This window comes from Solanum pennellii, chromosome 9 (genome assembly GCF_001406875.1).
Source record: "Solanum pennellii chromosome 9, SPENNV200".
Classification (NCBI taxonomy): domain Eukaryota; kingdom Viridiplantae; phylum Streptophyta; class Magnoliopsida; order Solanales; family Solanaceae; genus Solanum; species Solanum pennellii.
In genome coordinates, this window is record NC_028645.1 from 35590901 (window position 1) to 35659985 (window position 69085).

Here is a 69085-nt window from a genome sequence, read left to right on the forward strand (position 1 = left end):
CGTTTATGATTATGTCACTACTTATCCCTGGTCCTCAAGCACCTGGAAAGGATATTGATGTACTTGAGGCCTTTGATTGATGAATTGAAAGAGTTATGGAGTGATGGAGTAGAGACATTTGATGCGTCTACAGGAAAGTGCATCCAGATGCATGTTGATGTTTTATGGACCATAAATGATTTTCCTGCTTATGGTAAGTGTGGCTTCGTACATTGCTCTGTAATTTTTGTTTCTATTTCTGTATTTTTTAAAATTCAGTTAGAACATTGCTCTTTTTTTTGTTTTTAAATTATCCTTTTTTGTATCAGGTAATTTGTCTGGATGGAGCACTAAAGAATGCATGGCATGTCCTACTTGCAATAAAGATGCACCTTCAAAAAAGATAAGAAGTAAAATTTGTTACATGAATCACCGTTGGTATCTTGAACCTAGTCACAAATGGAGGAGAAGCAAGAAGTTTAATGGAAAGATAGAAAACATATTAAAACCAAAAGTGCTCTCAGGAGATGATGTTTTACAACAATTGGATTTGCTTAGTACTTATGTGCCAGGAAAATACTCAAATAGTAAGAAAAGAAAACTTCTCCTACAGAGTTGAATTGGGTGAAGAAAAGTATTTTTTTTGAGTTACCATACTGGAAAGACTTAAAGTTACCAAATAATCTGGATGTCATGCACATAGAAAAGAACATTTGTGAAAGTGTTTTAGGAACATTATTGAATATTGATGGGAAATCTAAGGACACATATAAATCAAGACAAAATCTTGAGGATATGGGCATAAGAAAAGAACAATGGTTGCAACATGATGACTCTGGTTATACGATGCCATTTGCTTGTTATAATATGTCGAAAAAAGAAAAAAAACTATTTTGGGCATTTTTGAAAACTGTTAAATTTCCTGATGGTTAAGCTTCAAATATGTTTAGTTGTGTAAGTGAGGATGGTGGTAAGATAACTAAACTCAAAAGTCATGACTATCATGTTTTGTTGCAGCGATTGTTGCATATATTTTTTCGTGGTTATAGAAATAAAGATGTTTCTTTAGCATTGATTGAGTTGGGTCATTTCTTCCAAAGATTATGTTGTAAGACATTGAAAATGGATGCCTTAAAACAACTTGAAAGGATATAGTGATTGTATTATGTAAGCTTGAGATGATCTTTCCACCTTCTTTTTTTTTATGTCATGGTACATTTGGCTGTGCATTTACCACGAGAGGCTATGAATGGGGGACCGGTATAATATCGTTAGATGTATAAAATTAGGAGTTTTTTATGCAAACTCAATCATTATTTGCAAAACAAGGCACGACCAAAACGTTCTATTGCAGAAGGTTATATTATTGATGAATGTCTGACATTTTGCTCTATGTATCTTAGTGAGATTGAGTCCAGATTCAATCGTGAAGATCGAAACGATGATGGATCTAGTAAGACAGATGAACATGTTTTAGACATATTTTCTGATAATGTTAGACCATTCAAAGGAGTTTATGATGCATTACCAAAGAAAGACTTTGATATGGTTCGATGGTATGTGTCGAATAAATGTAAAGAAGTAGAACCTTTTCTAAAGTAAGTTTCTTTTTATTTATTTACATTCATATTTTGTTATTTTCAGTCACGTATGAATAGTTTATCTTCTGACATGCAGATAACATGAAAATGAGTTGATAAAGCAAGGTGTTGAGAATATAAAAGAGAAACATAGAGAACAATTTCCTGAATGGTTCAAAAGAAAAGTAAATGATTTTCTAAGATGATAACTTTGTTTGTGTCTAAGTTTTAAATTTTTTTCATTACTGATTGAATGAAATACTTTTTCATTCTAGAATATGCAATTGTATTATAAGGATAAAACAATATCCCTCAAGAAATTATATCCTTTGGCAATGGAACCTGATTTGCGTGGAAGAAAATGTCCTGGTTGTATTGTTAATGGTGTTAGGTATCATATTCAAAGTCGTGATGAATTATGCAAATGTAAAAATAGTGGCGTAGTTGTTGAAGGCTATCATGAAAATGAGTTGATTGACTTTTATGGTATAATAGTTGACATCATTGAGTTACAGTATGTTGATGACAATTGAGTTGTCTTATTTAAATGCAAGTGGTTTGATCTTCACAAGAATACAGGGATGCAGAAAGATAACAATTTCACCAGTGCTAATGTAAAGAGAATTTGTGTATGAACATGATTCTTTTGTACTAGCCACACAAGTGAAGCAGGTTTTTTATATAGATGATCCAAAATTAGGAGGGAATTGGTGAATTGTGCAAAAATTTCAAGATAGGCATATGTATAATGTCCCAGAGATTCAAAATTCTGATGTGGAAAGTGATGAATTCTGTTTTACTAATGATGATGTGTATCAAGATGTTTCAGTTGAAAGTAGGGTGATTGACAACGATATTGAGGATGTCCCAAACCAGTTACATAGAGGTGATGGGGATTCGATTATCTTAGATTTCAGTTTAATCAAGATGGGAATTCAAACAGGACATGGAGTTGACTACAATACAGAAGATTCAAATCAAGATGATGACACTAGTAGATTACATTAGTGATCATGAGAGAAATGAAGGTACTAAACGTATTAATAAAGATGAAGATAATGAGACAAATTATGATGACGACGACAATGATTTGATAATGTAACCTTCCATTGATTGTGAAAAGTGCATCTCCATTTCTTCTCATGTATGTATTCTCTCCCTTTTAACTTCTTTATCCTTCTCGTTGTTCTTCTTCTTGATCATCATCGTCTGACTCTTACATGAAAAGTGTTCTAGATCACTAGAATGGGGCATGTCAAGCAGGGAATGGTTTTGAAAAGAATCACTACAGAAAGTATTTTCATCTACTGTTAAATAGGGGACTGAGAATGTTAGAAAAACAGTATCCTTTAATGTATTTAGGCAGAATCTTTCTTTAGAAAACCAGTTTATATCATCTAGCATTTTCTCAATTTTTTCGTATTATTGGTTTTTTGGCAGTAGTTATCGCTCTTCCTTGCATTCTTGCCCGTGGTTGTTATAATCCTGTCAATGGTTGTTGTTCGTTGTTGCAGTCATAGCTTTGTTTCTTTCTGTACAACGGTTGTTGATTGAACATGGATGTTGGTTGTTGCATTCTATACAAAATGGTTGCTTGTGGTGGTTGTGTTCTATGAGATTGGCAGTTGTAGCTATTTTGTTGTTTTTTTGCATTATTGACAATGATTGCTATTCGTTAGTGCATTGTTGACATGGTTTCTACTTCATTTTATTCATGTTGCTACTGCTAGTGTAGTAGTCTTATTTTAACTTCGAAATACAATTGCTATTACAATCTAAGTTTATATTAGTTATCGGAGCCGTATTGGTCATACCTCTTTTAAATTATTTAACCAAATGATTCAGATATCAATTTTACTTTCTTTAACTATGTATCAAGTAAAATAGATTACACAAATCAAAAGGAATAATTAAGTATAATAAATAGAGATCCTCAAAGCTTAAAAAAGACATGAGAAACTCTGTCAAGTATATCAACAAGAACTATTGTGTTGGTATAATAGTATTCTTTCACTGTACAAACCTCTATTGCATTGCTCGATCATGTGATTGTGTTATTTAAGAAAAAAATTCTAACACATAACTTATTTTGTGACGAATTTGTGTATCCAAATCGTTGATTGATTAGAGACGATAGATTAAACGTCACTAATTATGTATAACATTAGCGACAATAATTAAGGTTACAAATAAATATATTTTTTGTCCCTAAAACATAAGTTGTTTGACTACAAACATTAGTTTGTCACAAATATAACATCTTATTTGTGACGATACTTTTTCGTTCACAAAACAGAACTAATTTAAGGATAAAATATAGTTTGTCACAACTTAGCAAAATTATTAAAGACAAAAAAATTTGTCACTAATAACTTAAAGTTCATCGATAATAATACTTACTAAATGGCGCCAAAATATTTTTTGGTGGGAAACTTTAAAGGACAAAATTTTACCACGAACTTTTGAGTTTCGTCACTAATAGTTTAGGATCATATATTTAGAGACAAATACTCATTTCTGCCACAAAAAATGAACAAATAGTGACAAATTTTGTAGCCTAGTTAAGAATTTCGTAGCTGAATATCATTTTTGTTGTAGTGAGATGACAAGGAGATGGAGAGTTTTTTCTTTGATTTCCAAGAAATAAGTGAGCCACCAAAACTAATAAAGAATCCACTAATGGATCTGCACAAATCTCGACATGATGTCCAATCAGCATCGCAAAATGCTCTGATAGAGAAAGATGAGATAAATAATCCCTGAGTGGGAAACTGTTTTAGGTAACAAACTATTCTGAAAGCTCCAATTGGCTAAAAATAAACGTTGCATGACTAATGTCTGGTATTGGGTATTAAATAGTTAAGTTTACCGAAAAAACACATGTATAGAGTAGGATCTTCCATGTACTTATCGGATTCTGCTACCCATTTTACAGATGGATCCAAAGGTGAAGAGACATAAGACAAATTAGACATATCAAATTCAATGAGCAAATGAGACATATCAAATTCAATGAGCAAATCAATAGTATACTTTCTTTGACTTATAGTTAGTCCCTAATCTTCCCTTAAACCTCCATACCAAGAAAATAATGTAAAGATCCCAGATTTTTATCTTGGATTCAAAATGAAGAAAATTCATCAGCTCTTTTATTTCTGTAAAAGCATGTCATATGATCAACATGTCATCCACATAAACAGTAACATTATTTATGGTATCCCCCGATTTCTTTAAATAAAGATAATAATCATTGAGTGATGCGGTGAAGCCTATGAAATTGAGTGCTCCAGCAAGTCGGGCATACCACTTTCCAGAAGCTTGTTTCAGATCATATAAAGACTTGTTCAATTTGCAACCAAATTAGAATCAGATGGCACCAAACAAACAGGGAATTACATATAAATTTCTTCTTGTAAATGTCCTTGCAAGAATGCATTGTTTACATCAAATTATGAAATATCTCATCCCTTTTTAGCTGCAACATCCAACAAACACCCGGTAGTGGTAATTTTTACCACTGGGAAAAAAGTTCCATGACGATCTATCCCTTTCTTTTGTATATAACCTCGGACAACTAACATTGATTTTAATATTTCAAGTCTACCATCAACATGTTCTTTGAATTCGTAAACCCATTTACAAGGTGAAGCCCTTTTATCTGGTGGAAAAACAACAATATCTCAAGTATGATTAGCCTATAAAACTGTAATTTCATCTTCCATTGGTTTTCTCCAACTTGCAAGAGAGCAAGCCTCTTCATAATTTGAAGGCTCAGAGATCTTATAAACAGACTAAAGTATGACTTGATTTTCAAGGTCAAGGTCTTATAAGAGAGAACGATAGGTGCACCAGAGATAGTAAAACAAGAATCACTCACATGACTGAGAAATATATTGTTTGATGAGTCCTCAAATTAGACACATTCATGGCTTTATTTTAGTATAAATAGTGTCCTCAAATGCTTATTTTGTCTCAATATGTGACGAAAATGCTTAAGTTTCAGGTATTCGAAGTTTTAGTGGAAGCATGGACACTTAGGCATAAAAAGGAATAAAGAGGTTGAAAAGTACAAAAAAAACTAAAACTTGAGCATCGCCAAGCATGCTTGGCGAATCGCCGAAGGGATACACTTTGACCTTTGTTCCAGTAAGCGAAACCCTAAAGGAAGAGGATCAAAAAGGCGATGAAAGCAGCAGTCGATGCTTCACGAATAAATTTGCAAAATAGTACTATACCGCAAAATGGTCCAAAATGCAGATACATTGTAGGCAAAGCACAAAGGCAATGAACCATAAGAACACTGAATCACCGAGTTATTTGGCAATTGATACTAACCTCGCTGAATGATCCGCCACAAACATTATATTCTGAACTCTATAAATACTAGCCTTAGTTATTATTTTTAGGGGATCCGAACATTATCATAATTTTCACTTTAGAATTTTTTTTTTTTGTATTATCTCTCATGTTTGGAGAGGGTTTTAGGAGACTTTAAGAAAGAAAGATTTCATCTTCCCCAAGATGGAAGTGGATCATCTCCATTCTTCTTTCTTTACTTAAACTGTGGTTTAACTTCTTATACCCATTTGACTTTTGTATCATTTTAGGCGTATTTTGTTATTGCTTGATGTGTGGCTAAAAACACTATTCTTGGAGTGTGATTTAGCAAATATGAGTTGATATCATTATTGAGTTTCGCTTGTTGATAGGTTATTTGTATTTTAATAGTGATTTCACCTAGTGGTTGTGGTTTAAGTTATACAAACCCACCGATGTGTTTTCTGCTTCTTCGAGAGGGTGGTCATGAAACCAAGAGCGCTAGAATGATGGCCTAAGGAGTGGGTCGACATGAGGTTCAGCCCGAGAGGGTGATCCCTAGTCCCATATCCTAACACTTAGCTTGAGAGAGTGAGTGGGGTAAGAAGTACATTGGCCTTCATGCGGCAAAATACATGTCCGAGAGAAACACACTTGAAATGGGGTAAGTTGCTCGAGAGAGAACTTATTTCCTTCTAAAGTTTAGCCTGGTCACTATTATCTTGCGAATTTCCTATTGACTACATGTACCTAATGATTTATCTCAACTTTTATTCTGGTCACACTCCATGAACCTCTCCCCATACTTGATTTTCCTTATTTTGACCCTTTTTACTTTACTTGTGACTAAAAACCCATCGATATTCGATATTTTTATGTCACCCCCCTTTGATTTACAATATTTTTATTCGTTAATATCTTTAGTTATGACTAATTAGAGTGAAATTCTAATTGACGACATCTTCTCGAAATCTCTCCCTTGGGATCCAAACCTAACCCTTGGTTGGGTTACTAAGTTATCAACTATCATAGGCACTCAAATGGTACGTTAGTATTGTTGATCCCAATAAGCATCAAAATGGCCCCGCTATCGGGGAGTGGTGTCATATGAAAATGTTGTTAAAAAGATTTTTCGTTCTTTTTAGTGTAGTTTACTAATTTTATTTGTAAATTTATTTTATTTTATTTTTTTTGTTTGTGTACGCAAGTCCTCCAAGTATGGATGAAGGAGTGGGTGGCAAGTCGGTTGAGGTAGATCAAGAAGTTGAGGGTGACTTCAAGTTAACTGCGCTGGTATCTCAACTAAATGATTTGACCACCAAAATATCTGAGGTGGAAAACTAGTTCAAACGCCACGGTAGGTATATGCCTCCTTATAAACGAAATAAGGCTAGAGAAAATGAGAAAATTCGTGTTGAGGACACGCTCCAAATCATTCTCCAAAAGATCACTAATCAAGATAGAGTGTTGGACGAAATGAGAGAGAATGTGGAAGCGTTGAATCCATTGTTTGGATCTCATTCTAGATCAATCCAGCACGTCATATCACTCCTGATGTTTGCAGTGCCTCACCTCCATTCAAACGACACGTTAGGGTTACCTAGTGACACTAGGTCTAACTATGATAACAGAGAGTAAGGCAGAACCTACGTCGTGCTAGGACGTTAAATAAGGCGCTTCTTTGAATGCAACCTAAGGTCTTAAATGCTTATAGTATTTTAGTGTTATAAAAAATGATGTGTTGATGTTGCAGGATGAACAAGAAAAGTGTGGAAAAATTCAAGTTGGCGAGCAGAAGGTCTATTCAGCGAACTGCTAATCGGAATGGCGTACCTGAATGGATCCGCCGCTTGGATCTATGTTGGAGAAATATAGAACCTATAAAACTCGGCGAACATGGGAAGCAGCTTGGTGAATCACCAACCAGTTTGGCAATCCCAATGGAGATCGCTAATTTTATCCCCAAAAATTCAAAGATTCAAAGGAAAGGCGAGATAAATGACCTATTAGGCGTATCGCCGAGTGGTGGACACGAACTGAAATGTGGTTACATGAAGGTGAAAGGTCAAAACTTTTGAATCTTTCACTTTCCCTCGTTTCAAACTCCTCAATATCACACCAAAGGTATTATTTTCTAGATTTTTTGCCTTACATTAGTGTTGTAGTTGATAATTAAGTGTGTGAAGTTGGATATCTTTGCCGCCTAGCATTACAAAAATAAATTTACAGTATCAAAGGTTAGTCTCTAAAACCCCAAATTTATTTTCGATAGTTTTGAACATTTTTGCAAGTTTAGTATCAGGATGACATCTGTTGGGACTCTCTGGTAGGAATAGATTGCGTTGATGTCACCTTTAGTTTAAACCATTTGCATGTACTATTTGATAATCGAGTGCCCTTAGTTTTTGTGCTTTAGACCGAATGAATTTGAATAGGTGTTGCTTGATTGTTGTTAGGATGGTTGGGTGAAGTCTAAGTAACCCATGTTAGTGCTAAGTAACGAAAAATTGCTCAATAAGGGAATGGATGACATCATTTTTAAGGGTAATCGTAGTAAAATGGCCTATTTTGGTAAGACCGAAAGAAGTCCGAGTATTCCGAGATGATGGGAAGCATGGGTATTGTGTGAATTTTTTGTATGCATGTTTTGATTTTGCTTGGGGGATAGGTAAAGTCGCTTTTGAGAAGTGAGTTGAACAATAGACACGCTGGGTCATTAGGCAAGCTGGGTCAAGTTTGTCAAATAATTCGGGGCGGTTTGCCTACTATCTTCTTGATCACCCTTTGCATTCCCTCTGACCCTCTTTTATTGTAACTGTCGGCGGACAAAATCATGATCGCCAAAAGAATTCAGCGTTTTGCCAAGTGGATCATTCCATCTCTAACTTACTTAAGTTTTAAGCTAATCCATTCGGCGAGCCCGACCTAGCTCGCCACAGAGGTTTGGAGATTCGCCGACTGGATCGGCGAATCTTTTTCCAATAGATTTTCTGTGTTTAAGTTGGTTGTCCTGCTAATTAATCACAAACTTTTGCAGAAATGGCTAGACCAAAGGTATCAGGGAGAGACATGTCATCCAGACAGATAAGAGCACTGGAGTTTAAGAGGGACTAAAAGATAATAGAGCTAGACAAAGAGAGGCGAGAGAAAAAGAAGGCAAGTTCCAGCAGGAGATTTCCTATTGACCCCTCTATTCCATCATGGAAACGGGGGTTCATTAATGCAATCCACACCTTCAAAGCAGCTCACGATGTGGATAAAATGGTGGAGGTAAATATAGTTGCTGAAGCCGCGACCGAAGCGGCAAAAGCCGCAGAAACCCAAAAGCAGGATTCCGCAACATTGAGTAATAGCACCTAGATCCAAATCTATGCACTAGGCACTGATTCCCCGACAGAAAGAGCTAGCATTTAGACAGGATCTCTTCTTCACCTCTATCTCGTTGTCTTACTTTGATTAAACATTCGGATACTTTTATTATTCGCATTTGAGGACAAATATTTTCTTTTGTGGTGGGGTAAGACTCACCTTTGTGTTGTTTTAAATCATGATTTTATTATAGTCAGGTTGTCTATTTTAAATTGTTTTTACACTACTTTTCGCGATTGTTTAAGCTTATGGCTTATTTTTTTTATTTTTAATTGATTGCAAATTGACCCTTCCGAAAAATTTTCATTTTCAAAAAATTTTGTCACCTCTTGTGTTGAAATTGGCTATTCTCGTACACATTTAAGTCTCCATTTCGATCAATATCGATGACTTGAGTAGTGCTCTAAATTGAAAAAACATTGATGTACGACGACAATGAGATCAAATGAAGTTGCATATACAATATGTGAACTCTTAACATCTCGTTGTGATTAGTCATATATCAAATTGATTTATCTTGTGATGAACTTTTCACACTAGTGAAAGTGTGAAATCTTGTTTGGCTTTAGTATCAATGCCTTGTGTGATGAGCGTACTTTGAACCATGCATGAATAAACCTAGAATTTGCCTTGTTAGTCTGATTGATTTGGTAAGGTGTGCTCTTGAAATGATCTTAGACAACTTTAAAGAGTGTGAGCTTATTTTACATATACCTCTTTTATGACCTACCCATGAGCGTGTGAAACTCTTTTGAACACCACTTGAGTCTTATCTTTCTTTGGAAGAAAACTTGTGATAAGCTAGACCTTTATTCAAAACAGCACCAATAATCCTCATGACTTTTGATTTAATGAATAGCCAACTAAAGTCAAGAGCTTAAGTTATGGTGTGGTGAAAAGAAAAAGTAGAAGTCAAAAAGTGCAAGAAAAGTCTCCTCTAACTCATGATGTTGAGAGAAATAGAAACGCTCCATATAAAAAGAAGAAAGAAAAAGAAAAAGAAAGAATGAAAAATAAAAACTATGGAATAAAAAGTCCAAAAGAAATTTTGGTTTCCAAGCAGTCCATAGAGTAAATAATAGGATTACTTAGAAGCACTAGAAGAAGAACTGATAAAGAAAAAGAAGTGGATGTTTTGACAACACTACATCTCATGTGGAAAAAGTCAGTGAGTCTAAATGAATATATCATTACACTCAACCTCATTACAAGCCTTGAAAAAACCTTTTTGATCTTGAGCGAGTCGAACCGAAGATCGATTGAAATAAGGAAAAATCTATGGGTGAAAACATGCTTTATGTTCTCTTTTTTTAGTGTGAGCATTGCATCTGATTTCTGATTTTAATTTGATTAACCTTTGTGTGTGAATATGGAATCATTCTTTCTGTGAGGGCATTTTGATACTTTTGTTGAGCTTGAACTTGCACTAGAGCAAGTATTGCGAGCATGAAAATCTTTGATAATGGTGTGTCACAACTTGAATCTTTGAGTATACAATTGATCTTTGCATGAGTAATTTCAGTCTTGTTGTATATGTTCATGATTGAGTCTTGTATAGCATTATTTGAAACATCTTATTTGAACTGATAAAATTGAGTTCTACTTGAGGACAAACAAAAGTTTAAGTTGGGGGGTGTTAAAGAGTCCACAAATTGGACTCATTCACGGCTTTATTTTACTAGAAATAGTATCCTCAAAAATTCTTATTTTGTCTCAATATATGATGAAAACACTTAAGTTTCAGGGATTCTCCCAATACCACTACGCAAATTGCATCGGGTCCATATAAATTCTTGACTTTATTTTTGGAGCCAAATTATTTTACCAATTGATCCATAAATTTTTAAAATTAAATTTTCCACCTCAATTTTCCTGTATATTTTGTATTAAAATATTTTAATTTGTTTGTTGGTTTTTCTCTTTCAAAACTATTTTTTTAGAATAGTGAATGAAAAATGAAGTTAAATGTATGAAGTACTCCAATGAGTATCAATTACTTATAGATTTTCCTGGTCAATATAAATTAACTACTCTATCATAAAAATATGATAATTTATATATTAATTTCATAAAATGACAAGTATTATGTGAGTATTTCTCAACCATAATGAGGTGTATGTATTTTCACTTAATATTAGTTACAGAATTCAAATTATTTAATTTGATATAAAACTATAGTATTTAGGACCCATTTGGTAGGAGGTAATAATCAAATAGTCCATGGATTAAAATTTAGTCCATCGAAAACATTGTTTGGTTACTTTATTTAACCTACTCCATGGATTAATTATACCTCATAAAATGTCTTATTTTATCCCTAGAAAAGGAATGGATAACTAATCCAAGGTTTAACAATTCTTGGATAAAATTCCTAAATGAGTAAAATATCCCCAATGTTATAAAATCAAGCTCATAAGAATATAATCATAAAGAGAAGAAGACAAGAGAAGTAGATAGAAGAAGAGGAATTTTCTTCTTATTCAAGTGTATATTACAATGGTGAATGATATCTCTATTTATAGGTAGAGAAATCAACCAAAAGGTCACCATGTTTAATGTCACATGTAGATACATTTCTATCCCAAAAAGATTCATCACCTTGGGAATACATATCCATGATAAGGATAAGTTTATGATAAGCTTAATGGACAATCCGCTTAATTCAATGTATTTATAACACTCCCCCTTGGATGTCCATAGATAATGTGCCTCGTTAAAACCTTACTAGGGAAAACCCTGTGGGAAAAAATTCTAGTCAAGGAAAAAGAGTACACATATCTTTTGATACGCACTATTTGTTGCCTCATTAAAAACCTTGCCAGGAAAACCCAGTAGGAAAAAACCTCGGTCAAGGGAAAAAGAGTGCAACGCGTATTATACTCCCCCTGATTAAAACCTTGTGATGATGTCTCCAATCTTCGTACATTGTGGTTGGTATATTCTTTTTCAAAGAAAAACCACACATTTCTTGAATATGGTGTGTCATTTATCTCAACCAGACGCACTTTCGACTTGCTTCATGGAGGACTTTTATTTCTGCATAGCAACATTTGCTTCATTGATCGCCAGGATATTATAGTGCCTCCACATGCAAACACATAGCGTGCTTGAGATAGAGCTTTATGCGGATCAGATAAATATTCTGCATCTGCGTAACCAATCAATTTTGTCTTGGATTCCTCGGAATAGAATAAACCCATAACTATGGTCCTTCGAGGATATTCAATCATGTGCTCAACACCATTTCAATGTCCTTTTATCGGGGAGAAACTGAATCTTGCCAGTAAATTTACTGCAAAACAAATATCTGGTCAAATATTGTTAGTAAGATGCACTAGTGCCCTGATTGCACCAAGATAGAGTTTCATCACCAAGAAACTCTTCATCCTTCTTTTGAGATCAAACTGAATCATCATTTATGTCAAGTGATCTCATAATCATTGGGGTACTCAATGAATGCGATTTATCCATATAAAATTGCATCAAAACTTTTCAGTGTATGTGCACTGTTAGACAAATATTTCATTTGTCAAATTATCAATCTGTAGGTCAAGACAAAATTTTGTCTTACCAAGACCTTTTCATAAAAATACAAGGACAATTAGGGTCATTCTTTTGTACCCTTTTTCTTCCTTGACTATTTCAATCCATATAAGGATTCTTGAAGCTTTATTGAAAAAGTTTCTTTCAAACTCTTATATGCTTCAGACACCTCGATTGTTTCAAGGATTTTCATATAACCTTCATTGTCTAGCTAGACATTACAATTATTCATTACATGCATTCAAGTTTTTCATATGTTGCCAGATCAAAACAAACCTCATTGCATCCACCAAAGGAGAAAACATCTCCAATAATGTCAGGATTTTTGCGATAAACCTTTATGCCCCAAGGCACAAACCGTATTTGATATCTTACGGTTATACTATCGCATAATAATTTATTTGTACCCCACTGACATTATACCTTGATTTATGGACTACCAGTCCAAAATGTCACTTTTCTAAGTGAAACAAAATATACTTGAATTGTGCATTTTACTTGGCCAACCATTTATCTGTCCACACTATATGACAGATTTGAATTCAAGATCCTCGTCACAATTTATATCATTGAGCGCTACCTCATATCAAAGATACCGTCGACGGTTATTTGATATCGATTCCAACAAGACATAACTTATCGAGATCTCTTCATTTTTCATTATTTCAGGTACCTGAACCTTTTTCAAGATTTTATGAAGTGTTATGTCAATGTGCTCCTTTATAGCACTTGCCTCATTATCATGACCATATTGATCATTTGCTCCTTCCTTCTTCAAGGAATTTTATATTTGGAATCGATTGGTCTATTACGCTTCCGGCGTATCATAGACTCTGTCCTTCAAGGACTTCACATTGGAGCATTTGCAGCTGAATTATATCATAGGGTCAGTGCATTCATCTGGCAACTGATTTGCAACATTATGCAACTGAATTATCCCTTGAACTTTAAGTTCACATATTTATTTAACGAGGATCTAGATAATTCATAATTAACCTCACACATAATTTTCAGCTGTCAATCATCTCTCCCCCTAATGTTAGAAAATCTAACATTCATTCCAACCTTATTTGGAAGTTCATCTTTGTGCGTGGTGGAGCAATTAAAATCATAACCGCACATTCAACATTTTAGATGAAAATTATATGGTTCCTGACCCTGAACCAATTTTAATGGGGAAACCTTGTTGGTTTGATGCATACATGTGTTGCTACATGTTAAATAAAATTATCTCATACCAAATCTTATTTGGGAGTTTTGTTCTCATAACCATGATTTAGCTATAATTGGAGGCATACAATTTCTGCTAAATCAACCAGCATTATCAATATAATTTCATAGTTTGGAACTGTGCTCTTAATTTTAACAATTCGAGCAAACAACCTTACAAAAACCAATTTGTAAGTTGACAACAAAATACATGTGACCATCGCATAGATGCATCAATCATATAGTTGCAAATGATCCACATGACAGGTGAACGGGCCCATATTCACCCTTTTATATGTTCCAAAAATTTTAGGGGATTACAATCCCAACCTTAGCTGGTACAATGATCATTTTATCAAGAGAACAAGCAACACAAGAGAATTCTTGAAGAATCTTTATTTCTTCATCATATAAATCACCTGAATTCTCAATCACGTTTGCATCACATTTAATCGGAATGGTCAACCAGTCATGCCAACTGATCTTTATTTTAGTACACTTATAATTTACTTTTACATGTGATTTCATCAGCATGTACATGTTTGTATGGAACAAACAAGAGGAAAAGTGGGGTAATCTTTTACATAAACATTTATAACCCTCTTCGGTTGTAGTGATTTATAGTCTCAATATTTATTTTCAATTCATCCGAAACTTAAAAAGTTTCTTTTGAGACTTACTACAACCCCAATATTATTCCTCTGATAATAGCACAACTCGTTAGAGCTTGCAATTAATTTTTTGTACTGTCACATATTGCATGACACCATCTCTATGATGAGCATCTCCTTCAAGGAGGAAATTATATTATTATTGTCATGGTCAAAATCATTACGAGCAAGACGTCTTTCTTGCTTTACTTTTGTTGTACCATAGGTACACAACCAATGACAAATTTGTATTGCCAAACAATAATGACCACAATCATTATAGGCAAGAACTATTTCTTTCTTTTGCCCTTTTGGTAGTTCACAATAAACATACCATAGTGACGTATAAAACGTACAATACAATTAGCCTTTTCTGCCAAATAAAATTTATTTCCTCTCAAATCTCCCGTAGAGATGAGTGACATATATCATTTTTTCTCAAACCTTCCATAGAGGTGAGTTGTGGCATATATCCAACCCATAATGATTTTATCACATCTGGACCCATTCTCTTATAGAATGGTCGAGCATTCACGATACTCATCACAAGTCACATTCTCTTCAAGGAATGGACTGATTATTTATATGTACTTCATAAATTTGCATTATAAGCACATTGTCATGGCTTTAAAATTCAATCATATTTCCATGACACACCTCAACATCACTTTGAACGATCAAGTGTACCATCACTTTATCTTCTTGTATCATGATAGAGGATTTATAAACTTGTCAAATTATTGGGTTGACAACATTCACAAGTCTAATGACCTTTCATACCATTTTGATAATAAAAATTGTCTTCACATTTTGAAGGACTATTTGAAGAACTCATAGTGTTCTTCCTTTTATCATTATCACAATGATGACTATTATAATTCTGTTCCTCCACGCCCTTATTCATATCATTAATTATTTGTCATCTTTCAGACTAATCATTCACTGCTACCACATTCATATGATTGAATGGAGCAAGTCAACAGGCGAATTTCAGTGTTATCACATGTTGCTACCACATTCTTTTCAAGGAATGGAGCAAATTCAATGTGATGAATTTCAAGACATTTCATCAAAAATATATTATTTTTCTTAGTCATTATTTTATCATCGCTATGGTGCATTGGCTCAAACTCAATATCTTACCCATATAAGGCATGTTACGCCATAATTCTATGGGACTTGAACCCAATCATGGTGCATCAAAACTCTAATAGATGTCTTACCCGTTTGGTGCGATAGAACTTGAATCTATCGTCTTATCCTCAAATATTTTTCATTATGGTGCATCCGGACTTTATCCTGATGTCTTACCCTTTTGGTGCGATGAAACTTGAATCTATCGTCTTACCCTTAACCAACGGTATATAAATCGAAGTACAACATGATTTATTCTTTGAGTCTTTCAAAACAATCAAACTAATATTCAAACTCATGTTATTAAAATTTTATACCTTCTTCCATTTAAGAATTTTTGTATAGCATGTCATATTTAACCAATAGTAGTATATGTCTTCGGTTCCTGATAATTGTTAGTGACTGAATACTATTTTAGTCTAAATCATAAAATATTTTAGAAAATACATACCTGATTTTATGCATATAATACTTTGATCTTCATAACGAGATCAACCAAAATATGAGCTAAAGAAAAACAAGAACTCACTCTCAATTGGATAGAGACTCGTGTTGATAACGTGTTATAAAATCAAGCTCATAAGAATATAATCATAAAGAGAAGAAGACAAGAGAAGTAGATAGAAGAAGAGGAATTTTCTTCTTATTCAAGTGTATATTACAATGGTGAATGATATCTCTATTTATAGGTAGAGAAATCAACCAAAAGGTCACCATGTTTAATGTCACATTAGTAGATATATTTCTATCCCAAAAAGATTCATCACCTTGGGAATACATATCCATGATAAGGATAAATTTATGATAAGCTTAATGGACAATCCACTTAATTCAATGTATTTATAAGACCCAAATCTTTTTTTCCTGATTCTTTTTGTAATTTAATGCTCTTTTTTATTTATATGAGAGTATTTATAAATATCCTTGCAAAATCTCCATATTCGTTTTATGTGATTTGATAATTTCACAAATTAATATTTTTTTTCTCCATGTTTGATTTGTTATATTGGGTTATTTTTTTCGACTTTTTAAATGTAGTTCGTCGATTAATCACTTGAACTATTTTATTTTTTTAAAAAAAAAAGAGTTTCGTGTATTTAAACAATTTAAGTAGCCTTAAATCTATGTTAAGTTTAAGGTATATTTGACCAACAAAAAATTAGAAATTTAACATGTAGTCTAGGATCTCTATTGTAGCATATTGCACTTCCAAATTAATAATTATTTTTTAATATATTTTAGTATTTAACTTGACAGATTAAATGAAATATAAATTTCATAATAAGTCAATGCTTTAATAGAAAATAATTTTTTTCTAGAATTTTAAACCAAACATAAAATCAAATGAAAAAAATAAACAGAACACTTAATCAAAACTGATCCCTACATTACTAAACTCTAATCTAGTGAATCGTGTTACTAATCTTTGCATCGTACCAAACGAAGTGGGTACATGTTAAATTTCTTGGTAGTTTCGACAGAATCACAGCACATTTAACTTACCTCCTTTTTTCACCACAAATCATGTGTAGGGACTGTCGGCAATCTCCCGCATATTTATGTATATGTATATAACTTCACATTATGCCATATTCATCAACTACAACTACATTACTTGTATAATTAGACATCGAGTCTTGTCAATACGGTATATATATGTGTGTGTGTGTTGTGTGTGTTTCAATTTATGTCATATAATTGAAATTTAGAAATTCATTTAAAAATTTTTATGATTTTTAAATCTTTTAAATTGTTAAATATATATATATATATATATATATATATATATATATATACACACATTTCAATTTATGTCATATAATTGAAATTTAGAAATTTATTCAAATTTTTATATGATTTTTAAAATTTTAAATTGTTAATTATTGCAATTTAAAGTTTTTTTTGTGTAATTTCAAATAATATATATTACTTCTTTATCCTAATGTATGCAGCATGGATAGAATTTAAGAAACTAACCAATTTTGTAATTTATAGAACTTGTTATGTGATTTTCAAATAATGTATATTGCATCGCACGTCCCAATTAAAATTGCATTTATAGAATTTCAAAAGTCAATTAATTTTTACATAGTTTTTAAATATTTTAAGTTGTTAATGATGACAATTTATCATGCTTTTATGTTATTTTTTTAATCTAATTTTATGTGGCATTAACAGAATTTCATGAGTCAATCAAATATTTTATGTTTTTATAAATATTTTAAATTGTCAATAGTTATAATTTATAATATTATTTACCTATTTTTAAATATATAATTGACTTAAAAATAAGACAAATAGATTAAGACAAAAAAGTAGAAAGTAAAAGACCAAATTGCCTTTGTGTAGGATGGAGTCATATTGATGAACACATGCTTTCAAGACTTCTATATATTATTACTCCCTCCGTTCACTATGTCGTGATTTTTATTTTTAAAATCAAATTATAAAAATTTTGACTAACATTTTAAAAAGTATTTTTCATCATATTGATATGTAAAAAATTGCAATTTATAGTATTTTTCATATAATTTTTGAATATCTAAATTTTTTATTTAAAAGATTAAATTAATATAATCTAATTCAACTTTAAAACTTAATCAAATTAACTTTCAAAAAGCATAAAAATAAGCAGAAAAAATAGTAATTAGTGATTTACTTAATAAAACTTCAAAAAAAATTGCAAATAAACAAAAACAGCGATAGGAACTTCAACACTAACTACAAATTACCAAAAATTATGAAAACCAAAATATTTGACTAAAAGATATCCGAAAAGTCATGTCAATTTGAGAAATAACAATATCAAAAAATGTATTAGACCCTAGAAAATAATAATAAAATGTCACTTCAAATATATTCACCAAACACCTTAAATGAATCAAAGAAAAACAAAAATATTAAAATCGCACATTTAAATTGATATCGAAATAAATCTTTTTTCTTCATAATAGTTAAATATTAAGCAGGATTTGTTAAAAATTTATCTCAAGACCCCCAAAATACCTCACTCTAAACTCCTAGAAGTTTAATTGATATTCTAATTCGATCTAATTCCAAATAAAATCATACCAAATACCAGCTTATTAATTTATAGTAGATTTTTACGTAATTTTCAGATATTATTGGTTATTTTCTCTATTCCAATTTATGTGCATGAGCTCAATATATATTTATTTATTTTGTCCCAATTTATATAACATAAATAAAATTTGGAGTGTCAATTAAGTTTTTGTATGGTTCTTAAAAATATTTTAAATTGTAAATTATTGTAATTCCTAATACTTTTTACATATTTTTTGTTTTTTCAATGTATTTTAAGTTGTTAATTATTATGATTTTTAGTATTTTTACGTAATTTCCAGATTGTTTATGTTACTCCTTTTGCCCCAATTATGTGACATACATGAAATTTTGAGAATTAAACCAAATTTTCAATATATACTATTCTCTTTGTCTCAATTTGTGTAATACAAATATAATCAGAATCAACTAGATTTCTTATAAAATTTTACATATTTAAGTTGTTAATTATTGTGATTCAGATAATAAATATTACTCCTTTTGTTTCAAGTCACCCAAATATATATATATATATATATATATATAATTGAAATTAATTATTATGATTTATAATATTTTACCTAGTTTTTCAAATATATAGCAAACCAAAACAAATGACACGATAAAGTTCGGTGAAGCCACGTGATCATGACAACATCAAGAATTGATAATGCCTACACCCACTACTAGTAATATTTTAAACGTATGTAGGACTCCTTTAAGTTGTCAACGTATGTAGGACTCTTTTAAGTTGTCAGCATATTTCATATAGATATTTCAATTTAATTTTATATTTATTGACTATTTAAATTATATAAAAAGAAATTGTACTTATTAAATTTCTTTTTATTGACATGACAACATATATATTTTACACGCATAAAAGATGCGCGAAAAACATCATTGAGCAAAAAGAAAAAGAATTGTTAGCTCTTCTTTTTTGTCTCAGCTACGGCTTCTTCACACTATTATTTATATGCAGTCACTAGTGATTCGTTTAAGTTGTCAGCATATTTCATGTAGACATTTCAATTCAAATTTATATCTATTGACCATTTAAATTATATATTCAATGATGTACTAATACTAATAACCTAAATTTGATTAAATTATACTTATTCATTTTTTTTTTTGACATGACAATGTGTATGTTCTATGCACATAAAAGTTGCGCGAAAAACATCATTGAGCAAAAAAAATAAAATTATTAGCTCTTCTTTTTTGACTCAGCCACGGCTTCTTCACACTTCTACATAATAGTAAAATAAAATAAAATATAATTTCTAAAAAACTTCAAAAAGAAAAATAACAAATAGATAAAAACAACAAAAGAAATTACAACACCAACAACAAGTTACCAAAAATTATGCAAATATAATATTTAACTAAAGATATTGAAAGAAAAAAAGTCATGTCAATTTGATGAATCACAATATAAAAACAAGTATTAGAAAATAGAAATACACTAATAAAATGTTACTCCAATATATTCACCAAACACCTTACATGAATCAAAGAATAACAAAATTGCACATTATAATAAACTCAATTGACCCCACAAATACCTCAGTCTTAACTCCTAAAAAGATTAAATGTATATATTCTAATTTGATCCAATTCCAAATAAAATCATACCAAATACAAGCTTTTGAGTCCCACAAGTATATATGGTCCAATGCAATTCCTAATTCAAACAAATTCTGTTTTAATTTACGATAAACTCTTTGGACATATCATTTATTCATGTCGGGAATTTTTTAGAAAAAGTTCGAGGAAAAGAATTGTCTTGTTTGGATAGTTGCTATAAGTTTTGCTTCTTTTTTTCTTCCAAAGGTATTTCAAATAAGTGCTACAAGGTAGTTCTAACTTAATTCCTATTTTTGAAATGCACTGAATAGTTTCAAGAGGATTATGTAATTAAGACATATGGAGTAGGGTTGTACATGATCGGGTGGGTTCACGTTTTTCAAATATCAAATCAAATTAATAAAATTCGGATTTTTTAACTTCCGATTTTTTTTGGTTTTTTGGATTTTTGGGTTTTTTGGTAAAGTATTCATACAAACATATAATTTACTTGTACTTCAAACATTTCTTTACTCCTACCAAAATGCAACTCTCTAAGTTATTTCTCAAGAAAATAACACAAAATATGATATGATAAATGACACTAAAATATCCAACAAAAAAATAAATAATAAAATCGCGTAAAATAAATATTGCAAATTAATAAGTCATAATAAAATTGATCATAATTTAAAGTACTAAATAATGCTGAAATAAGTTTAGTAAGTATTAGTTACATGACTAAATATTAAAAGAAAGTAAAATTAGATCATGTATTTTAATTATCTAAATCTATGTAAAACTAAAAAATAAATATTCAATATTATTGTCATTCTTACTGTTGAATTGATTTTCTTTTTGCATTAGTATGAATTTGATTTTTATTTAAATTATTATAATTACCAACATGTATAGACTATAATCTTTATTAGACCATTAAGAATTTTTACATCCAAACATGAAATAAATATATTAAAAGATAAAAATTATGAAAAAGTACAAGAGATATCAAAAATTATATCAAAGTAAGTATTTTTACGTATAAAATAAAATTTTAAAATTATATATATAATGTCGGATTGGTTTGATCTCGGGTTGTTTTTTTTTAGGTGAAACTAAACCAACCCAAATATAGTAGGGGGTTTTTTTCCAACACTAAACCAAGTCAAATCAAACCACTAGTCGAATTTTTTTTATTTGACTCGATTTGTGATTTGATTTTGTTTTCGCTTTGATTTTATACACCACTAATAGGGACAATATAAAAGAATATTTGCATTATTAAATTACTTAATATATAATTCCATGAAACCAAACAAATCACTTGCAAAATTTTCTTTCTTAAATTTAGCATGGATAGAACCACTAAAAAGTTTGTAGATTACAAAAAATGGTGTTTGTTTTTAGGAATAGTCAATGATATTGTGGTCAAACCGCTCCTCATAAGCTGTGGAAGTTTGGTATACGGATCACATGTGAAAATATTTACCAGGAATATGGTGAATTTGTAATCAGGTTAATGATACGTGTTTTTGTACGTGTAATTAAGTTTTGTTGAGATTTTAGATCGGCAAATTTGAAGGTTAAGAAATAAAGAGGTTGTTTTGGGGCAGGTTCTTTGGAGTAATCAATTAGTTGAGGGTGCAAATTGGGAGATCGAAGCCGATAAGATATCTCGGTAGCCTCATCTCTTTTCCTCCACTTCCACACTAGCTTGAAGTATTAGCTCCTCATGATTCATTCTTTAGGATTCATGCGTCTTAGTTATTTTCATGCTTCCATGCATGCATTCTTACAAAACTTGATTTTGATGTAATGATTTAGCTTGGAGTTTGTTCTCCATGTTTATGTGTATTCTGATGAAATAGCATTTATGATGAGTTGTTAGTCTCTCTCATAATCTATTCAAGTTCATCCGAGTACGAATGTTTTCAAGAGAGACATTGTAACACCTGAAAAAAAGAAAGTTGCATTTTTACCACTGATCCAAGTCTATGGGTACTATTTACGTTACGTTCGTAGAAGGGAGTCGTAGGAATGTTCTTGAGGATTTCATGATTTGAGTTTCCGACTTTCCCTATGAACCATCAGGAAGGTCCGCAGAAAGTTCTACAACCCAAGAAAAGTGGTCGTCGAAGGAATTCTAGATATAATTAAAAAATTATTTAACTTGTGAATCTATGAAGTGTTGTGCGAGTCGTGGAAGTTTTGATGGGTCGTAGACCTACCTCGTGAAAGTTGATTTTAGACTTGGAAGGATTTTGGTTCATAGGTTCTACGATTAGATTTACGGTCCGTGAAACCTTAGACGGGCCATAAAGTTGTCTCGTGAAAACAATTCAATTTTTTAGCCCCAGTATCCTGTTCTACAGATTACCATTACGGTTCGTAGAAATTTATACAGATCGTAGATCATTCCGTAAGACCCCCTCCGAGAATTTTAAGTTAGGGGTATTTAGATCTTCTCCTATGCATCTAAAGTCTATACTACATCATTTTATCGCTTATTCTAAGTCCTATAACTACCTGTTACCCTTTGAAAGCTTCTTAATCCTCTCATTCAGTACAATTCCCAAACTCTTTCTAAGATTTTCTCCAAAATCCTCTCTCTAGATCAAGGAAGAAGAAGCTAGGGTTCTTCAAGTTCAAATATCCATTCTTCATCATTTTCTTAAGGTTTCAAGATCAAGGTAGGTAGGGATTTAATCAATGGATTCTATTCACCCATTGAGTCTCAAAGACTCTCCAATTCAATTTTTCTTAAATTGGTTAGGTTTCAATTTAATTCCTCATGAGTTTTATTTGTATGGATACAATTGTTTGATTTTGTTCATTTATATTCTATTACATGTTTTATAATCAATTTCATATGAATCCATGCATTGATCATGGATTTTGACTATGAATTCTAATTTGCATGAATTTGAAGAAAGACTATGAATCCACGAATGAAGTTTTCATGAACTTATGCCTGATTTATGAAAAGGAATATCTTATGATCTAGATTGATTTAAGATTGACATCAATTCAAATGTGAAAGACTTTTCACATTAAGCGATCATATGGTTTAGTGAAAGGTTTTCTCGCTCATATATCATTCAAGATTTAAGAAGTTATTTAATGATTTTTTTTAGCTTGAATTAGTAACTTAATTGTGCTTTTACATGGATGGTGATATGTTTATGTTTATGACTACTTCCATTGGAATTTTTACTCGACATCAAAAGAATATTGAGATAGAGGCTAGATCTCTAGTAGAAATTTGTTGTCCCTAACTACGTGTCCCCATAGGTTGTCTTAGGTGACAGAGCAAGTGGATCCACCTAAGCTAGAAGTTAAGATTCTTGCCTTGACAAGTAAGGACGTCTCTTTTTTGGTGTGAGAACAAAGACACCGAATTCCATATTATAGCGCACTTGGTCTATGTCGGTAATAGTAAATACCCACAAAATGAATTAACTTAACTTCAAATGTTGTATGAAGATCTCCTCATAATTCTTAGATGCATTGACCATGTTCATAAGAGTTTTCTTTAAAGATTTTACTATGTTTCGCTTAGCCATGCACATCATGTTTTCGATTATATCCTATTATGATCATGTTATATGTTTTCATGCACATCCCTCACATTTAGTACATTTTATGTACTAAAGCATTATTGGTGCGTTCATTGTTTCACTAATGTTGGAATTGACAACTCTCCACCCTCCGCTCGTGGCTAGTTGATTATCTTAGAGATTGAAGACATGATGAGTCCTCATACTCCGAGGACGACGTCGTCTTTATTAATTATGTCTCTTATGTTTGAATGGATACCACTCTTTTTTATGTGATAGATGGTTTGTCAAAACTATAGACTTTCGCTATTTAAATTTCAAACTCTTCTATTTGATATAAAATGTTTTGCTTTTTGTCTATTATCTATGTGTATATGTATGTCAAGTAGCTCGTGTATGTCTCACAAGGTCTTATACGCCATGTCACGTCTAAGGTATACTTTAAATCGTGACAATCACAATATTTTGAATGGAAAAGGGTCGAAAGTACCCTTAAACTATTTGAAATAGCTCATATATACCCTTAAACTATATTTTGGCTCAAAACTACCCTTCCCGTCAAACTATTGGGTCAAAAGTGCTCTTTAATTAACGAAAATTGTTAAATGCCACGTGAATGCCACATGAATGCCACATGACACCCCAATAGATTTCCACTGCCACATATATAGACTAAAAGGAAAAGGGTCAAAAGTACCCTTAGACTATCCGAAATAGCTCATATATATACCCTTAAACTATATTTCGGCTCAAAACTATCCTTCCCCTCAAACTATTGGGTCAAAAGTGACCTTCTTATTAGTGAAAGTTGTTAAATTCCACATGTGTCACATTGACTAAATCCCTAAATCTTAATTACTCATTTTCCCCTCATTTCATTATTTTTCATCAACGATTTCACCCCTTCTCCCTCATTTCGCAGCTAAGGTTTCACAGTTTTCTTCGTCGCTGGGTTTCAAAGTGGATATTAGTGGTTATAGGTTAAATTTTTTTCTTATTTTCTTGTGTTTACAACCATGAAAATCCACTTTGAAACTCAGCTTCGAAGAAAGTTATGAAACCTTGGCCGCGAAATGACGGGAAAGTTGTGAAATTCTAACTATCATACTTTGAAATTGTAAACGTAATAAAATAAGAAAAAATATTTACTAACCCAACCATGAATATCCACTTTGAAACTCAGGCCCCAAGAAAGCTATGAAGCCTTAGCTGCGAAATTAGGGAAAAGTTGTGAAATCTTAACTATCATGCTTTGAAATCGTAAACATAATAAAATAAGAAAAAATATTTACTAACCTACAAGCATGAATCTCCACTTTGAAACCCAGCCACGAAAAAAAGTATGAAATCCTAGCCACGGAATGAGGGAGAATGGGTGAATATATCATTTCTGAAATAATGAAATGAGGGGGGAAGTAATTACGATTTAGGGATTTAGTCTATGTGACAGTGGAACCTTATTGGCATGCAATGTAACATCCACATGGCATTTAACAACATCTATTGATAATAATGGTACTTTTGATCCAATAGTTTGACGGGAAGGGTAGTTTTGAGCCAAAATATAGTTTAAGGGTAAATATGAGCTATTTCGGATAATTTGAGGGTATTTTTGTCCCTTTCTATTTAGTCTACATGGCAGTGGAATCCTATTGACATGCAATTTGGCATCTCATATGGCATCCACGTGGCATTTAACAACTTTCGTTAATAAGAAGGGTACTTTTGACCCAATAGTATGACGAGAAGGATAGTTTTGAGCCGAAATAAAGTTTAAGGGTATATATAAGATATTTCGAATAATTTAAGGATTTTTTTAATCCTTTTCCCGATTGTTAAAGTAAATTACAAAAATTACTCTACGTATTGTTTTGATTTAAAATGTCAAAGGAATTAGTTTGGAAATTAAGTACAAATACTAAAGTAGATTAATGAAATCACCCCATATACTGCTTTGTTGTAAAAAAGTCAAGGGATTTAGAGCCTGTTTGGCTCAGCTTAAAAGCTGGTCAAACTGACTTAAAAGCTGATTTTTGACATTTATAGCTGTTTGACAATCCTCAAAATAACTTATTTTAAGTAAAAAAAAACTTATTTTAAGCCAAAAGTTAAAAGCTGGGGTAGGGGTGCTTTTTTTTTTCCAGCTTATAAGCTGTTTTAAGTTGACCACATTTTTACCTTTTTACCCTTAATATTTTTATACAATCTCCAAATTACCCACATAACTCTAACATCTCTTTCTTCTATTTTTCCCTTTTTACGTGTGGATGATAGACAATTACTATTACTAATGAATGAAAATAAAATAAATCTTAAATCTTTCAAGTGATTTATTCAAATTATATATTATTAAAATGTAAAATAAGTTGCACATATAACTTAAATAAAAATTTATATTCCTCTTATAAATAATTTGTGATAATAAAGAAATGTGTGAATGATAGACTATTATTATTACCTATGGATGAAACTAAAATAAAATCTTAAATCGTTCTTTGATCTATTCAAATTATATATCTTTAAAATCTATAATAAGTTTATATTCCTCTTATAAATAATTTGTGATGAGAAAGAAATATGTGAATGATAGCAAAATATAATTATTTATGGCTGTAAAATATAAATTAATTAACTTTTATTATGTTAACAGCTTTTAATGGTATTTCAGACATTTTGATTTAAAAAGCTGTTTATCAGCACTTATTTGCCAAACACATCAACAACTTTTTTTTTAACTTCAGCACTTTTATCCAAACGCATAACTGCTTATTTTAAAAATAAGTTTCAGCGCTTTCAAAAGTACGTATTTAAAGCTGCTTTTATTAAGCCCATCCAAACGGGCCTTAGTTTGGAAACTGATTGCAATTATTAAAGTAAATTACAAAAATTACTCTACCTATTGTTTTGATGTAAAATGTCAAAGGGATTAGTTTGAAAACTGAGTGCAGTTACTAAAGTAGATTACAGAAATCACCCCATGTATTGCTTTGATGTAAAAAAGTCAAAGGGAATTAGTTTGGAAATTAATTGCAATTACTAAAGTAAATTACAAAAAATCAATATACAGAAAATGATAGCAAGGGAATGTTGAATATATTTAAACTTTCAACCCGCCTAGTTCCGCATTGTTATTTTTTAAAAAAGGGAAAAAAAGTCAAAAATGCCTTTAAATTATGTGAAAGGAGTAAAAATATTATTAATTTATAGTTTGATACAAAAATGGCCTTATCATCAATATTTGACTCTAAAATGTCCTTAAACTATACGAAAGGAACAAAAATGTCCTCTATATGTAGTTTTGTACAAATATATTCTTATCGTCAATACTTTAGTTCAAAAAGGCCCTTAAATTATACGAAAGGAATCAAAATGTCATGTGTTTGTAGTTTGGTCCAAAATATTCTTATCGTCAATATTTTGTTCCAAAAATATTATTATTATTATTTAATGATCAAAAATGCATATTTTTTCAAATAAATACATTATCATATTCTTTCTAACACATTTTTTAAAAAAATATTTTTTAAAAAAAATTAGCAAATCTTGATTCTACTTCAATTGAGAAAAAATTTTAAAAATAAAATATTTTTTATTTTATTATCATTATTTTTTATCGTTATATAAATATAAATTAATAATGGATATACTATAATCTTATAAAGGGTACATGAAGTTATTCTTTTTATTTGCTAAAATGAGATCAAAGAAGAAGAAAAAATAATGCCTAAATTTTTATTTTTTAAAGTGACTTTAGAAGAAAGAAAACAAGAATTATTTTTTAATAATATTTTGATTAGAAAGAAGATGTGTTTTTTTTTTTAAATATATATTTATTCATGAAAGGGCATTTTGACCCATTTTGTAACTATAGGGACATTTTTGGAACACAGTGTAGTCTCCATGGGCATTTTTTGAGTCAAAATATTGACATAAGTGTTGTAAAATCAAGATTATAAGAAGAAAACAAGAGAAATAGATGTAGGAGAAGACTTTCTTTTATTCAAGTATATATATAAGTTTCATATGTATATATTACAATAGTGAATGAACAACCCTATTTATAGAGTGAGAAATCATTCCAAAGGTCACCATATTAAGTATCATAATAAATAGATACATACTTATCCAAAAAGGTTCATGTAACCTAGTGAATATGAATGGTTGTTCATGTACTAACTTTATGGACTATCCACTTATTTAATGGATTTATAACACTCCCCCTTGGATGTCCATAGATATTGTGCCTCGTTAAAACCTTACTAGAAAAAAACCCTGTGGGAAAAAATTCTAGTGAAGGAAAAAGAGTACACATATCTTTTGATACGCATTATTTGCTGCCTCATTAAAAACCTTTCTAGGAAAACCCAATGGGACAAAACCTAGATTAAGGAAAAAAGAGTACAGTGCGTATTTTACTCCCCCTGATAAAAACCACGATTCAGATGGTTAAGTTTCCGCATTCCAATTTTGTGAACCATCTTCTCAAGAGTTGAGGCCGGTAAAGATTTAGTAAATAAATCTGCTGGATTATCACTCGAACGAATTTGTCGCACATCAATATCACCATTCTTCTGGAGATCATGTGTGAAGAATAATTTTGGTGAAATGTGTTTCGTTCTATCTCCTTTTATAAAGCCTCCTTTTAATTGAGCTATGCATGCAGCATTGTCTTCAAAGAGTATTGTGGGTATCTTGACGTCACACTTCAAACCACATCTTTCTTTGATAGAATGTATTACTGATCTTAACCATACACATTCTCTACTTGCTTCATGAATGGCTATTATCTCAGCATGATTTGAAGAAGTAGCGACAATAGACTGCTTCATAGATCGCCATGATATAGCAGTACCTCCATATGTGAACAGATAGCCTGTTTGTGATCGAGCTTTATGTGGGTCAGATAAATAACCTGCATCTGCATGACCAACAAGATCTGCACTATCTTTGTTAGTATAAAACAGACCCATATCACTAGTTCCCCTTAGATATCGCAATATATGTTTAACTCCTTTCCAATGTCTTCGTGTAGGGGAAGAACTATATCTTGCTAACAAATTAACAGAAAATGCTATGTCAGGTCTCGTAGCATTAGCAAGATACATAAGTGCCCCAATTGCACTAAGATAAGGTACTTCTGGACCAAGAGGTTCCTCATTCTCTTCTTGAGGTCGGAATGGATCCTTACTCACTTCAAGTGATCGGACAACCATTGGAGTACTTAATGGATGTGCTTTGTCCATGTAAAATCGTTTCAAGATTTTCTCAGTATAGGCAGATTGATGGATGAAGACCCCGTCTACTAAATATTCTATTTGTAGTCCAAGACAAATTTTTGTCTTTCCAAGGTCTTTCATCTCAAATTCTTCCTTTAGATATTCAATTGCCTTTTGAACCTCTTCTGGAGTTCCAATGAGATTAATGTCATCAACATAAACAGCAAGAATAACAAATCCCAATGTTGTTTTCTTAATAAATATACAAGGACAAATGACATCGTTTATATAACCTTGTTTTATCAAGTACTCACTGAGGCGATTATACCACATGCGCCCTGATTGTTTTAAGCCATATAATGACTTTTGTAATCTGATTGAATATATTTCCCGAGATTTTGAACTACATGCTTCAGGCATTTTAAGTCCTTCTGGAACTTTCATATAAATTTCATTATCAAGTGAACCGTAAAGGTAAGCTGTAACCACATCCATTAGACGAATTTCAAGATTTTCATGTACAGCTAAACCGATGAGATATCGAAAAGTTATTGCATCCATAACAGGTGAATATGTTTCTTCATAGTCGACACCAGGTCGTTGAGAGAATCCTTGTGCAACAAGGCGTGCCTTGTATCTTACAATCTCATTTCTCTCATTTCTTTTTCGTACAAAGACCCATTTATAGCCAATTGGTTTAACATCACTAGGCGTTTGGACTACTGGTCCAAAAACCTCACGCTTAGCAAGTGAATTCAATTCTGATTCAATTGCTTCTTTCCATTTTGGCCAATCATGTCTTTGTCGACATTCTTCGACGGATAGAGGTTCAAGATCCTCATTTCCTTGCATAATGTTAAGTGCAACATCATATGCGAAAACATTATCCACTATGATTTTTGATCGATCTAAACTTATCCCATCACCTGTAGAAGAACTTATTGAGAGTTCTTCATTTACTTGAGTCTCGGGTTCACTGATTTCTTCAGGAATATCAGGATTAATCAGATCTTGAATTTCTTCGTGAAATTCTTTTGTAGTGTCATTTTTTGTACTTCTTTTTCTAGGATTCTTATCTTTTGAACCCAATGGTCTACCACGCTTCAGGCGTATTTGTGATTCAGAAGCTATGACACTTGTAGATGGTCCTTTTGGGACGTCGATTCGGATAGGCACATTTACTGCAGGAATATGTGACTTTGTTATCCTTTTTGAATCAGTAAATGCGTCTGGCATTTGATTTGCTATGTTTTGCAAATGGATGATCTTCTGGACCTCTTGTTCACACACAGGGGAGCGTGGATCAAAATGAGATAATGACGAAACTTTCCATGCAATTTCACTTTTAAGTTTATTTTTCTCTCCCCCTAATTGCGGAAAATTTGTTTCATCAAATCGACAATCTGCAAATCTTGCAGTGAATAAATCTCCCGTCAATGGCTCAAGGTAGCGAATTATTGAGGGTGAATCAAACCCAACATATATGCCTAACCTTCTTTGAGGGCCCATCTTGGTGCGCTGAGGTGGTGCTACAGGCACATATACAGCACATCCAAAAATTCGAAGATGAGCAATATTTGGTTCATGACCAAATACCAATTGTAATGGGGAGTATTTATTATAATGAGTCGGTCTGAGACGAACAAGTGATGCTGCATGTAAGATAGCATGACCCCAAACAGTAGTAGGCAACTCACTTTTCATAAGTAGAGGTCTTGCTATCAATTGTAAGCGCTTAATAAATGACTCAGCAAGGCCATTTTGAGTATGAACATGAGCTACAGGATGTTCAACTTTTATCCCTACCGATACGCAATAAGCATCAAAAGCTTGGGATGTGAATTCGCCAGCATTATCAAGACGAATTGTCTTAATGGGATAATCTGGAAATTGCGCTCTTAATCGTATCATTTGTGCCAATAATTTTGCAAACGCCAGGTTGCGAGATGATAAGAGGCACACATGAGACCATCTTGAAGATGCGTCTATTAGGACCATAAAATATCTAAACGACCCACTAGATGGGTGAATAGGTCCACAAATATCCCCATGTATTCGTTCCAAAAATTGAGGGGATTCAATGTTAACCTTCATTGGTGATGGCCTAGTAATCAATTTGCCTTGGCAGCAAGCAGCACATGAAAACTCATCATTTGTAAGAATCTTCAGGTTCTTTAATGGATGACCATTTGAGTTTTCAATGATTCGTCTCATCATTATTGATCCAGGATGACCTATTCGGTCATGCCAAAGCACAAAAGTCTTTAAGTCAGTAAACTTCTGGTTTACGATAGAGTGTGCTTCAATCGTACTTATTTTTGCATAATACAGGCCAGAAGATAAAGTTGATAATTTCTCCAATACATATTTCTGGTTTGAGACAATCTTGGTAATACCAAGGTATTCAACATTCATTTCATTTATTGTCTCAACATGATATCCATTTCGGCGAATATCTTTAAAACTTAACAGGTTTCTTGGGGATTTAGAAGAGAACAAAGCATCTTCTATGACAAGTTTTGTCCCCTTAGGCAGAAATATAGTAGCTCTTCCGGAGCCTTCTATTAAGTTTGAATTACCAGAAATTGTAGTAACATTTGCTTTTCTTCTAAGCAAGTAGGAGAAGTATTTCTCATCTTTGAATATGGCGTGCGTTGTTCCACTATCAATTATACAAATATCTTCATGATTGATCATTGAGGTATCCATATATTCTTCAAGATAAAAGATATAAAAGAAATAAACATTATAATATTATTACTAAACAAAAACAATACACAACCTTTTAGTTATTTACAAATCTAGGAAAACATATTCATACTAGTTCATATAAACGACGAAAATGAAATATATTTATATTATCACAGACCCATCACCTATCAGGTGATCTATCTTTCCTTCGGGGTTCTCAAAGAAATCCGCTACATCTAGATGCATGGGTTCAACAGTATCTTCCGTGATAAAGTTGGCTTCTGCGTTATTTTTCACCTCCTTCAGGGAAGCTTGATATAACTCAACCAGGTGCCTTGGCGTACGACAGGTACGTGACCAATGTCCTTTTCCTCCACATCGATAACATTTGTTGTCTGAATTTTTCTTCTGCACTACGTCATGTTTTTCATTCTTCTTTTTACACTGCTGGTGTTGAATGTTATTATTTAGTGCAAGACGATCACCATGATTGAGATTTCTTCCTCGACCACGACCACGGCCACGACTGGGGCCACGACCTTTTTCACGCTTAGATTGGTGAAAATTTGCCGTATTTACTTCAGGAAATGGCATAGAACCAGTAGGTCGACTTTCATGGTTTTTCATCAGTAAATCATTATGTTGTTCAGCAACAAGGAGATGTGAGATTAATTCGGAATACTTTTTAAATCCCATTTCTCGGTATTGCTGCTGCAGAAGCATACTCGAGGCAGGGAAAGTGGAAAACGTTTTTTCCAGCATATCATGGTCAGTGATATTTTCTCCACATAATTTTAATTGTGAGATAATTTTAAACATAGAAGAGTTATACTCACTGATAGATTTAAAATCTTGAAGTCTCAAGTGGATCCAATCATAACGTGCCTGTGGAAGGACAACCAACTTCAGGTGGTCATATCTATCTTTTAAATTGTTCCACAACACCAGAGGATCCTTAACAGTGAGATATTCCATTTTCAAACCCTCATCAAGGTGATGACGGAGAAATATCATCGCCTTAGCACGGTTTTGATTCGATGCTTGATTATTTTCTTGGATGGTGTCTGCTAGACCCATCGCATTAAGATGAATTTCTGCATCGAGTGCCCATGATAGATAGCTTTTTCCCGATATGTCTAGAGCAAGAAATTCAAGTTTAGAAAGATTAGACATTATTTAAAAATAAAGGAAATTCTTACCTCCGAGGCTTTGAAAGTCTTTACTTGAACTGGTAGAGACTCGTGCTGATAACGTGTTGTAAAATCAAGATTATAAGAAGAAGACAAGAGAAATAGATGTAGGAGAAGACTTTCTTTTATTCAAGTATATATATAAGTTTCATATGTATATATTACAATAGTGAATGAACAACCCTATTTATAGAGTGAGAAATCATTCCAAAGGTCACCATATTAAGTATCATAATAAATAGATACATACTTATCCAAAAAGGTTCATGTAACCTAGTGAATATGAATGGTTGTTCATGTACTAACTTTATGGACTATCCACTTATTTAATGGATTTATAACAATAAGAACATTTTTATGCTAAACTATAAACGAAAGACATTTTTATTTCATTCACATAATTTAAACACATTTTTGACCCCTTTTCCTAAAAAAAAGAAAGTAATTTCAACCGATCTCCCATTCACATACTCACAAATTTCGTCCCGTCCCACCTAAACTAAAATCTTCCTTGCCTCGCACAATTGTCATCACTATTGAAATTCTAGATGGATGCATAAATTGAAATTCATATATGCCAACTCATAATTGTATTTTGTATTGGTATTAAATTTGAACAACTACTATTCATACTTTTTAATTTTACTTTTTAAATATTTTAATATTATATATTGTTAACATATTATACATTATTTAATATCATTAATTAAATGCATAATATATATATAGACTCTTTAACTTGGCCTCATTTCACATTTATACCCTCTAACTTTGATTGTACACAAATAGACACTTAGGATGTGTTTGGTATGAAGGAAAATGTTTTTCATGGAAAATGTTTTCCTAGACCAGTAGATTTTGGACTTATTTTCTCATGTTTGGTTGGTGAATAGAAAATATTTTCCGGAAATGATTTTTAGTGTTTAATTTATGAATGAAAAAGGTTTTTGAGGAACATCTTTTATTTTTACTACATTAGAAAATAATTTATGAAATTGAAAATATTCTTTTAAAAATATTGATGTTTTTTCCAAAAAAAAAAATTAATTTGAAATTGGAGGAGAGCTTTGGAAAATGTTTTTCCTTAATTTTTGAAGGGAAATCATTTTCCTTAATTTTGAGGAAAATGAGTTGATTTGGAAAATATTGTCCAAAACTTTTGCCCCAACCAAATATGAGAAAATTGGAAAACATTTTCCAGAAAATGTTTTCATTCATACCAAACACACTCTTAAACATATATAAAGTTGAACAAGTTGACACATTAGTCCTATGTGGCACAATACACATAGGACACCACGTAGGATATAAATTTTCACGTAGGATGCCACATAGGACGTGTGTGTCCATTTGTTCAATTTTATACAAGTGTAAGTGTCTACTTGCGCACACTCAAAATTAGAGGACATCAATATAAAATGAAGCAAAGTTAAAGGGCATATTTATGTATAATGTCTTAATTAAATATATATTTTCTAATGTATATATTGATTATATTATTTTAATTGTCATAGTAAAAAAATATTTGAGAGATTTGTCCATCAAACAATGATGATATAATATTTATGTAATTACATTTCATAAAGTGTAAAATGAAATTATAATTTAATATAAATTGAAATATGCGTACATGGGTTGATTAGTAAAATAGTAGTAGTCCGTCCAGCTTTATTATTGATTGAGAAAATGAGTAGAAATATAGGGTGGACACTCCAGGTACTTACTTTGTCTACTCATCACTATTTCTACCTTTTCACACTCTCAATTACTCCTCCTACTCTCCAAATCCATGCATATCTATCTATCTTTGATGCATTTCTACCTCTCTCTCTCCTCTCTCTCTCTAGCTTAGCTTACCTACATTCTCTCTCTCTATCACCATGCTTCCTTCTTTCTTCATCTTCCTCCTCCTCTTCTCCGTCGCTGTCTCCGCCAAGAACCGCCGTGTTCTTCATCAGCCATTTTTCCCACAAGATTCACATCCACCTTCTTCCTCTACTACTCCCAAATACCCTTTTGATTCTTCTTCTACTCCTAATAACAACACTCCCTTTTTCCCCTCTTTCCCTTCTCCTCCACCACCTTCTGCTTATGCTTCTTTTCCTGCTAATATTTCTTCCCTTATCCTTCCTCATTCACCCAAATCCAAAAATATTTCATCTAAACTTATAGCTACTGCCATCGCCTCTGTTCTTGCTGCTATTCTTCTTATCTTCACTGCTATCTTTGTCCACAGAAGAAGAGGAAGAAATCATGATTCAAATGATAACAAAACACACAGATCTAATAGCAGCACTGCAGACCCAACTAATATTCCTAAATTACAAAGACCATCTCAGACCAGTTCTGAATTTCTATACTTGGGTACTATGGTTAGTGCACACAATCCTCCCCCTCCTACTTCAACAAAAATGGACTCACCAGAGATCCACCCGTTGCCCCCATTACATGGACACAGGAGTGCACATGTTACAACTGAAGATGATGACGAGTTCTACTCCCCAACTCAATCTTTAGATGGTAGGGGAAGTTCCATCGGAACTGGATCGGCTTCGCGTAGGGATTTTGCTGCCGTTGACGCCAACAATTTTGCTGCCTCCACCTCATCTTCTTCATGCTCCTCTTCCACTTCCGGTTCGGGTGTATCGCTGAGCATTTCTCCACCCGTCAGTTTGAGTCCGAAAAATTCACAGCCCAAGTCACCCGAACTACTTGCTCTTCCAACTGCTCCGCTACCTCACTATCATTCTCCGCCGCTAGCAGATTTTGTACCTATATTGGTCATTAACGGGGAATCTGATTCACCATCTCCGCCCAGTTCATCATCTCCCGAGAGATATTCAAGCAGAAGTATTGACTCATCACCCAGAATTTCCGATGTTTGGGATCAGAATGTTGAATCTCCCATAAGAATCAGCAATCACATACAGCAGAATGCACCAGTTTCAGTTCCACCACCACCGCCACTTCCTCTTTTGATTAGCATTCCGGCTCGCGTACAGCCTCCACCGCCACCGCCACCGCCACCACCAGTTAAAAATTGGGATAGTCCAAAAACTCCAACACCACCAATTTCAAAGCCACTATCTAAACCTCCAGTTCTTGTAACTCCTTTAAGACCCATAGAACTTGATAGTCCAGTGCTGATTTCCCCAATGGAGTTGCCTTGTAATAAGCAAACCATTGAGAAGAATGAGCAGAGTATAGAAGGCTTATCTAGTGATTCTGGTGGGAACAATGAGGAAACTCCAAAACCAAAGTTGAAGACTTTGCATTGGGATAAAGTAAGAGCTAGTTCTGATCGGGAAATGGTGTGGGATCAACTGAAATCAAGTTCATTTAAGTATGATAATCTAAACACTTTGTTACATATATTAAATTCTCCTCTTTTTTGTCGGGCAATTAAAACTGAGCTGATTTGTTTGCAGATTGGATGAAGAGATGATAGAAAGCTTGTTTATTGTGAAGAATCCAACTCTAAATCCAAAAGAAATGACTAGACGCCCTCTTCTTCCCTCGCAGAGCCAAGAGAATAGGGTACTTGATCCAAAGAAGTCACAAAATATTGCAATTTTGCTAAGAGCACTAAATGTAACTGTTGAGGAAGTATGTGAAGCCCTTTTAGAAGGTATTCTGCTTCTCTGTTATTCTCAGACTTGAAAATTCAAACTGAAATATGACTGGGATGATAGTAATCCCAGATTATTAATTGCTCTAGTTCTACATAAAAGATCTTCTGCAGGGTTACATAATACTGAATTGTCATTCAGTTCACATGTGCTGTTGTTATAGATGAATTGATATGCATTGATCTTGAAACGTAAATTAACCAACAGAGGTTAATGGTTTTCCCGTTAACTTCTTAAACACCATGCGTTGTTCATCATATGCATTAATCTTTACTAGTATGAGTAAATATAGTGTAGACATTCACATTGTTTTAGAAGGTAACAATAGCTGACTAGTTTAGAGGTGTTCATAGGGTTATGTGGCTTTTGCTCATGGATATCAGGGTATTAATAATTAGGCTAGAGCATCATCTTATATGGTTTGTGGTTGCTTATTGGTGTACATCGTTTCCTAACCATGTCGACAGCTTTACCTTTTGGGTTTTCTGCTGTTTGCTGCTTTTTACCTTCAATAGGGTGATCCTTTCTCTATTTTTCTTTTTAGTGTACAAGTGTATCTAGAATTTATGATGTCTCCGCTTGTAGAAACTTAGTACGTTCTTTTTTCAGGAAATGCTGATGCCCTAGGGACTGAGCTCCTTGAGAGTTTATTGAAGATGGCTCCATCCAAAGAAGAAGAATGCAAGCTGAAAGACTATAAAGATGATACTCCGTTTAAGCTTGGGTCTGCCGAGAAGTTTCTCAAAGCAGTGCTTGATATACCTTTTTCATTCAAAAGGGTAGATGCTATGCTGTACATATCAAATTTTGATTCTGAGGTTGACTACCTCAAAAAGTCATTTGAAACTCTGGAGGTAATTATTTCAGGTCATCTTCAACTTCTCACTGTATATTGAGTTCTCTAATAATCACTGAACAGTTCTGATTTTGATTTAATAGAAGAAAGATTTGTGTAAGGTTTTTCTGTTTGACATGCTAAATAAGTAAATATGCTGGTACCCTATGTTGCTCGGATTCACATACCTGGTACCTATGACAAATAAAACTCAAAAATAGCCTTATGTGATTTCGGAAGGAAGTGCTGTAGCATCAGTATTATAGGACATCTAATTGCTAGCTGGAAAATAATCAATTTTTTCATCTTGAACTGTCTGAACTTGATACTCTTGTGATGAATTTGGCATGTGTTTCTCTCTAAAAATGTGGAACTGCATGCTAACTGGACCTGTTCAAGTATTCATACTCTGTTTCTTATTTTCTTACATAAACCAATAGCAGAAATCTCAGGTGTTGTAAACCTTATGAAGCTTTGCTACTTGACAGGCTGCTTGTGAAGAGTTGAGAAGCAATAGAATGTTCTTAAAGCTTCTGGAAGCAGTGCTGAAGACCGGTAACCGCATGAATGTTGGGACAAATCGGGGTGATGCACATGCGTTCAAACTAGATACCCTTCTAAAGCTTGTAGATGTGAAGGGAGCTGATGGGAAAACAACCCTCTTGCATTTTGTGGTACAGGAGATCATAAGAAGTGAAGGTGCTCGTCTTTCTGGGGGAGATCAAGATCAACAGTCGGCCATGAACGATGACTTCAAGTGCCGGAAGCTTGGCCTCCAAGTTGTTTCGAACCTTAGTTCAGAGGTTGTAAATGTTAAGAAAGCTGCTGCTATGGATTCAGAAGTGCTTCATAGTGAGGTGTTAAAACTTTCTAAAGGGATTGGGAACATAGCTGAAGTTGTCCGATCAATTGAAGCAGTTGGCTTGAAGGAAAGCAGCATAGAAAGATTTTCGGAGTCCATGAGAAGGTTTATGAAAATGGCAGAAGATGAGATCATAAGGCTCCAAGCTCTAGAAAGTGTTGCCATGTCGTTGGTGAAAGAAATAACTGAATACTTCCATGGAAATTCAGCGAGAGAAGAGGCTCACCCTTTTAGGATCTTTATGGTGGTAAGAGACTTCCTAATGGTTCTTGATCGCGTTTGCAAAGAAGTTGGAATGATAAATGAACGTACAGTAGTCAGTTCTGCCCACAAGTTTCCAGTTCCAGTAAATCCAAATCTACAGCCTACCATTAGCGGGTTAACAGCAAAATGGCAGCATAGTTCATCAGACGAGGACAGTTCATCTGCTCATTAGCAACATTAGCTTATAGCAGGCAGAACCCTAGTTTTTGTTTTTGGCCAAAACCAATGTAATGTACTATAAAGGCCATCTAGGAGTTTGTCTGAGACTGTGCCTGCCTTCTGAGGTACATGTTATCTTTTTTTGATAATCTTGTATTTATATAGTTCATTGTACAAGATGTGGAAAGTTATCATTCCCATAGAAAGATAGATAGATAGATATAGGGCACCCCTTTTAGAAAATAACAAAGGCTTTTTGCCGGAAACGTTTTGTGTTTTATATATCTCAAAGATTATTGAGTGTATTCAAATCAAGGAAAAAGGGTGCAAATATTGTTGAGTGGTATTTCATATTTGTAATGTCGAGAGAAACATAGGATATGTACCTCCACTGAAAAGAAGAAAAAACTTTTAAAAATGAACATTGTGAACCAGCTGTGTTTGTAGCTGATGTCTTCAACTTTATTTTACCGTTGATTCGAAAAGAAGTTTTAACTAATTTTACTGATTATGAGAAATGAGAAAAAGGAAATCACGATTGCAGCCGCATAATGGGGGAGGAAAGCCAAATGCTCCGCATTTATGTTTTTGTATGTAAAGAGCACTAGTTCCAACTTCCAACCTACGTGTTAACATCAAATTATAATAATTCAAGTAAATATAATTTAGTAATAGCAGTGCACATTTAATTTTACTTGTTGAGTTGGTCTATAGTATTTCAATCCTAGAAATGCATTTCTTTTAGCATTGCAAACCCATTAATTCGAAGAAACAAGTTTTCAAAGAGTTATTTACTATTATTAGTTTGGACAAACCATAAAACAGTATCAATACTGACTGAGTTCCAACACGAACCACTCAAAATCAGGTCAACAAATGACTATAATTTGCCAATACCAGCCTAAGCTGGATATACCTCTTTTCCGTACCAATGGTGGCTGCAATGGACTTGAGCATAAACCCTCTTTTCAACAGATAAATTTCTATGGACTTACTACAAACAGGTCAAAACCCAATTGACATCTATCTAGTTTTTTCCCACGAGATGTTCATTTGTTGGTACACATGACTGCTGATGATCCGCATCCATGCGTTCCAGAACCCTACGAGCTTCTTCTTCTGTAGCTGGGACAACTTTACGGATCCTGAATTGAGTATTTGTGGCCTTAGCCTCTGGACGGACAGTAAATGTGAAGTAGAACCTATTAGATACCTGCATTTCGGTTTAGAGAATAAGAGCAATTCCGGGATTTTGTGGATAGCTACATTAGCAACCACCTACTACTTCTGCTACAACATTAACTAATCCCTTGGTTTTGTTTACAAAAGTGTTGTTTGATCAAACACGGCCTTTGAAAAGGAACAAAAGACTTCCAACACATACCAAAATTACCCTTAGACATGACACTTCTGCGGATATAAGAGCATACTTTTATGGGTAAAATGGAAAATTTAAAGTTGATGAATCAGAAAGGTGTCTTACTTCATGGAACAAACCAAAAGAGAAGAAGTCATATATAATGGAAAAGAGGGAGTAGTTTGTTTCATAGAAGTTTAATATACCTCACTAGACCTCTGCTCAGGCCTAGTAACATGAGCAACAACTTCTACATTGATCAGAGGTTGATCAGTACTCTCATGTTCAGTGTAAAGTACACATGATTTGAAACGCAAAAAGTCTCCAACATCAACCTGCAACAGTAAAAAAATTGCACCACTGGAATAAACTAGGAAAGGAAAATGTAAAAATGATATAATCCTCTCTTTTGTTCATTAAGCATACTAGTGATTGAACGAGCATTTCCTTTTAGCAGTATTTCATCTTTTCCATGTTCCCATACATAAGTAGGACTTTCTTCCTGCTAATGTGGTTGAATATGGTTCAACTGATCAGTAATGAATAGTATGTAGTACTGAGGAACCAAGAGCAGTTCTTGCATTTTGAATTGTGTAGCTAACAGGCAGTCTAATGCTGGAGGAAAGAACAACTGTCCATGTACTAATTTTGGTCGTGGGTAAACAAGTACTAGGTATGCTGGTGTTGTAGGAAGGGTATTCTGATGTTGGTACGAGACCTACCGTACCCATTTATTGGTTAAAAAAATATTTAAACAGTTCCACTATGAATCAAGTTAACAGTGAAAACTGAAGAGGAGAGGTTCAAGATAGTGCACTCACAGGTCTAAGGAAATTAACATGATCAACCTCCAGGAAGGATGGCATCAAACCGGCAAAAGCATAAGCTGTCGAAAATGCAAGTTCAAATGCTCTGAGCATCAGGAATCCCCCGAAGATCCGACCATGAATATTTCTTTGCTGTGGCTGGCAAATCAAAGAATTCTCAAGGCGGGTATCTTGGAGAAGAATGGTGTCCCGATCTGCCAAGGCTGGCATGTCACAGAATATTCTACCTTCAGCTAATAGTTCTTCAAGTCTGTTAACTCCCCCATTTTCAATTTCCTTTCTGTCTCCCCCCCTCTTTCTTTTCCTAAGGTTATTTCTAGCTTCAGCTGCTTCATAGAGCACTTTTTCTGCTTCTGTCTCGGGACATAATCGATTCACTGGAGCAGCTTTCCCTGTCTTGTAATCACGAGCAACAAAAATGAAGTTTGCAGTCAGAGCGACTGATTCTGAGGGATCACTGTTCCCTGCATGAACATCATCCACGTTAAACTGGATTCATAGATGTCAAAAAGAAATTCAATGAGTAAAATTGACGAAGTGAATGCATAAAAAGTGGGATTTAGTTTTGAAAGGAACAAAAGATATGGTGAGATTTGAGAAAGAATGAAAGAGAAGCTAGCAGCATGCAGGGTTATCCACCATGTACTTAATGATGAGTTAGCTGATAAAGTTAAGCTCCTTTCTTAGCTTTACTAACAGTCTCACTGGTGTTGACGGAAGAAAAAGTACCACAAGTGAGAAACTGAGAGAAATGTGTGAATAGCAGGCACATAGAAGAACAGAATATCCACTAGTTTCATAACAGTACAAAAGCATGTATTATATGACTGGGATGGACAAAAGCAGTATAATTCCTATAAGGAGAGAAGATCTACATTCATGAATGCAGGGGCGGAGCTACCTTGTACGAAGGGGGTTCATCCGGACCCCCTTCAACGGAAAATTATATTATTTATATATGGATAAAATAATTTTATATGTATATATAGTAGATGTCGAACCCCCTTCGGCTACTTCATGTGTCTATTTCTACAAATTTTGACCCCCCTTATTGAAAATCCTGGCTTCGCCTCTGAATGGTGCGTCAGGTGATTATTTGGAGGATGACAGCAATGCTGGCATACTTCAACTATTAATTGCCATGTCTTAAGGGGTCATTTGGTTGGAAACAAGTTACCCCAGGATAAGTTATCCTGCGGTTAGCTATCCTGGGATAACTTGTCTCACCATGTATATGGGATAACTTATCCCATCACTATGATATAAATGGTGGAATAAGTTATCCCAAACATGGCAAACAAACAAGATAATTTTTTTTTTATCCCATCACTATTATTTTTAATCCTCACGCCCTAAGGGTACAAGTCAAAGACAGAACATTTTGAAATTTAACAAGCTGATGTGGGCTTAAAATAAGAAAAAACAAGACTAGGTCTCAAAACCAGGTTTAGGCTAAGATTGTCATTGTTTTTTTAACTTAACCAATTCACATACTAGGTACACATTAACATGGTAAGCTATGTAAAATACTTTCTGGTCTCTGTACTTAATAGTCTTTGTTGCTAAGTAAAAGATCCTTCTTTTAGTAAGTATGGAAGTCATTAACTCAAAGATATCAGATTGATACATTTGAGAGAAGCAGCTAATGACCATGAAAATTGTCACATGCTAATACATGAATTCAGTTTGAGAAAATACCATTTGCTGGCTGTATAACGTCAAGTTGAATTTCAATTGAAGAAAAGCCAACCCAAATGACTGCACCAACCATTTTCAGATCAGTGTCAACGCTGATCGGCTTCTTCAGCACCATTTTATCAACAGAAGCAGTCACCAAATAGAGTGGTCTAGTCATGCTATCAATGTCCGAGCAATGCTGATTCAACCAACAGCAAGTTTAGCAGACAAATTCCAATAATATGTTGAAGTACATAAGCTAGCACTCAAGAATGTCAATTTCTAAAGAAAAAGTTTCCAAAAATCGTACAGTGCATATTGTTCCTTAAAAAAAGTTACTACTTAAAATCAAACCAAGGCAGTGTATAGAAGTAAGGAACACACTAATTAAAGCTCCAGAAGATCCATTCAACTATCTAATAAAATGAAGATCTTGTTTGCATCAAATATAAATGAAAAGAGAATTCTTTAACCCCCAACATAATTTTCTGTAACCTGAATATTCTACTATTTCTCTCTACATCACCAAAAAATTAAAAAAGAGAAGTGTCACACTTCTTTCTATCTTGTTCGACCTTTCTCATCCTCCAACATGCTAAAATCTTTTCAATCTCTTCAGCAACAGCATTAATAGGAATAGAATAATGCCCACAACTCCACCGCAAAATTGCAATATAACGGTAGGTGATCCACATCCTCAACGCTCCTCTTGCTCATGCATTACCAATTATTACTATGCAATCCCTCCTTTTTTAAGTCATCCATCATTAGGGTTGAAGCAGAAATGGCACCCCATGTAAAGAAAGTCACTTTCTGCAGTAACATTTTTTTTGTCCATTTCAAGATCATATGATCTTCTAGCACTCCCATTGCATAAGAAACTGTAGTACGATTTCACCAACCTTTTTTCATGATGCTCCTTTCTATATCTTCTTTGTCAGTATAATCATAAACCACGACCATCCCCTTCTCAGCCTCAAGTCTGCAGTATCCTTGGCAATAAAACTTATCCAAGATCTGTCTTCCACTCACAAAGGCACTCTCTAAGTAAGAGATACTTATCCGTTATTATCCTCCACCTTACTGATAGTACCTTAACCATGGTCCTGTACATGCTCACTACCAGACTTATGGGTCTTCAATATCAGATGCCTCCCTTCTCTTGGTATCAAAAATATAAATGATGAATTAAAGTTCATCCAGATGACCCACAATAATTTGTATGCATTCCAATACATATTTTTTTAAAAAAAAGCATCCAATTCTGGCCTTTACCTAAGCAACTCGAAAATAACTGATGGTTATTGGTAGGATAAGTCCTGTTGAACCAAGTCTGGGTATCTTTCATCCAATTCAGTTGATATAAGAACTCTACTGATCCAAAAAGCCATTTTCCTATTCCACCACCTCAATCTTACAAGAAAAATTGGTGCATCTTTGAATGACTTGAGTTAGCCATTTACTAGTGAACAAGTTCAGATCCAATCTACATTTTACTTCACCATACACTACATATACAGGCCAATGCAAATCAAATTGTAACCTATTCGTTGGAGAGATTGGGTAATGGCTGCTCACCAGATATTACATTTGGACCCCTGATCTTGTTTGTTATAGATATTTTATATTAGGGAGAAGATGATCATATCTCTCCGCAGGAATTCATCTGCACGAAGTTCTTACATGAAATAAAGACAAGAAACTAATTCAACGTGAATCTCATCTACTCCATAATCTATCATTGTTCAATAGCTTTTTACCAAATGGTGCAGACACTGACTGGTATATTTAACTCTCCCCTTTCTCCACAAAAATAAGAACTGATTTGTAGGGGATCTTTATGTGTAAGTGTCACATTTGTCTAATATATTCCTCAAATGAAGTGAATTTTGATGAACATATGGAAGAGAATCGCAGATGGGATTAGATCATACATATAGTTAATGATCCTTACATCACATATTAAGATCAGGTTTTCTTTTCTGTTGTGTTTTGAACAATGTCCCCTTCCCTGCATTTTACTATATACATCACAAATCACAATACACATCAATCCCATTTCTGGAATTCTAATCACTTGGTTCAAGAAAAAACAATAAACTAACAATTGCTTACATGACCTAAAAGTTCTGTAGGTTTTAACTTTAAAATTCTTACTGAAAAAGAGTTTTCTTTTAGCTCTAGAGCATAGACAGTTACCATAATCCCCTTATCAATGGTGCGAAGCATAACAAATATATCCACAATAATGAGTATGCATACTCTCCTTTTTGATGCTGCTAAGAATAAGACATAATACATAACCGTGTCGTTTAGCTTGGCCTCCTATACCCTCCAACTTTGGGTGTGCACTTAAGATTTGTTAAGCCAAAATCAACAACATCTAAGCTTTACTGTTTCATTCATTTATTTCATCACGTTTTTGTTCTTAATAAGCTTATTTAATAGATTCATATTCATAAATAGTTATCAGGCATTGGAATAAAAAAAAAGGTTCAAGTGTTATGCAGAAGATATGAAAAAGAATGTACCTTGACAGAAATAGTGCCAGCAAGAGCATCGAGATCCTCAAGCAACTTGCCAATTCTGACCTCATTCCACGGGTCCCTATACTGTTCTCTGAGTATAAAATCAGTAGAGAAATTATAAAGAATTGAAGTCCTGCTGTCTGAGGGTTTTTTTGTAAGCAATTGACTTTGTGGAGGAGCATGAATAGGGGGATCAAGAAGTGTTTCAAAAATTTTGGACCTTGTTTCCCAAAGAGCATTAGTGACAGGAGAATGATACATTCCAGGCCACAAACTAAGGGGTTTTCTATTGGAATCAGTATTTTCGTCAAATGGTGAAGCCAAAGTGGAGAAAACTGGAATGGTATTTGGAGAAGAAGAGTTAGATTCCATGGGAAGACAGTGAATTCTCCAAGATAGAGTTTGATTTTCAATAGAAGCTGAAATTGAATTTTGTAGGAAGATGGAAATGGAAATGGAAATTCCAAAAAACAAAGTCATTAACGTTACGTTGAACAAGGACAACTATTGACCACTCTCTCTTTCTCCCTTCAATATTACTTATTGGACTTCTCTCCATAATTGCTTATTAAATTTTAATTATCTATATCCTTAATTAATTATTTTTTAAAAAAAAATCTTAAAATTTTAATTAATTTATTAATTAATAAACGCATTTACTCTTAAGAGTTTTCTTTAAAATACTTTTTCGTACTCATATAAATTAAAGCCAATTTAAGATCAACAAATTATTATATATTAGTAATAACTCATACATTTACGTGTTAAGATGAGAGAAAATTCATACAAAAAAAATTTTAAGCACCAATTATTTTAACAATAATTGTTCTCTTTATCCTTTTGATTTTTTATGACCCTCTTTACACTTTTGATCTTTTATTATTAAATTTAATGATTTGTCAACCGTTATAATTATATAAATATAACCGTGTCCAACATGAAATAAGTAATATTTTTCTTATGGAACATCTTTTTAAATAGAAAGATACAAATCCTCTCAAAATAATGCAAGGAATAAAAATTTAAAATATAAAGACTTGATTCACAATGAAATTTAAATAAAATAAATGTCTATTAAAAGGAAACTAAATGATTAAAATCTGTAAATAAGATTATAAAGCTTTTGAAGATCTGATTTGACATACATAAAAAATTTCATCTTTGTCATGTCTAATTGAGTTTCTTGAAAACACTAAGGACTGTATAAAAATAATGAATTAGATGAGATGACAAAAAAAAATATAAGAACACTAAAAATTTAAACACTTCTAACATTTAAACAAGATAAATAGAAATTTTATGGTTTCAATAGTTAATGCACTCTTAATTAATAACGCCTTTTTTCTTAAAAAAAAAAGTTACAGAAATTTTCGTATTTCCAAACTGTATTTTAACTTTTTTAATTAAAAAGTACTTATTTGAGTTTTAATAATATTTTGAATGAACAAAATTGAAGGAAAAAATATAATCTTTCCACCTTATATTAGTTATCAATTTTATCAAAAAAATGTTTGTCCTAAAATACTTGTCATGCTACAAGATCAAATTAGAATTAATTAATATTTTCATTTCTCTTAAAATTAATTATTTAGTAAAAAATATTCTTATTGATGATTTGCTAAAGATTTTGTAAAAGAGAAATGTGAAACGAATATGGATGAAATAGAATAAACAAGGGTAAAACTTATCAACAGAAGGATGATTTGACACCTCACCTTAAACATTTTAATCAAAATCAAGGAAATGAAAGGAAAGAAAAAACTAAATGAAGATAATCATATATTAAAAATATATAACTAAAAATGAACCCTTATTTAAATTGATTACAAAATATTTAAAACAATTTCGTAATGTAGTCACAAAACATTTTTATCATGATTAAATTAGCTATTTTGTCACGACTCAAAATGGTCATGATGACATTTTTCTTTTCCAACCATGACAAGTCAGCCTCAACCCAACGAAATAAAAGAAATGCAAAAAGATAAAGCAAGAATAAGATAAAAGCGGAAAAACTTGTTTATACTATTAACACCCCAAAATCTGGTTGTCACGTATAGAAGCCACTAATACATAAATTGTGAAATAAGAAAAAAATACAAGTCTCTAAGTCTGTCTCTCAAATAAAACAAAACTTAAAGAAAAGGAAAAAGAGGATCTGTCGCGATGACATGCATCAACATCTCAAGTCTTTCAACAAGTCTCAGAAAGAGAGAAGATGAACAATCACACTATATCGGGTTCAGAACCTACACAAATGTAGAAGCAAGAAGTGAGTACCAAAAACACGGTATTCAACAAACAACCTAATAAACAAAACAACAAGCTAGAAAATTGAATACTCCTTTTATCTCAATCAAACTTCCTCAAACTACAACCTGCACAACAATCAGCCCAATCTAACAATTCTATGATACACAACTAACAAGGCTCAATAATCACAATTCAACAACCAAAACGAATCAAGAAACTCAATTTCAATGTCAAGCACACGTAATAAGTGCATCAAATTAACAAGTAAGTCAAAAATAAACATCAAAATGCATCAAATCTCAATAATTAATCTCGTGTTAAAACTATTTCCTATCAACACAATATCACTGGTCAAAATCATTTTCAATCAACTTTATATCATTTCACTAGCTGAAACCATTTCCCATCATTTCACTAGCTGAAACCGTTTCCCACCGGCTTTATTTCATTTCACTAACCAGAACCATTTTTCATTGACTTTATATCATTTCACTTGCCGAAACTATTTTCCATCGGCTCTATATAATTTCACTATTCTTGAAAATTGACCATCAACTTTATATTAAACCTGTGGCGCTTATGCAGACGAAGACCACTAAAGAAGCAGGTGGGTCCAATTTCTTGAAGCCCGCTGGATCAACACTTAGAATGTCATCTCCCATCTACTATTCCAACACTCTCAGTAGTACTCTCATCAACTCTCACAACACTGTCAGTAGTGCTCATACCGCTAGATGGACCCACACCTATCTCCCTGTCCATCTATTGTCTCATCTCCTCGTCAATTATGGATGCCCTCCTAGCCACCTCAGTCTACTGGCGCTCCTTCTTCCTCACTCTCTTAGACTCAATATCATCAGAAGTGCGACCGGAGCAGGGGCACTTCCTAGTAGAACGGGAAGAATGTTGCGACATATCATCTCAGTATAAGGCACTCATCACCACATCATCAATCGGTGCCGTAGGAGTAGACTATGGCTCTATATCTAGGGGAGCGAGAAGTACAACGATATCAACACAGAGGCTCTCTAACTCCTTCTTGAAGGTGTTCACATCAACTATTGCAGATGGCCTCTCCAGGACTCACAAATCAAGGACATCCAGGCGCTTATGAACAACATGTACCTTCTAGTCTATCATATGTTCCATCCGCTACTCAACCCTTGCCTCAGACTTCACTATAGCATGTTTTATCCATGGACTCACATGTTGAAGCAGAGTGGCCATCTCTTCCTTTATCTTCTATACTCGAGCTAGAGGGATGGCAGTGAAACCGGAAGAATGAGTGGCTCTGGAAGAGCTAGGGGCCTGACTAACGGTCGGAGACAGAGGATCTTGGACATCTGCTATAGTGGCAGTGTCATCATCTTGCATCTGCTCCACCCTCTACAAGATCATCCCCCAATAGTGGCATCTCAACCCGTGGCTCCCTACGAGGTGCAGCTACATTGGCATCATCTCGAATAAGGCCGATATCAAAGTTCTTGGTTCGCTGAATCAACCGATCACAATGCCATACTTGTGGGACAGAGTCCATGCAAAGTTAAAGGATGAGGCAGGGGAAGGGAAAAATGGTGGCCTTAATGACCCTCTCATGGATCACCGCAATAAGGATGCGACCGAAATCTATCTCTGAACTGGACCATAGTTGTAACCATCAATACATGATACCATGTGAGTACATTATCCGTTTGAGTAGGGGAGATATGGTTATGCACTAGTAACCAAAAAAATTTAGAGGCAAAGGTCATGGTTGCCTTCTTAGGACCTAAGCTCGGGGTCTAGACTAACTCGACACGCTCTTTGTCAGTAGCAAGATGTTAGGACAACTATCTCACAAGGGACTCCCTCTGCTTGACATTACACCAAATTCTCCGCTCTGAATAATGCACATCCGATAATCAAACTCTGATGTATTGATGGGCAGAGTGTGGTCCAGTGATTTAACACTTCATCTAATTCTAAGTGTCAATGATCATTAGTCAGTATAAAACCCAACTAAATAAGTTGGGGTTGAATCCCATCGGGAGTAGTATGTGTTCCAAATTCAAGTGGCAAGTATAAACGTGTTCCGATCAGTCAATGGAATAAAGTTTATTGAGTAAAAACATCATTTAAATCAGGGGTGACATGAATGTCAAATGGGGGGTTTTGGTTTTGATTATAAACTACAAACAGTGTTAAAAATACAAAATAACAATAATGAGATGGATTTTTGGGATATGATCGATTATAAGCTAATATAGACAAATGGGTGATTGTAACTATTAGTTAATAACTAGATATTAGAAAGTATGCTAGCCTATAGAGGAGATAAAGTTTCTCTCGAACAATTTACCCCAAATAAAGTTGATTTCTCTAAAATATCAACAAGCATGCAAAATAAGAACAATCCACACCTTAGTCCATTCACTCTATCGAGTTGAACGTATGAGATTGGGTTTAGGATTCACTCTCTCGAGCTGAACCCAAATTAACCTAATACCCACTAACCATAAATCAAAAACCTTAGTTCTAAAACCTCTCAAGAACACACAATTAGAAGTGCATTTGCATCTACAATTTCAAATTAAACCACAATTAATTATTAAACTCACTTCTATATAGCATTTAAACTAACAATTAGCAATACCCATAAATTAAATTAGCTCATAATCACATAATCACACCCTAAGAATTAGGGTATTAGCTAGACATCATAAAAAGGTAAAAACCATTATCAAATTGATTATCCATCAACTGGTAAGAGTAGATTCGTCCTTACAATTCTACAATTCAAATAATCTCAAAGACCCACTTCCAGTTTCTCAAAAGTGAAAAACTTCGTTTATTCAAATCTTACGAAAAACTAAAGAAAACATGTCTCCTAGTTCAAAACTCAAAAATAGATTGAAAATATATGAGCTAAGATGCTAAACTAAATGTTCAAACATGTACGTATAGTCGTCAAAAATATGCTGTTAAGGGTCACTCGATGAAGTAAGTTGGGCTCGCCGAACCACTTGACGACCCGCCATTTTGCCACTTTCATCGCCCTTCTATCTTGGAGTTTAACATTCTCATGGTTCTATAACTTTTGGCGATCTAATACTGCATCACGGAACTACTTGGCGTTCAGTCGACTACTTTTTTCTCTCGCCGACTTGATTTATTCCCTCATGGCTTGGCACACTGGAACTTTAGGCCGTTTGATGAGCCACTCGATGACACGCCGAGTGCTCTTGACAATCGTCAGGCTCTCCCCTTCTTCATCTCTTCAACTTATTTGTTTCTTTTTGCTTGTTAGTGTCCTTGTTTTGTTCCTCAATCTATATACTTGAAAATCAAGGGTTTTACATCAGTTATTGGTACAACATAAACATTTGGGTACACTACTTTTATATATAAAAAAAGCCCTAAATGAGTCCGAATCTTGGACTCAACACCCCCAACTTAAACTTTTGCTTGTCCTCAAGTAAAACTCAAGTTCAACAGTTCAAAAAGGATTTCTTGAACAGTGATACACAAAACTCAATCATGAATGACACAACACGACTCAACTTACTCATGCAAGGATCAACTGTGCACTCAATGATTCAATTTGTGATTCACCATTATCAGAGACTCTCAAGTTCACAATACTTGCTTCAAATGCAACTTCAAGCTCTACAAAGGTACTATGCACTCAAAACAAGAATGATTTCATATTCACACACAATATTTTAAACAAATTATAGCTATGGAATCATATACAACTCACACTCACAAAGATGACATGCATGACTTCACCTATAGGTTTGCCATTAGTTTCCAATCAACATTCATTTTAGCTCACTCAAGATAAATAAGGTCTTTTCAAGACTTGTAACGTGACTGAGTGTAAAGGAATGGTCATTTAGGCTCAGTGGCTGCTATCCTCATCAAATGTGGTATGACCATCATTTTTCCTTCTTTTTCTTCAGCATTGTCACTCATGCTCAAAGTTCACCCCCTTATTTACTTCTATGCGATACCAGACATGCCCATTTCTTTTTTTTTGGCCTAAGTTGACTATTCAAACACACCACACTTCATGAGGATTATGTGTCAATGGATAAAGAGGCGCTACAATTTTATCAAGTTTCTTCCAAGAAAAGGATAAGACTCAAAAAGGGTTCAAGAAAAGTTCACACACCCACAAGGTTGGCCACAAAAGAGGTATATTGTCAAATTGTTTCACTCTTCAAAATTGTTGCCTAAGATCTTTTCAAGCGCTTACATCACTTAGTCAACTGGACCAACAGGGAACATTCTAGGTATCATCACACAAGGTTCACAACAAGCTCATCACACAAGGTATTGACACCAATATCAAACAAGACTGCACACTTTTGCTAGTATGCTATGTTCATCACAAGAAACTTACTCGATAATCGGCTAATTACAACGAGATGCACAAAGTTCACACTTTGTCTATGCAACTTCATTTGCCTCATTGTATCCGCGTATTCATTTGTTTTGATTAAGTGCAATATTCAAGTCATCGGTATTGATCATGACCGATACTCAAATTTGTATAATAACAACCATAATCACACACAAGAGGTGGCAATTTTTTTTAAAAGGGTCAAAACTATTTACATTCATCATAAGGAGACACAAGCTCAAACACCCACAAAACAATATCAAAACAAAATTTAAAACACCAGAACCCAAAAATATATACAAAAAAAATAGTCAAAAAATGTAGGTAAGGAAATACCTCACCCCACCACAAATAAAAAGGCAGTTGTCCTCAAACGCAATAACATAGTAAAAAGTTATTCAAAACGATAGAGAGGGAGGCAAATAAAGGTCTTGTCTACACTCCATCTATTGGGCCATCAAGGCCCAGGGTCATATCTGCAACACCTGCTCCACTAGACTCAACCATAGCGATGTTTCTCAAAGAGGTCTGGCGGGAAGTCTCAAGCATCGCATCGCCCAAGTCGACCAGATCATCATATACGATGATGTCTTGCACCCCAAGCTGATCCTGATCGGTCTCAGCCTCTGAAACATCAACTGTCACATCCTTCAAAGGCACTTCTCCGGTGGTAACCGGAGGTATCTCAGAACTAGCCGGATAATCCATATCATGAGCTGCCTCCAAGAGTGAAGTGAAGTCTGTGGACTTCAAGTAGTGCACAACATTTTTCAAATCTGCAACCTCGACTTTCAAAGTCGTCACCTCTGAAGTAGCCTCATGTGGACTCTCACAAGTCTCCATTCTTGCCGTGAGAGTGTCAATAAATGTCAGGAGGGGTGTTAATTCAGATAGAGTGGACCTCGCAATAATCCGAGTAGGGGTGTTACAGGTGGTTTTGATCGGTTATTGATCAAAATCAAAATCAAACCAACTACATCGGTTTTAAAATTATCAATACCAAACCAAATATATAATATATATTTATCAGTTTGGCTGTTATCGATTTTGGAATGGTTTGGGTTGGTAATTCGGTTATCAAACATAGACAAAAATAAAAGAAATAATTTATTCAAAACATAAAAAAGGTGACAACAATTCAGTTCAAACAAAAACAGTTGAATGACTGACATTAGAGAGCTATCAATCATTGAATTTACTATGAATAAAGCTTAAAAATTCATTATTTTGGCCTAGAAGAAAGAGAAAGTGATATTTTCAATCTTATAAAGAATTGCCATAGATACACTCATATTCGTAAAACCAATAAGATAAATATTTTCACCTTGGGAATTTTATCTTTCATAAGTAAAGTATAAATAAGTTTTGAAGAAAACACATATAATATATTTAAAATTATTTATAAAAATAATATATTATGCATGCACATTAATAAAATAAATGTATATAACTTGTCGATTTGGTTCAATTATTTCTTTAATTTTTTGAACAAAACCATAACCAACCCATATATTGTCGCTTTTTAGAAATCTAAAAACAAACCACACCTAACCCAAATAAAAATCGGTTTTGTTCAATTTTTCGATTTGGATCGGTTTTTATCCAAACCGTGAACACTCCTACATTCAATGTACCTCAGCCTCCAACTAGGTAGCTAGTACTTTAGTAGAATGAGCTAAGTGCTCCATCTTTAGGATCATGGCCTGAGTAATCTTGGAGTGCGGGGACTGGGAGTCTAGGAGGAAGTAGAAGCAGGTGCACTTGAAGGCCCGGAGGCCGGTGTTGACACCTAATTGTGACCCTTCCCGATAGGAATTGATTCACGAGCTTCTTAATTTCCAAGTGATTTAGAATGATTAGTTTTATAAAATTCAAATATTTTTCAAGTTATTTTAAAGTAATTTTAGTCATTTTATAAATTTAAATAATAAATATGCTTTATATAATTTTTTTTATAATTAGTTTATATTAAGAATATTTGAAAATCATCTCAAAAATGATTTTGTTTTGTTTAAATATTTTACTAATTAATTTAGTTATATATAATTTACACTTTTGAATTAATTAGTTTAAATTTAAGTCAATTTTTTTTATTTCATTAAGATTGTGAAGTTCATAAATTAACTATATTAATTCATTATTATTTTGATTTTTAGTCGGATTCGCAAATTAGTTCAATTCGGCTATCGTTGAGACTTTAAATGGCTATAGTTGTAACTCATATGGCCTTGTCTCAAACTACAAATTAGTCACCTGATGCTCTCACCTTTAAATCTCTCTTACGTCGATTTTGGGTCTCTGTATAATTTTTGCAGCCTAACCCACTTCTCCTATACAAAAGACCCATACAAATCCCATCCTACTCTTTCTATTCCAAATTCCTCCTATCAGTAAAGATACCTAGATACCCAACGTTAATATCAACTTTCAAACGACAACATAACCCATCAACGTCAAATTCCAAGATGCGTGAACACGAAAATCAGAAAATGAAGCGATGTGGAACGTGAAATGACAACAATAGCACATGGCAAGTCACGACGAAATACGCAGCAGGTTCACACCTTAGTCGCGTGAATCAGACTGTACACTGTGAACTCATTGTCTTCTTCCTCCATTCCCTCTTAATAGTACTGTCGCAGTAGAGTAACAAGAGCACACAAAATCATCCTAATAGAGTGAGATGATGCCACGTTGCACCCAAGGACAATAGAATTGATCCGGAGCGTCGATTCGCCTTTCCTCTTCCCGAATGGGTTGAAATTTCAGCAAAAGGATGTCTCCCCTGAATGGTGAAAATAATTTCAAGTTTGAAATCGAAATGGGACTCGTTCCTATCCGTTTTTCATCCCATTTCCCCCATTTCTGAACCCTAATTATCCTTCTATATATAGTTGCTTATTATTCACTATGGAGGTTGAAAAAAATTGAGAAATCTGACTAAGGCATAAAGAATAACACACCAATAATAGTTATAAGATATAGGAAATACATTCGAAAGAGAGCAAGATGAGTTAGTTTCTGTTCGAGTCTCACTCTTCTTGCTTGATCACCATCGTTCTTCTAAGCTAGTTCGATTTTGCATTTGCTGCTTAAACCTCTCATTCGTTGTTGGTTCGTGTTTGTGTGGAAGTATTCATTTCTCTACTTGTCTCGTCCCCGTTCACTGCCTGAAAGTTGGTAATGCCCCCTCCTTTATAATTATTCCTCATCGCCTCTTTTTCTCTTTCAATAAATTGATATTATTTGATATCAGAAAAGCCTTGTGATATGGCTGATTCGCTTTTAAGTGTTGATCTAGTGTTAGTTTGGTATGGTGTATTTTTATTAATCAATTTCAGTGACTCGATCTTAAGTTTAAGTTAATTCTGTTTTATGTATTTATTACTGCTACTTCATTGCTCATTTGTTGAAATTGTCGTAATTATTTTCTTTTCCATACACTCGTTTTGATGCTGTCGAACCTGCATTTTCTTATTTTAATTGTCTCTTAGCGTTAAAAAGCTCTTTCATCTTGCTACTGCAATGTTGATTCAGATTCTCGAAGATGACCAATATAGAGATTGAATGTTGCAACAACTCGTTATACTCTTTTCCAATTTTCGTGATTGTCCTGTTCCCGTATGTGTTTACAAAGCATGAGTTGTGTTCTTTTCTTCTTTTACAATGGCTTCTGTTTATTGAGTCTCATTTCACAAGATTATAGTTTTTGAATTTGAGTGTTAATGCATTCTTGTTTATCCTTGAAGACATGCCTGGGTGCATGAAAATTTTGTTAAAGTTACTATCATAATGTTCTTTTGCCTGCACCCTGTCCCTTCTCTCAATGTGAAGTTGGTAAAAATGCTAAGACCCCTCTCTCATTTATTTCTAAATATTCTGAAAAACAGTAGCATTATTTTGTTAATTTCGTTTACTGATTTATTCATGTGTATAGTGATCAAGTTATTCTATTGATGCATATGTTTACCATTGCCATATTATGGTTCATATTTCATTTTTAGATTTAATGATATCAGCTTCAATGGTCTGCTCTACTTTTGATTGATAATTGCTTCCTTATCATTACCTTTATATAATTAATTAGGCCTAAATCCACTTGATTTAATCACTGTTAGTCTTACTGTTAGTTATCACTACCATTTGATGTGTCATCTTATTATGTGAATTTAATTTGATTTAAGTGAAAGTTCTTTAAGTATTGTATGCGTTCCTTTTTAATATTTGCATAACATTGGCAGTGAACTAATCACATGCCTATTTTGTCTTATTTCTTTTTCATGTGTCTTGGTTGTATTATATAGGTTTAAAGTATGCCCCATTACTAATTTCTATCTTTTTTTGTTCTTTTTCTATGTGTGAAGCGGCTCCTCCCGAGACCTAGGAGACTCCTTTTCCTTGCATTCCGTTGATTAGCATTAGAGGCCTGATTCTATTTTTTATCGAGTAAATCGTGTCTTGAAATGATGAACAGGGATGGAGACTGATACATAGGCTAAAACATTTAATTTTAGGTGTCTGGAAAGCCCAAAGAAGGGGTTGTATACACTGATATATCCGCTGTATACATTGGTGTACAGTCAAAAATACAATATACAGGCCCAATGTTGAAGTACAAGGTGAATTAATGCAGAAAACACAAAGTTCGAACAAAAATACAGGTCCGAGAGTTCGAGAGTAGGTTGTATACATCAAAATATACACTTGGTGTATATCATGACAAATGAGAATTAAAAGGGCGCCAAAAGCCCAAGAAAATTACCGCAAGTCCAAGTAGCATGAAAATAAGCCGATGCCCAATGAGACAACCATCACTATTTTGTATTAAAATGGGTCGAAAACCATAATTTAGTTTTCTTTAGACTTTAAGATAGGTGGGCCAAAAAGCCATTTTAATTGGATCTGGGCCTAAAACCCCAAGTCTAGTTATTTCTCAGGGCAAATTATAACAATCACATACTTTTAAGGCAAAATTACAATCAATCTCTTAAAGTTTATAATTACAAAAATCCCTCATAAGCGTTGATACATTAAAAAAAGGGTTGAATACATTAATGACAAAAAAAATTAAAGCGTTAATACATTAAAAAGAGGGTCGGATACATGTACTGATACATTAAAAAGAGGGCCGAATACATTAATGAAGGGTCTGGATACATTAATGACCAAAAAATCAAAGTGCTGATACACTAAAAAGAGAGTCGTATACATGCGTTAATACATTAAAACGGGGGTCGGATACATTAATGGAGGGTCGAATGCATATATGATTTTTTTGAATCTCCTCACGCCGGGATTACAAAGGCCGGTCATCCTCAGGCTTAGAGAATGCAACGTGGAGTCAAAGGATTCTCCCTTGCTGCCAGAGTAGCGCTCTGGTACCTCAGATAGTGGTTCTTTGTGCTTGACTTTGCCTCCCTTGGGAGGTGCTTTCTTTCTCTTTTTAGAAAGGGTACCTTCCCTCTTATTAATAACTATGCCCCGTGTTCTTTTACGGGGTGACACATCCAAGTAGATTCTAGCCATATCTGCAAAAACATCGTAGAATGTTAGAAACAATTCAAGAAAAAAAAATAGAAAAAGAAGCTATAAAAAGACTCGCTGACCATCAGCGAGTCCTCAGGTCACTTAGGTGAGCCAGATCGGGCTCGCCGAATGGGCTGGCTAAAAAATATCCGAGTAATATAGCATGTCGGCGATGAGAAGGGCATTTTGGTGAATCATCAATATCATTTGATGATCACAAATTAGCCCGCCAAAAGTCATAATGTGTTAGGAGGCAGAAAGGGAGATCAAGGAGACTTTTTCCGAGTCGCGGAGTGTACTCGCGAACTTAGGCTTCTTGCCGGATGTTACTGAACCAAACTCAACACAACCACTAAATTAAAGACGATTAAGGGGGATTTCGACGAACCACTAAGTGGTTCGACGAGCTCGACCCATCTCGCCTAACTGCCTTAAGTTCCTATTTTCAATCCCAACTACCAAAAATCAACCCCACAATCCCTGAAAAGAAAATCAAACCACACACATTTTTTTTACTAAGCCCAGATCCATTAGACCCATGCAACTGGGATACTCTAACTTCCTCTAGTTTGGCAAAAATTGGCCATTTGACTACTTCAGCTATTAAGAATGACGTTAAACCTCCATCATTGGGCAATCACGTCATTTAGCACAATTTGTATTACGCAGACTTCACCCGACTAGACTCAACAACAATTAAGCACAACCCAACAACTTATGATTAATTTTGGAGCATGCAATTCGGAAAATCAACACTTAGGCAATTAAAGCATGATATCAAAATTAAAATAAGCAGAGACCCAACACACATCAACACAATCTATAAAAAAAATTTGAGTTCAATAACTATTTACGAGTTTGGGGTTCGGAAAAACCAACCTTTATGCCGAAAGATGAATTTGTAAAGCTAGGCAGCAAGTCTCTATCTCCTGACAGAAAATCTTCGACCAAAAAGTGGTAAAATGCAAAAATATAAGAAATTATAGTGCAAGTATGATTATATGAAGTTAAAAAGTGAGGGAATGTGAAGAAGTTTGAAAGTTTAAACCTTTGGCCTTTTAAAAATCATTAGGTTTGCGCCCTTTTGGCGATGATATTTTTCCTCGCTGATACCTTGCTGAGTTTTACAGGACCTCCATTTAATTTGGGGGTCCAAATGACAGACAAAGTCAGGCTCGCCGATTTTTCCAACGATCCACAGAATTGTCAATGGGCTTGCCTAGTTTTACAGACTCCATCTTCATAATTTCTTGAGTCCAAAGGCGGTCCAAGTCAGGCTTGGTGGCCTCTTTGGCGAGTCACCGACTGGACATTTTTCTCGCGAACCTGCACTTTTCAAACACATTGTACACTTCAACCTGCACAATCAACACACAATTATTCCAAAAAAAAAAAATAAAGCGATAAAAATATGGGTTGCCTCCCGAAAAGCACCTTAGTTAATGTCGTGGCACGATGCAAGTTCCCACTTATTTTTCATTCTTGGGGTTAGCCATAGTATTACTAGGAAACCCCTTTTTTCTTGGGTCGAAACAACACAACACATGACATATTTGGGTCTATAGTTCCTGAATTGATATGGAATGTGCGGCAATCATGTGATTTAAAATTGAGACATTCTCTCTTATATCTTTCAACTCTCTATTAGATTTCTTCGACTTTGTAATGAATGCATAAGAGTACCTCTTCTATCTGTACACCCTCATACTCCTTGGGCTTTTTACGCTCGTGAGGGGGAATGTACTTATCTTTCTTATTGTACACTACTTCTGATTCCATATTTTTTCGGCCAAGAGATCTAGCAGATTCAAAAGATTGAACAATTTCTTGTCCTTTTCTTTCTCATTGTTGGTCTTAGTCATGTGATCGAGGAGTTGGTCAACCACTCCTGTGCTTTTAGAACCAAGATCTCAATAGAACATTCCAACATCATCTTATCTTGGTTTTCCTGAGATGGGCAGTGAAGCAATAGTCTCTTAAACCTCAACCACAACTCTTTAAGCATCTCACCTTCCAAGTGATGGAAGTTTAGGTTATTATCCCTAAGAATCATCATCTTCAATGAAGAGAGGTTCACTTGGTTGTAATTGTTTCTTTTGACACTCATTTCTCTCGTTTCAAACAGCAACACACAAACCAAAACTGAAAGTAAGTAGATTCTAACAATGATTAAAAAGAATAAAATTCAACTTCCCTAAAATAATTTCATACAACACCACTCCCCGGCACTGGAGCCATTTTGGTTTAACGTTTCAAGGAAACTTCATCCCATTCTAAGTGTCAACAATCGTTAGATAGTACAAAACCCTATAATGAGTTAGGGTCGAATCCCACAGGAAGCTGTATCTGTTCCAAATTCATGTGGAAAGTATAAACGTGTTCCAAACAGTCACAGGAATAAAAATTATCGAGTAAAAACATCATTCAAATCATTGGGTGACACGAATGTCAAATGGGGGTTCTGAATTTGATTATCAACTACAAACAATGGTAAAAAATACGAAATAACAACAATTAGACGAGTTCTTGGGATGTGATTGGTTATAGGATAATATAGACAAATGGGTGATTGCAACTATTAGTAACTTGCTAGATATTGCTGATTAAGATAGGCTATAGAAGAGAAAAACTTTTTCTCGAACAATTACCCCGAAATAAGGTTATTCCTCTCGAACATCAACGGGCATGCAAAATAAGTACAACCCAAACCTTAGTACATTCACTCTCTCGAGCTGAACGTACGGGATTTGGTGTAAGATTTACTCTCTCGAGCTGAACCCAGGACAACTCAATACCCACTGACCAACAATCAAACACCTTAGTTCTAAAACCATAATCTTGAGCAAGTCAAGAACACAAAGTTAGAACTGCATTTGCAACTACAATTCTTAAATTAAACAACAATTAATGATTAAACTCACTTATAAATAGAATTTAAACTAACAATTAGCAATACCCATAAACTAAATTAGCCCATAATCGCACCCAAGAATTGCGATTTTAGCTAGACATCATAAAAAGTTTAAAGTTGTTACCAAATTGATTATCAATCAACTGGTAAGAGCATATTCATCCTTACAATACTCAAATTCAAAGAATCTCAAATACCCACTTCCAATTTCTCAAAAGTTAAAAACTTTGTTTTTTCAAGGCTTAGGAAAAACTAGAGAAAACTTATCTCCCAGTTTAAAACTCAAAAACAGATTAATAATATATGAGTTAAGATGCTAAACTAAATGTTCAAACATGTATCAATAGTCCTAAAAAATGTGTTGCGAAGGGTCACTCGGCAAAAATATTCGGGCTCACTGAACCAGTCATCGAGCCTTCCTTTGGCCACTTTTATCGCCATTTTGTATTGGCATTTAGCATCCACATGGTTCTGTAACTTTGGGTGATCTAAAATTGCATTGCTGAACTACTCGGCATTCTGCCGATCACTCTTTTCTTTTGCTTACTTGTTTTCTTCCCTCGGGCCTTGGCACACTGAAACTTTAGGTGGTCCTGATGAGCCATTCGGCGTCGCACCGAGTGCTGTTGGCGATCCTCAGGCTCACCCTTCTTCATCTCTTCAGCTTGTTTGTTCCTTTTTGCCTATTAATGTCCTTGGTTTGTTTCTCAATCCATATACTTGAACAAGGGTTTTATATCAATTACTAGCACACCATAATCATTTGAAGACACTACTTATATAAATGAAGCCCTAATTGAGTCCACATCTTGGACTCATCATCTGGGCCATAGATGAACGTGCCAAGGGTGGTCTCAAAGATGTCCACAGAAAAACCCTGAACAAATGTAGCCTCAAGTGGAGCCTAAGTTGTGGGCTTGCCCCTCTTGGAGATGGACCCTATGACGGTGGCTGCATAGGAAGCGTAGGACTCCCTTAGTTTCTCCCCGCTATAGGATATCGGGCTACATATGATCCACCCAAAGATGTGCCTCCAAAAAAGACCGTGGATGTCGGGAGTGGCGGAGGCTACCTATGATAACTTGACGCTTATCGATGACCAGTCGATCCATCTTATTGTTCTTATTCAGCATGCAGGCATCTTTGTATAACTCAAAAAATGGCCGTCCACACACCATCGATTAGGCTCTTCAACAAATAGTGCATGCTTGTTACTAGGGGAACTGGAATATTACCTGCCTTATTAGACTGAGAAGACGACACAGTGATGTCATTATAACTGGAACTGGAATTTGAGCCAAATACAGATTTAGATCTAGCCGGTGATTCGTTGGTGTGGCCCTCCATTAGACTGGGTAGTGAATACATCAGGAATCACTTGCTGGGCTTGATTCCTTGTAGTGCATGGAGTAGCCGGGATGGTCATGGTTGAAGGTGGGACATACTCCACATTCATGTCCTCATGGATCAGGGGCAAGGAAGGTTGTATGGACTTCAATTTTCCCTTTGCGGGGGTAAATTGAAGCTTACTTGGGGACCATCGTACCTGTAGAATCTTAGTTAGTACCAAAAATAGACAATAAAATACTTGGAAGAATTTTAGAGCAAGAAACAAATCAAAATGGAAAACTGAAAAACTTTTGGGCAGTTCTGAACCGCTGACCCACGGTGGTAACCTACGGTCCGTGGGTTGACCTACAATTTGTAGGTCCCTTTTGTAGGTTAGAGTACTAAAATTGGGTCTCTAATGTAGGAACCACAAATGTACATATTGGTCCGTCATTCGACACTTATCTAAACATTTGTGTGCTTCTTGCCCACGGACCCGACTATGATCCGTGGAGTGACCTACGATATGTAGACACATATGATGTCTCATGGGTTAGGCTGCACCATGTTTTAGATGGTTCACTTTTTCAATCCTTTTCCTTCACCAATCTTAAACAACTAAGGCCTATACATGCATTTAAACAAGTAGTTAATCATCCTTAAGGTTTCAATTTTACCAAATTTCACAATTCATCACACCGATACCCATGAACCTTAAGTCCAAAACATCCAATTAGGCCTATTAATTTGAATTATTCAGTTTTAAGTAACTATACACTCACAGACCATCATACCAAGGGTGTTTCTAGCATACAAATGCACATACAAACACAAAATTAACAACTCAAGGTCAAGTTCATTGTTGTGATTTCAAATGGAAACTATGAATAACTTCAATGTTTGGGAGAAATCAACATACCTTACAAGTAAACAACAATGGTGAGTGTGTGATTGCAATAAACCTCTAGACCCTTTTGTCAAGGCTTTGACACTAAACTTGGACTTGTGGAATCATTAGGGTATGGAGATGAGGGATTTGGATGAAAATTGGATGATTTGGGAATTTGGGGAATTGAATGGGGACTTGATTTGTGGGATATTAGGATTAAATAGGGTGATTGTGGGAGATGAAGGGATAAAAAATGGTTGGGAGGGAGCTTTTTTGAATGTGGGGAGTGAATTTAAAATGGAAGGTTTTATTTTATAATGTGTCTGGGTTGAGTCGGGCAAACCCCTAGGTTTTTGACCACGTCTATGGTCTATGTTCGACCTACGAACGGTAGATCACTCTGATAATTAGAATTTTTAGTAAACTTACCTAGGGTCTATAGACGTCATTCACGATCCATTGATGGACCTACGGACCGGTATGGGGTCCGTAGACCATTGTACAATTTTTATTCAGCAAATTTTGCCGTTCGCCCCTTCACACATAGCAACCATAAGAAATTGATTTTTACATTTTTTGGACACTTTTTAGGCACATACACTATTCTATATCTTGAAAACACTAATACAAAAATAAAACACCTATCTAAAGAGCTACAAAAAAAGTCAAAATAAATGAAGAGAACTCCTATAGCTAAAAGAAAAACCTATAGTTAGCTAGATTATACATCGTGGGTTGCCTCCCAAGCAGTGCTTGATTTAACGTGGCGACATGACGCGATCCCCTTTATTACTCATACTTCATCAAAATAGTAGGCCTCGACACTTCTTGCACACTCTCCGATTTCCCATGTAGACCTTGATTTTCTTCCCGTTCACATTGAACCTTGTTCCCTCCTTGTTCTTGAGATAGATCGTTCCATGTGGAAATTTTTGAGTGACTCGAAATGGACCGGTCCACTTGGACATGAGCTTGCCAGGAAACAATCACAACCTTGAATTTAGTAGAAGCACTAGATCACCCACAACAAATTGACTCTTTTTTTCAATCTTTTGGTCATGATACTTCTTCATCTTCTCCTTGTACAATGTTGAACTTTCATATGCTTTAAGGCGAATTTATCAAGCTCATTCTTGTTATTCACTCTTTGACTCGATGCCGGCCCACATTCCAAATTTAACTTCTGTAGCACCCACATAGCCTAACACTCTAGCTCTATCGACAATTGGACTTCCCATATACAAGTTTCTAGGGGGACATACCAATGAGAGTCGAATGCGGTGCGGTAGGCCCATAAAGCATCATCAAGCCTCCTTAACCAATTAGTTCGATTGGTATTCAGTCTTTGCAAGGATTTTCTTATCTCTCTTTTTTACACTTCAACTTGCCCACTAGACTGCGGATGGTAAGGAGTGACTACATTGTGACACACTCTATATTTATCTAGCATCGCCTTGAAAAACTTTTTACAAAAGTGGGAACCTCCATCATCGATAATGGTCCTAGGCGTACCAAATCTAGAGAATATACTCTTTTCAGGAATGCGATGACACTTTCCCCTTCATTCTTTGAAAGTGCAATTGCTTCCACCCATTTCGACACATAATCAACCATAACAAGAATATACTTCATCCCATATGAATTCACAAATGGACCCATAAAGTCAAGGCCTCATACATCAAACAACTCAATCACCAATTTCAGATTCATAGGTAGCTCTTGCCTCTTCAAAATTCCTCATTCTCTTTGGCAACGATCACACAACTTGGCGAAATCATGAGCATATTGGTGGATGGTAGGCCATTAATACCCACAATGCAAGATTTTATAAGTAGTCCGAATACCACTATGATTTCCACCAATAGGTGATGAATGAAACGCCTCTAGTATACTAATTATTTCAACCTTGGGCACATAACAACGAATAATCCCATCAACACAAATACAAACAAGTAAGGCTCATCCAAAAAGAACTTCTTCACGTCATGCATAAACTTTTCGCATTGATGGAATGACAAATTTGATGGTCCTTTGCCAAGTAGTTAGCAAAATCTGCGAACCAAGGAATAAGATCATGAGAAGCAGCCAAAATCTATTCATCTTGGAATGCATAATTATTTTCAGCCCCATCACCTAGATCGAGCATAACTTCCTCTTCTAATATGGACAAATGCTCGATAGTTTGATTTTCTGTCCCCTTTCTATCTTTCACCTCAAAATCAAACTCTTGCAGCAACAATACACATCTAATAAACCTCGGGTTTGCATCCTTTTTAGCCATCAAATACCTCAATGCTGAATGGTCAGTATGAACTATGACCTTAGTACCAAGCAAGTAGGATTAAAATTTCTCAAATGTGAAAACCAAAGCAAGGAGTTCTTGTTCAATCACCACAAAGTTCTTTTGAGCCACAGAGCTTTGGTGGCATAGTAAATAGGATGGAGAATCTTTTCTCTTTTCTATCCGAAACCACACAAGCGCCACTCCATTCGCATCACATATCACTCCAAAAGGTTGCCCCCAATCTGGTGAAATAGTGATAGGTGCGGAAACTAGCTTTGCTTTCAACTCTCCTAATGCTCTTAGACAAGCATCATCAAAATCAAACCTACACTCCTTTTCAAACAATTTGCACAATGGCTGTGCAATTTTGGAGAAATCCTTGATAAACCTATATAAAAGCCTACATGCTAAAGAAAACTTCGAACACCTTTAAAAGATATAGGTGGTGGAAGCTTTTTTTATTACCTCAACTTTACCTCTATCAACCTCAATACCCTTATCAGAAATCTGATGACCCAACACTATCCCTTCTTTCACTATGAAGTGGTACTTTTCGCAATTGAGTAAAGATTACACTCTTAACACTATTTCAGTACCTCGACCAAATTCATCAGACAACCATTAAACGAGTCACCTACCTTTAATAAATCACCTATATATACCTAAATAGTTTCCTCCACTATATATGAAAATATCAACATCATGCAACACTGGAAGGTCGCGAGAGTATTAAACAACCCAAATGGTATCCGTTCAAAGGAGAAATTCCCATGAGGACAAGTGAAGGTGGTATTCTCTTGGTCTTCGGGAGAAATAGAGATCTGATTGTAGCCCGAATAACCATCCAAACGTAATACCAACACTTACCAGCAAGTCAGTCCAACATCTAATCCATGAACAACATAAGGAAGTGATCCTATGATGTTCAATAATTTAATTTCTAATAGTCCATACATACTCTCCATCCGGTCACTGGCCGCATTGTAACAAGCTCATTTGCATTAGGAACCACATTAATTCGACCTTTCTTAGGAACACAAAAATAAGAAAGAACTAACTACTATCTACAATGGGGGGTATATGACTCTAACATCCAACCACTTGATGATTTCATTTTTGACAACGTCTTGCATAGGAAAATTTAGTCTCCTTTGGTGCTTGACACTAGGATTGTGGTCCGGCATGAGTTGGATTTTATGAGAACAAATGCCAGGAGGAATCCCAATAATTTCCGCAATAGTCCATCCGACCCTCTTGAACATCTTCAACACTGAAACCAATGCCTCAACTTATACCTCACTCAAATCGGCCGGAATAATAACTAGTAAAGTACCATCTCTCCCTAATAATACATACCTCAAATGTGATGGTAGAGCGTTGAGCTCCAATTTTGTTTCACATTCAACACATAGTTTTACGGGTGGAGAGTCACGATTCTTCATATATAGATCAAATTTCTTCGGGTAGGAACAAATTTGAACCTATCAAGTGCGGTGACTAATTCATTATAGTCTTCAATACCATCGCCCTCAAAATTCATTATTACCAACGCAAGTGCATTAATACCCAACCTTTCTTCAATAGACACATCATGAACCTCGTTCAACAATATGATTCACCACTGATACTGACTTAGATCGATTTATTGCTTCATAAACCTACATATGTTGAAAGTTACCTCTTCATTATTCAACCAGAACTTTATTTGCCCTCTCTCCATATCGACCAAGGTGCGCAAGTAGCAAGGATGCTCTTCCTAGGATAATGGTAACCTCAAAACAACCTCACAATCTAGTATCACAAAATCCACCCAAAAAATAAATGACTCCAATTTCACAAGTACATCTTGGAGAACACCAATGGGTTTCTTCACAGTTCTATCGTCCATAAGTAATCCCATCGCAGCCGATTTTGGAGCCACTAAACTCAACTTTTTGTAGACAGATAATGGCATCAAGTTTATGCGAGCACCTAAATCACACAAAGCCTTCACAAAATGCAATAACCCAATGATACAAAGAATAGTGAAAGCACTAGGATCCTCTTTCTTCTTCACAGGTGACCAGTGGCAATAGCACGGCAAGGTTGCAACCTCTCATCATCTTCAAACTGACTACCCTCTTATTAGCCACGATATCTTTCATAAATTTCTTATACTCATATATTTTCTCTAAATCTTATATCAATGGAACATTGATGGAAAGTTGGTTCAACATAGTTATAAACATGAGGTATTTTCCTTCATAATTTTTTTCACCAACCTCTGTGGAAATGGAGGTGGAGGTCTAGACATAGGAAAACTTTTCGGGTTATCTCCAATGCTTTCTCTGAAGCGTACTTGGACTCTCCAGTAACCTCAACCTCATCATCATCTTTTTCTACCACAATTTCAACCTCAGACGACATGTGGGGTTCAATGGTCTGCTTACCTCCTTGAGTCGTGATGTCCATATATTGCCCATCATTCTTCAGATTCTATATGTTTTTTTCATGAAGTGTACCACGCTGACATGGGTTCACAATATTTGACAATTGATTAAATAAACTACTGCTCAAGTTGCTTTATCGACACTGCATGGGCATCAACCTTTTGAACTATTCAAGAAAAGTCATACGACATCTCTTTCACTTTCTCATCAGTCGAATCACGCCTCTTCATCAATTTATGCATCATCTACTCAATCACATACTATGCCCAACTTCCCTATTACCAGATTCCCAATTTGCTAGTGGAACATAAGGCCCAACTCTCTCGCTTCTGTTGCCATAGTTGTTGTGATTGTAGTTGTTGTCGTGATTGTAGTTCCCATCCTAGAGATATTTCCTCTCAATTTTAGTTGCCATAGTTTTTACCTTGGTTTACTTGCCCTTGGCGCCAATTTATCTGAGTTGGAACCTTGTGTGTTGGCTCGAAGACCCCCATTTTATCATTTACCAAATAAGCATCCTCATTATAGTAGCACTTCTCAACTGGTGGTGGTGGAGTTCTAGTTAAGTAATTTAGCGCATTCAGCTTTTATGTGCCTCCTCTAACATGATTCAACACCAACCCAAGTTCTATCCTCATCTGAGCCATCTCCTAACTAATGTAATCGGTAGATTGACTAGGCGCAACTTGAACTGCAAATGTGCTTCTTCTGGTGTCTAACTTTTTACTGCTCCATGCTTTATTATTTTGGGAAATCTTCTCTAATTTCTTACCGATCTCCTCAAAAGTGAATTCACCATATGATCCTCTAACGATAGTATCAAGCATTGCCTTACGATTGTCATCCTGTCCTTAACCGAAATACTCTTTGAGTGACTCATAATCAATGCGGTGATTCAAAACACTTCTTGTGAATGCAGTGAACTTGTACCAGAACTACTCACAGACTCTCCAGGTAGTTCCATGAAGTTGTTAAGTTTGTCTTTGTGTTTCAACTTCTTAGACAACGGGAAGTACATTTACATGAACACCGTATGCAATTGTTCCCGTGTATGAATTGGGTTATATGCAAGCTTAGAAAACCACACCGCAACATCACTGGTCAATGATAAAGGTAAGACTCTCAAGCGTATGATGTTCATATCCAACTCCGGTCTCCCTATACAACTCTTGCAGACACTCCTCAACTTGGCCATGTACCCATGTGGATCTTCCAAAGCCATACCAGGAAACAACGTAAGCATCTGTATCAAGCTACTAGTAACCACAAATTCATTCCTCAGAGGTAGAGGAGGGAGAACAATAGGTCCTTCAGATTCAATAGTATTGGGGTCAACCCTGTAATTCTCACGCAGTCTTGGTTCTGGTGGATCCTGCACTCTCAATACATCTCTGAGTAAATTAACACCAGGAACCTGAGCATTCTCATTAACAACACCTTCCACATGCTCCTCTATGATTTGATTATTTTGGACCCATTGATTATTAATCTTTCTGGAAGTTTTGCTCAACTCTAGATAGTAGGGGGTCAATGGTTCACCTTGACTCCGTGTGCTTGGCATACATTTGGTAGAAACCTGAGAAAACAAAAATGAAAGAAAATGTAAAATTAGGAAATAATTGACTAAATTTCAATAATATAGTTAAACGTAATCTAAAAGCCTTATTCCTCGGCAGCGGCACCAAAATTTGATACACTCAAATTACACCTCCCTAGAGAAGTATAACGATTGCTGTCAAATAAAACCAAACTTGTAGGTTGGGGTCTATTCCACGACAAATATGGTTTAGGCTTAAACTTAACCCGCTATTATATTTGTTTAGTCAACTTATTTCAGAGACAAGTAAATAAAAGGGGGGGGGGGGGGGGGGGGGGGGG

At 34.5% G+C, this 69085-nt stretch overlaps 2 protein-coding genes and 1 long non-coding RNA gene across 3 annotated transcripts; 2 read left to right on the forward strand and 1 right to left on the reverse strand.

Moving 5' to 3' along the window:
- The first annotated feature begins 34779 nt into the window (after positions 1-34779).
- Positions 34780-39129, forward strand: LOC107031603 (formin-like protein 1). The gene is made up of 4 exons (XM_015233030.2): positions 34780-36407; positions 36493-36692; positions 37303-37547; positions 38017-39129. The coding sequence occupies exons 1-4, from the start codon at positions 34945-34947 to the stop codon at positions 38824-38826; spliced, it is 2718 nt and encodes a 905-aa protein (XP_015088516.1). The 5' UTR covers positions 34780-34944; the 3' UTR covers positions 38827-39129.
- Positions 39130-39571: 442 nt separating this feature from the next.
- Positions 39572-45724, reverse strand: LOC107029136 (acyl-coenzyme A thioesterase 9, mitochondrial). The gene is made up of 5 exons (XM_015230462.2): positions 45206-45724; positions 42696-42873; positions 40992-41461; positions 40377-40505; positions 39572-40026 (listed from the first exon to the last, which is right to left on the reverse strand). Exons 1-5 carry the CDS (start codon positions 45680-45682, stop codon positions 39841-39843), a joined length of 1440 nt encoding a protein of 479 aa, XP_015085948.1. The 5' UTR covers positions 45683-45724; the 3' UTR covers positions 39572-39840.
- An 8443-nt stretch (positions 45725-54167) lies between these two features.
- LOC107030742 lies at positions 54168-56476 on the forward strand. Its single transcript, XR_001458138.2, has 2 exons — positions 54168-55019; positions 56204-56476. It is a non-coding gene; the product is annotated as an uncharacterized LOC107030742 (long non-coding RNA).
- Positions 56477-69085: the final 12609 nt, after the last annotated feature.

Bases quoted from the DNA above. Each gene is read 5' to 3' on its own strand.
- LOC107031603 (XM_015233030.2), top strand. From the start codon at position 34,945: ATGCTTCCTTCTTTCTTCATCTTCCTCCTCCTCTTCTCCGTCGCTGTC. The intron at 36,408-36,492 runs GTATGATAATCT...ATTTGTTTGCAG, and splicing joins CTGAAATCAAGTTCATTTAA to ATTGGATGAAGAGATGATAG. The intron at 37,548-38,016 runs GTAATTATTTCA...GCTACTTGACAG, and splicing joins AGTCATTTGAAACTCTGGAG to GCTGCTTGTGAAGAGTTGAG.
- LOC107029136 (XM_015230462.2), bottom strand. From the start codon at position 45,682: ATGACTTTGTTTTTTGGAATTTCCATTTCCATTTCCATCTTCCTACAA. The intron at 42,874-45,205 runs GTACATTCTTTT...TGGTTGAATCAG, and splicing joins CTGGCACTATTTCTGTCAAG to CATTGCTCGGACATTGATAG. The intron at 41,462-42,695 runs GTATTTTCTCAA...ATGTTCATGCAG, and splicing joins CGTTATACAGCCAGCAAATG to GGAACAGTGATCCCTCAGAA.